Source organism: Etheostoma cragini, chromosome 11 (assembly GCF_013103735.1).
Source record: "Etheostoma cragini isolate CJK2018 chromosome 11, CSU_Ecrag_1.0, whole genome shotgun sequence".
NCBI classification, from domain to species: Eukaryota; Metazoa; Chordata; class Actinopteri; order Perciformes; family Percidae; genus Etheostoma; species Etheostoma cragini.
This window is the reverse complement of record NC_048417.1, coordinates 13,857,453-13,929,541: the sequence shown is the minus strand read 5'-3', so window position 1 is coordinate 13,929,541 and position 72,089 is coordinate 13,857,453. Positions and strand designations below refer to the sequence as shown.

At 39.2% G+C, this 72,089-nt stretch overlaps 4 protein-coding genes across 13 annotated transcripts in view; all 4 read right to left on the bottom strand.

Annotated features, from left to right (window-relative positions):
- Positions 1-6,366, bottom strand: part of LOC117952850 (FERM, ARHGEF and pleckstrin domain-containing protein 1) — a 53,131-nt gene extending 46,765 nt beyond the window's left edge. For 2 of the 3 annotated variants that reach the window (XM_034885431.1, XM_034885432.1), the window contains exons 1-2: positions 6,099-6,365; positions 2,245-2,451 (exon numbers count right to left, since the gene is read on the bottom strand). In XM_034885431.1, coding sequence (XP_034741322.1) covers positions 2,245-2,424 — 180 coding nt within the window. In that variant the 5' untranslated portion in view covers positions 2,425-2,451; positions 6,099-6,365. Of the gene's footprint in view, positions 1-2,244; positions 2,452-6,098 lie in introns of all 3 variants that reach the window. The other variant, XM_034885433.1, reaches the window with a different exon arrangement.
- Positions 6,367-15,908: 9,542 nt separating this feature from the next.
- LOC117952853 (ras-related protein Rap-2a) lies at positions 15,909-26,224 on the bottom strand. The gene is made up of 2 exons (XM_034885443.1): positions 25,251-26,224; positions 15,909-16,533 (listed from the first exon to the last, which is right to left on the bottom strand). The coding sequence occupies exons 1-2, from the start codon at positions 25,562-25,564 to the stop codon at positions 16,296-16,298; spliced, it is 552 nt and encodes a 183-aa protein (XP_034741334.1). The 5' UTR covers positions 25,565-26,224; the 3' UTR covers positions 15,909-16,295.
- A 1,121-nt stretch (positions 26,225-27,345) lies between these two features.
- LOC117952852 (muscleblind-like protein 2a) lies at positions 27,346-46,100 on the bottom strand. 8 transcript variants are annotated; one of them, XR_004658520.1, is made up of 10 exons: positions 45,822-46,100; positions 41,947-42,584; positions 36,988-37,152; positions 36,674-36,898; positions 36,307-36,555; positions 33,966-34,019; positions 33,456-33,606; positions 33,108-33,143; positions 32,293-32,460; positions 27,346-30,704 (listed from the first exon to the last, which is right to left on the bottom strand). XR_004658520.1 is itself a non-coding variant. In XM_034885438.1 (10 exons), the coding sequence occupies exons 2-10, from the start codon at positions 42,118-42,120 to the stop codon at positions 30,690-30,692; spliced, it is 1,164 nt and encodes a 387-aa protein (XP_034741329.1). In that variant the 5' UTR covers positions 42,121-42,584; positions 45,822-46,100; the 3' UTR covers positions 27,346-30,689. The 8 variants fall into 8 exon arrangements, 7 of the variants coding, with proteins under 7 accessions (XP_034741329.1, XP_034741328.1, XP_034741326.1 ...); XM_034885438.1 differs by having other exon boundaries at positions 32,293-32,387; XM_034885437.1 differs by lacking the exons at positions 32,293-32,460; positions 45,822-46,100 and adding exons at positions 43,894-43,934; positions 44,102-44,315.
- Positions 46,101-53,712: 7,612 nt separating this feature from the next.
- hs6st3b (heparan sulfate 6-O-sulfotransferase 3b) overlaps positions 53,713-72,089 on the bottom strand; it is a 64,270-nt gene continuing 45,893 nt past the window's right edge. Inside the window, exon 2 of the mRNA XM_034885434.1 lies at positions 53,713-56,419. Coding sequence (XP_034741325.1) covers positions 55,651-56,419 — 769 coding nt within the window. The 3' untranslated portion in view covers positions 53,713-55,650. The remainder of the gene's footprint in view (positions 56,420-72,089) is intronic.

Genomic DNA, 72,089 nt, shown 5'->3' with positions numbered 1-72,089 from the left:
CTTAGAGAGCAGAGTTTTACTGCAGGTTGTACAGATTACGAGCCTTGAAGCAGGCTGAATCAAAGCCCTTCCTCACCAGCTCTCCCTTGTATCAGATGTTGGCATTACTGGCTGGTTGTTATTTCATTCTGAAAGACCACTATTGGCGAACTGATTGTTCTAACCAGAGGAAAGACAAAGCGGATGTAGCACATTCACTTGCCATCTTAAAATAGTATACTAGTTAAAACATCAAGAATCTCGTCTTGCATAACAAAAACTATCGGTTTTAATTGTTAAATTAACCAAAAATACACAAAACACAATAAGGGTTAAATGAGGACAACCAAACGGGACCTCACTCTGAAAATCAAGTGAGCCTAAGTATTAAGCACAACACATGATACTACTTGAAAGATTAGCAGTCATGCACAGGGAGCTCCGCCGCCTGTTTTAGGAGCCACATTTACCCTAGGAGCCACATTTACCCATACTGCCTTGGGAGACCGCCACAAGGACACATCCACCCTGCACATCACAAACTGTCAGTGGAGATCAGCAGCTGTAGTGCCAAGCCTGTTAATACACATTAAACGGGTCCTTTGTGGCTGGTGCTGTTAGTGTCTCTGATTCCCTCCATCACCACTTTTCACTTCCCTCTATCTATTCATCTCATTCTTCTCTTCCAGGCAGGAACGACTGTGGTCACAGAATGTGGGCTTTCATACTAAGAAAAATAACAGCTTTTTCACTTCCTCCACCCTATGTTTCTGCCATTTAATCGAGGTCTGAGGACAGCTTTCCAAAACAACACAAATTCTGAGGATCGTGGACAAAAGAGTGCGTATGTCATCATCTTTTCATCTCCTTCAAGGATAATGCTGGCATTATTCTATATTTTTCTTTCTGTCGACAAAAACACCAAAACCAACATTAGTCGGTCTGTCAATATGTTCTGACATACCAAACTACCCTGTCTATGGCAGCCCAAACCCATTGGTTCCTAATGAAGATACATCTTTTTTTACATGGGTTACATAGATATAATCTGATTATAAATCATAAGGCTCAGTATTTTTCTTCAACAGCTGGGCACTGTAGTTTTTAGCAAATGTTACATCAACAGGAGTAAATGCAAATACAGCATACAGTGGGGGACAATTTTAACCGAGGATTTATACTTGGAGTATGTTCAATATATTATTAGTACTTGGAGTGTTTACAGCAGCAAGACGTTGAATGTGTGTGTGACTGACTCAAAATAATCTACAGCATCTACGTTCATCATAATAAAGAAAAAATATCAATCAGTGTAACTGTGTGGCTCATTTATGTGGCTAATCATTTTGTTTAATAATCTTTGGACAACAATGGAGCTCAGAGGAATACGATATACAAATAAAATGAAATAACTACTTGTTAAAATTCACTGCTGGTTTTGATATTTCCATTGGATTTGTTGACAATGAGAAAGATACAGAACATCGACAGCCTTACACTTTAACAGTGTAAAGAATAAAATTCAAACATTTTGATTGAAGTTTCAAGTTACAGTATCTGCAAATGATCTGCTTCATGTCTATACATTAGGTTTGTAGAGCTTTAAAATGTTTAATGATTTATAATGAGACATTCACAAGCTAATTTTAGCTCAACTACAACTACATAATCTGTGCAAATGGCTTAGACTTGAATGTCTAAAAGCAGATCTCGTTGAAGAGAAAGCTCATCATGAAATTATGAATGGAATTCAAATGGCAGCTCTTCTCATTCAAAGACATAAAAAAGTATTGCCCCCCCCCCCTTTTTTGTGCACCTGCCTGCTTTCAATCACATTAACTAAAGAAAGCATGAGGATTCTCTCACGTCATCAATGCAGACATGTGGGACAGAACTGTGAAATATAATGGTTTCCAAAGAATGTCCTGAGAGATTGTCAGGAGGACACAGTGGAGGGAACATGTGTGGTAATAGATGACAGCTGTAGAGGAGGTTGAGGCAGTTTGGGAGATAGAAAGTGAGGAAATACCACCAAAATAAATTGGAAGAACCTTGACATTATAAAAGGATCCCTCCAGTTTCTTCCATGCATTCAACAACTTAACATCATGCAGTTGCCATGCCGACCTGTTTACAGACTGCTGCTGCCATGGTGAAAACTTGAAATGCTTCTTGGCTACTGTGCAATAATAATTAGGGGTCCCAATCCGACATTAGTGTTTCCATCAAGAAATGCGCCTGAGCAAAAAGGCTTTAACAACTCACCGAGATGTCAAAGAGCTCCTCTGTGTCATCCAACATGCGGACCCTGATGGTGACATGTCGTCCAGGGGGCATGGCCGGCGGTTTGTGGCCGGGGTCCAGCGTACTGATGCCAAGAGTCTCCGGGGCTCCAAGACGCTGCGCTGCTCCAGAGGCCATTGGCTCTGGGTCTGGCTCTGCCATGATGCACTGTACTGCTCACTGTTCAGCCTGCACAGAGAGAAAAGTCAGTCAAAAACATGTAGTCAGTCAGCTACAGCTGTATTCCATAAAGTATTAACATAAAATAATGCAATTGAGAAATTGCATGTTTTTATCGGAGTTGTGGGAACCATAAGTAGTGCAAGAGGTACAATGTAATGAAAGCATCAGAGCCCAGAGAAGAAGCTGCACAACCTTCAGCGTCACACTAACACAGTAATTGCAAATTCAGTATTTGCACTCGCCACTAATGGCTGATAATTGTTGCCTGTGGGAGAACCAATTACTGTAAAAAAAAAAAAAAAGAAAAGAAAAAAGAAAGATCCAAGCATGTTCTAGATTTCAAAGCACAAATCAAGCAGCCCTAATCTGATGTGACAAACACATCACGAGGCTACAGTGTAAAACCAAAAAGTCAATACGCTGACAATTGATTGGGGAAGTCGTAAAAGCAAGGCATTAAGGCCAACAACACACAGACATATTTGGGTTTTAATTGTTCTCAAGGGTCATCAAGGCAAATACGTGAGGACACAGTAGGAGATGGAAACTGAATGAGCAGCAAATTTGAATTATCTGAGAGCAAAGGGTAAAAAACAATAGAAGAGAACCACTTCCCTGCCACATCCAGCAATGGAGGGTCCCGTCGGATATTCAAATCAAGTTGGAAGTACAAAATCTGGAATAACGTGCAGTGTGACTCTGTGTACATCCCAGGTGAAGGGTTGTGTTTGGACAAAGTCGTGGACTAATTCCCTCTGGGTTGACACTTGAGCAGGTCTCTATCCACCACTCATGTACCCACAGCCAAATCCCAAAGGGCCTGCTGTCCTGCTTAATTTTCTCTTCATTGCACATTCCAGCAGGCTGATATCATCCTGAGACCTCACCAAGTGCTTCAACAGAATACAGAGGCCATTGGGCAGCTGTTCAGCCGCCACAGAGGTGAATGACTGCTGCCAAGTTTAAGTTGAAAGCTGAATAAGGCATTTCAAAAGGAGTGGATAATGTAATCCAGCAGAGTGCATTGGAGAAAATAGGCCAAGGACAGTGGATACACTAAATTCTGTCTGACGCTAGTCTGCCTGATGCTTCGGAGAAGCATATAAAAAGTTTCCATTAAAACACTGCAGACTGTAGTTGGAATGGATTTAATGAAAAAGTAAGATGCCACAAGGCTGACAAGTATGGGCTGCACCTAACGATTGTTTTAACTTTAATTATTGTTTAAATTGTCATTTACTTTTGTAATTGACAGATTAATCTAGTCTTTAACTATTAATTGTGAAAAATGTCCATCAAATATTCCCAAAGCCCCAGCAGATGTCTTTAAATTTCTTGTTTTGTCTGACACGAAGATATTCCTCTTTGAGGGTAATTAAAAAGGGAAAGCAGAAAATCTTCATCTTTGATTATCAACATCAATCAACAATCAACTTTCTGTCAGTCAACTAATCAATAAACTGATTGATCCTTGCAGCACTACCAGTGGTGGAATGTAGATAAGTACATTTACTCCAGTACTGTACTTAAGTACAAATTTGAGGTACTTGTTCTTTTCTTAAGTTTTTTCCTTTGCATGCCACTTTCTACTTCTACTCCACTATGTTTAGGTAAATATTATATATTTTTTTCTGAATTTCATTAAATTTTGTACTTTTATTTATTTATCTATTGTACTCCAATACATTAATCAGACAGCTTTAGTTACTGGTTACTTCACAAAGTAAGATTTTTGCACACAAAACATGTTTGTTGTTTATAAAATACAATGAAATGATTAGCTGATTAAACACTTAGTTGATTGACAGAACTGTTTTGATCATTTCCAGTGTCTAAAATGTGAGGATTATTTGACTTTAAATACTTAAAGTACATTTTCCTGATCAAACTTTTACTTAAGTAACATTTTCACTGCAAGATTTTTACTATAAAGAGTATTTTTACAGTGTGGTATTAGTACTTTTACTTGATTAAAGGATCCAAATACTTCTCGAGCCCTACTTGTGATAGCTGGTTCCAAGATACGCAGATATCCAACACTAACCAATCTCCTATCAAGTCCTTATCTGCTTTTACTTTTTATATTAGTAAGGAACAATTAGTTGTTAAACTAAACATCAAATATGTAATCTCTCTAATCTCCACACATTTGAATGACACGGGATGCTTCTCACTTTCCTTATTTGATAGATTCTTGCTCCTTGGCTGAACTGGTCTGTATATTTTTCAATTCGACCCAAGTTATTTATGATATTTAATCCTCACAACGTCATCACTCAGCGGCCCTTGCCTTGATTGTTAGCAAGTGTGTCATGCTGAGTCTGTAAATTCATGTCTTGGATGACCTGCACATGCATGCCACGTAACCAAACACTCCTCAAACAAAGCACCGGTGAAACAGAAGAGAGTGAAAGAGTAGACAGTGATTATTTCAGCCAACACGTACCCTCCCCTGTACCAGGGATCATTTATCAACCAGCCATGAGCCTAGGTTTGAATGTTCCTCTGAATGGGTAACTCAGGTCCAAACAAACACACAAAACAATCACCACTTGTACAGCTGGCACCTTGCCACAGTGTGGCATAAAGCATAGAAGACCCCCAGTATATAGTGCCAGAGGGAGGGACATACAGTCCCCTGAGTGTTGCCTTTGAACTTGTTTGCTTGAAATTCCCCACAAGTGTGTAACATGGAGCTCTGACTGCTGGCACATAGAGTCCCCAGGGTTATAACAGTGGCTCCTCTGTGTGCAGGGGCACACTGGGGTCCTCAGTGCAGTCCAACACTGCACAGCTGGAACCCTTTAGTGACAGCTGAACGGCCAGAGGCCGGGGCTGACACAGCCAGCTGTCTACCTGAGGGAAGCTCCACAACAACAAAAAGAGCTCAATTTACTCTGTGTTCTGCAACAATCACTGATACCTGGGTGGGGCTGGTATTTGCATGCATCACAATTACTTTCCCACTGCATTATTGGCAAGGTTACATGTGTTAGTTAAGTAAAAGGAATGACAACCAACTGCCGGATACATGTTGTAACCAGAGATCAGCTGCCATTTAAGCCTCTCTTAAAACAGCCTAAATTGTAATTGAGACCAAAGTGCATAACATGGTTAAGTCCAACAGTGAGGGAGGTTTTTCCCAACACAGTCTGGTGGTGTCTTCACACCATCAATGTAGGTTAATAGAGCAGGCTGTCGTAATCCTTAGGACATTTTTAGCCAGCACAGTAGATGTGACATTAATACACTGCCTGGACTCACCTGGACACCTTCTTGGAACTAAGTGACAGTAAAAAAAAAAAAAACTGCACATCTCCTGATCATTTAAATGGCACACAGAGGCACGAAGCATTAGTAGGCTACAGAGTACGATCGACTGCGGCGTCTGCACACATCCATACATCTAAGGAGGGTCCTATGTGCAATGCAACCCACACTGGAGGACAAATAGGACAGTTACAGGCTGCATGCACATTTTTATTTTTTTTTTCCACACAGTGATAGTTATTTGCTCCTTCCTTTGAAATCCACAGGATCATAAAACAACACGGCAAAGATACTCCCAGGACTTAACCCTAATCTCCTCAAACAAGTTGAATCACTTCCTTTAAGAGCACACAGGGTAAGGACTTGGGCTGCACGGTTCTTACCCCTTCTCTTGAAATGCAGGCTTTTTCACACACGTATGTATTTCCTAACGAGATAGGCTATTACATCCACGTCCAGCGGTAGTGACTAAAAAAAAAAAAGACGCCCGGGTAAGTTTTTTAGATGTTGCTCGGACCGGAGTAGAGGCGTTCTGCTGTCGCCATGGCGGACGACTGAGTGAGTGAGACGGGCAAAGACGGGATTACATTGAACCAAGCGGCGGATCCACTCCCGATGCCTTCCACTCAGACAATGAGGGAGGTGCAGCACCTCCACCTTCTAGCAGCACCGTGACACAGAAGAACGACAGCACCATCTAGTGGTGTCAATTACAACAATCATATTCAGATAGAAAACGAGCTGTTTGGCGTGTGACCCCTTCAAATTAAAACAACGTCTGATTTTGAACCCAGCGGACAGGTTATTGCCTCAATGTAAGGGCGTAAGTTATGAGCAGTTCAAATAATATTATCCCTCTCAGATTGTTTGATTTGGAATATTTTATGTTTTCAACACAATACGGCAATTCAAAGAAGTATGGAGTAAGTGATGCAAATTAAAATCGACCAATGGAGTATATTGATAGAAAATAAAAGAAATAATGAATCAAAATCAAGGTCAAGGTATTGTCCCCGAGGGGCGATTTGGATTATAACTACCAGTAACAATATATACACCAAATGGCAATAAAAAAACACAACCACAATAGTACTACAGCATGAATTAAAATTTAATTTATAGGATATTATTAACAATTGGGCTAACAGCCGGGATGACTGACCTTTTGAATCTATTTGGGAGCAGCATGAATTCACCCCACAAGGGATGACTCGGCTTAGCCAGGATGGCTCTGGTCTTCTTTAAGGATCTGGACTTATACAGGTCATGTAGGTCATCTAAGGGTGTGCCCGCAATTTTGCTGCACAGCTTCACGATACCTTGCATGCGATTTTTCTGTTTAATAGAAAGTGACCCGTGCCAACAGAAATGAAAGGGGAAATGTATTTCTCATCCCATAAATCATCTTGTGACCCTCTCAGCTTTAGTTTGGAACCAGATGGGGGATCCACCCCCAGGTTGGGAACCACTGTTAAAAAACTATAATTATTGCACCCAATAATAATTTATATTGACTTATAGGCAATTTTGATTTTTACTGTTCAAAATCCATGTTCTGGCATATTAAATGTAATAAAATTAAAAAAAATGTAATTAAAATATATAGTTTCTAGCCTATTCATACAACAGCCTAAACTGAGTAAGTGACAAAAACCTTTAACCATTGTGTTGCAAAGATGAATTAAATCCCATAACATGCAGCTTTTGAGTTTCCACACTGCATGAACATGTCATATATATATATATATATATATATATATATATATATATATATATATATGTAGTCCCAGTCTTTAATCAAAGCTGTATGATGTTTATACACTGTGTGATACATTCATGTCCTTTATTTATTTTAAGCTGTACCATTTTTAAAGATTATTTTTGGGGTATTTTAGGCCTTAGGAGATAGAGAGGGGACGACATGCAGCAGAGGGCCACAGGTCAGAGTTGAACCCAGGCACGCTGCGTCAAGGAGTTAACCTCTATATGTGGGCGCCCGCGCTACCCAGGAGCCCAGCTGTTCCCTTTTATCAAATGGAAATATTCTAGACGTCTTGTGCGTAGTTTTATACAAAGTATCCCCAAAAAAACTGGCCCGGCAAATTTGATATTTTTGGGAAATATTGGAATACAATTCTTAGGGTTTTGCATGCGTTTTTAATAACTGAGCCAATGAATGAATTAGTTGGGTTCATGAGGCTAATTTTATTTGATCTATGTTAGTGTTTCTTTAACTATTTCTCATGGCACAATGGTGTAGTTCAGAATTGATTTCAGTTTCCCAACAAGTATAAACAGTAGAAGTCAGTATGTGAGCCAAGATGATAAACAATAATGGCAAATTAATACATGAGTGTATCAAAGTAATGCAGAGTCTCCTACTAATGTGTACATACATGGAAAAGCAGATGTATATTTCAAACAAGTGCCTGCCTGGAAGAAAACAGACTCTGCCATATTTATATTAAGGAAGTGGGAGTGGGTGGGCAACACCCTTTAGTCTGTCCCCTCCTGGTTGTGTGCACTGTATGTGTGGTCTGTTCATTGTCAGTATAGTAAGAAAGGGTCAGCCACACCACAGCATCCAGTGGAGCTGCCAGCCTTGCAAACAAAACATATTTATATTCCACTGGTCTGATACTGCCTATTTTTACTCTAGGCACTGATGCATGAAATTTGTCATGAAACATGGAAAGGATGGCACACAGAGTCTTCTAGACTTCTATGTTTTGCTTCTAGAAAACTTTTGCAAAACTGCTGAAAGACACTCTTTTCTTTTGCAGTTTGCATTACTATGTGTTAGCCTAAAAAAACATTTAAACACAATGTGGTTGAGAGTAGATGTCGCAAAGCCTGATCCTTGTTGGTGACCCATAAAACCAACCCAGACCTTGCACTTTGTGATCATTTTGTGTGTCTTTGTGATAGTTTTGTCTCTCTTTGTGGTCATTTAGTGTTTTATTTGTCGTAGTTTTGGAGACATTTCATGGAGATTCTTGTCCAGGGGCCATGGGTCTCTGCCCAGTAGGCTCAGTTCAGTAATCCATCCATGATACTAACAAGCCAACTAGCCATCCCCAGCCCTGGAGGAATTAATCAATCTTTGAACAGACTAGTGTATACATTATATCATGCCTTTGTCCCCCTATTACTAAGTGAGCTTCTCCTGCTCTCTTTTATGGATAGTGGCCTGGGGCTTTGGCTGGGGCCGGTGCCTCCACATCGCCCACTCCTACATGTATGTAGCTGTGCACAGGGACAAGGATAAAAGACATGGAGAGCTTCGGAAAGCTCAAACTGGGATTTTTTCTTTCTTGTCTCTATTTCATGTCTGTTGCTCGCCCACCTTCTCACTGGCAGGAAGAGAAGTCTCCTACGCCTTGCTGGTGTGGGACTGAAGATGGAGAAATCACACTCAGTGTCTTGGCAGCATCAGAGGTCCCCTTGAGGCCCTGATTTGGAACTGAGGCAAAGATGAACATTTCAACAAGAGCCTGAAAATGGGTGAGAGTTTCAGCCAAAAAGAGAAATTAGGCAAGACACAATGCTGTTTTGGATTAGTTATGTAAGCAATTAAAATGTTGTGCTATGTTCTCAATGATCTCAGTTATGTAATTGTAAATAACATCACAAGTCAACTTCACACTGATCACCAAAGAAGAACAAAGAAACACTTGTACACATGTGATTATTATGGTCACAGAGTACTATTTATTTATACTATATTATATGATTTCAATTCAGATCACTGTACATTTATATATTAACTCCAGAGCTCATTAATTCATATCAACAGGAAATTAAACATTTTCAGACACTGTATATACGCAGAATTTATGCTTCGTGTTTTCATCAAAACTATTTACTCGAGGTTAAGGGGTTCAAATTGGGCCCCACGGCCTGATTAATCTGCCAGGGGTCCCCAAAGCAAAATTAGCTTCCGGGGCCCCTGTTAACCCCCACTTCCTCTCACTGTCTGTGCAATGTCTTTCTATTTGGACGAATACCGCCCCCAGATTCGCTGTGTGGTGCTTTGATTAACCACATCAATTCAGGAATTTGTAACGTGTAAGCACAGAACTTAAAAAATAAAGGTCTTGAATATGGGGGTGTTGTGGTAGTTTAGGTTGGCAGGAAGCCGTTTCACATTCACAGGTCCTCATTATATGCATACATGAAAAGTTTTATGTTGTTTTGATCTGGTTTGAGTACTTCTTCCCCCTGATGTCTTGGTCTGTTGACTTACTTGCTCAGTAGCTGTCAGGTGTTTATCCATGGCACTTTTTCATCCACATCATTGGCTTAAAGGTTAAACATTAAAGAAGTTCACTCCTTGACCTTGGAAGTGGCATAATTTTGTAGTTTTAATTTGTTTCCACAGTTAAGAATTAACAATTTACCTGTTGGAATTCTTTGTTTCCACACAAGTTATGTAATGAATATACACAGAATATATTGCAGTTTACATAGTATATATATGACAGCCACCTGAAAAACATTTTTCAACTTTTCCACACAATATCCTTCTCTGAGGTATTCACCTTAAGAAGGAATGGAAGATGGAAATGAGATCCCATTTCTATTTTAATCTCTGCAGCAGCAGCATCTCCTGCCCTGTCACCTTCCCCCCAATTCCTTTAAATAGAGCATCAAATCCTATCAACCTCAATCTGAAACATTTCTTCACTAATTAGATATTCAATCATTATCGTCTGCAGGCTGGTATAAAAATGCCTGTCTTGAGACATTTGACATATTTCCAGTGTTTGGCAACAGAGGCAACTTTGACATCCCTGAAATCTTCCAGCAAGTTGGAGAGGTGGGGAGTTTTTACAGCTGATCAAGCAGAGGGAAGGAATCTGTTTTGTAGAGAACCACCATCCAAGGCTCAAGAAGGAGGCTTCCTCCCCTTAGAGATGAGCATGGCGGATCTCCTGCAGAGTCCTCCACCTCCACAAGAGAAGGAAACCAGCAGGGGTGAGCCTCATCACATGCTCTATAATACTGAATGTACAAAGGCAGCGGGATAACACTGATTTTATTCCCACGTTTCTATTTTAATAAATTAGGCTAGAAATTATTTCTTGTAGAGATTCTCCGCCTGACTGTATTCAGATTTGTCAGATTTGTACTGTATATGTTTTGGTGGCGTTCATGAAATACTATGTATCTTTCATTTTATTGTATTTATATCTCAGTCAGATAAAAACTCTCATTAGTGGAGCCACATTGCCTTGACATGTTGCCATGTGTTTTTCTACTCTGTGTGTTGTTAACATGCAAAAAAAAAGTCTGGGAGTATTTTGTCTTGTCTCACATGCAGGAATACAACAAATCCTTCAGCTATTGTATAAATCCATTAAATCAGTACTTCAATTTCAAATTTTAGAGGACTACAGTACATAATAGCAACAGATGGCATAGATTTAAGTTCTGGAATCTGTGAGGACAATTTAACTACAACCGTGAAGAAGTAACTGCGACAAAAACAGAAATATCCCTCAGAGCCGTTCTGCATTAAACTGTGAGTTGCTCACTGTCAGCTTTACTCCATCCCTGAAGGGTTGCTTGTAAAATGTGTTTTTGTCTTTTCAACTAATCAGGTAGGAAAACTAAGAAACTGAGGGGGAAATCTAGAAGGTTTCTGGCACAACTATGTCATCCAATAAGCACATAGAGAAGTAAATGTTTTTAAACTATCTATCTATGAAAACATCTTTGAAACTTTGACAACTCACAACATTATACAAACCGCACAAAGGTTACAGGAGGCTGCATTGATTCCTTCATTGAGTCACTGCTCTAGGGACTGTAGGCTATTTTCTAGTAACCTCTTTACATAGCAACATTATACTGCATGTGCATTAGTGCTCAATTCAACGTGAAAAACACAATGAAGCACACCACGTGTCATTCATGATTGCAGATAATAACGTATGCCTTACAGACACACTGGTCAGACCATATGTCGGACGTGCATGAATTAACAAAAACAACTGTGAAATCTGTAAAAGGTATTCAATGAATACTTTTGTAGTTATTTCTAGAAGGAGGGAACAAAACAGCACTTCACAATATGTCTTACTGATCAGGTTGATTGCAAGGTTTTCATTAGAATGCACCATAATTGTATAATTTATTGAAGATGCTGTAATGTACTGAGAAGAGAGGGGATTTTTTCAATTCTAAAGCTTTTTTTTGGAAGTGGCCACATAACCTTTACAGTTCCTAAATTAAGTTCTTCCAAATTACAGTGACGTGTATTTTCATTTCCAGGTTTTGCAGTGGTGGAAGTATTCAGATTAAGTAAAAGTATCTATATCACTCTATAAATAGACTCAAGTGAAAGTCTGTCAAGCATAATTCTACTTCAAGGAAATGTTTGACATTTCAAATTATTTCAATCAGGAGAGACTTTGTTGCGGATGTGCAAAGATTTATTGTAAGAATGCATGATGTGCCATGTACAGTCTTTGAAGATTAGACTCCATCATTATGAAATAATATTTATATTAGGGGGTTAGATAGCCTCAAGTTGATCCCCCGATGGAGTCTAGACACTGATGGTGGTGTGAGGAATCCAAACACTGAACCAAGGAGCCGATGGCAGTCTCGCCGGAGGAGGAACCAGGAGCCGTGCAAGATGAAGACCGGAGGAGCAAGGAGAGGAGGAGGGTGGTGCTCTGGGCCTGAAATTACAACTGAGCAGCAGAGAGAGACAGGTTTAAAACAGGGATGTCATGCTGTGATTGGCTCGTGAAATTTAAGGTCACTTCTGATTGGTTAAAGCAAAAGTAAATGCCTCTACGACTGTTCTGTTTTAGAAGACAGAGAAATGTGATTAAGTTTAGAAGTCTTCCTGCCGTAATTTAAGCTGAACTCCATTAGAGATTTCTGTTGTCACCCAAACGCAATGAAAATGAATACAATGTTGAACTTTAAAATGAAGAAATAGTTCCTATCTGCTATCTCCTATTATGACACCTTCACGTGTCCACTAGAGGAATTTGTCCTTGTTGTTTGCACAGATCCTCCCCCACACACATTCCTCCGTTACAGCTGCAAATTAGACTGTGAAATTGACAACTCATGTGTTGCCATCTGGTTGCCATGACACCTAGTTATTAGGCCTTCTGACAGTCCTAGCTCGGCTTGTTTGTTCCGTCTTCCCCCTCCTGCACATTAACACTGTTTCCGATATAAAAAGACACGGAACATCAGAGGGGGGTGTTAGTGGGTGTGAGTGTGGGCTGAACAGCTAGGCGGTGACTTCCAACTAAGGTACGGCACAAGCAATATATAATCTGTCACCATGTTCAGTCAGCAGTGTTCCAGAAAAAACATGCATTGCCATTAGGGAAACAAATAATGTGCTGTTCAAAGTACCTCTAAATGTATTATTTCTCCCTTTTACATCTCACCCGATAGATTCCCACAACCCTCTGTGCTGCACAGCCTTCTTTTTCACACATTTCAGCCCCCGTCTGGACCATATTGAGACTTTAATGCTCCACTGATCAATGAGACGATTAAAGCGATTTAAAGGCTCCTTTGTTCAGTCTGTGCATTGGAATCTCCTTCATCCTCAAAACTGCTGGGCTGGCAGGGTGTTCCTCTACTCCTCAGGATTACAGCTGCATGAACTTATGTACCCTGGATTAAAAGTGCACAGGGCAGACATGACCTTTATATCATGGACTGCTATATCCCACACAGACACCCAAGGGACTGTGCTGCAGTCTGAGAGCGTTGGGGTGGGGGCGTGACTCATGCAGCTCCCCCCCTTTTATCTTGACATTTGACATACTGATACGGAGGATCTCAGCTGGAACAAACACGGTGTGCTGTGTCACAGCTGCAGTGTCTGTGCCTCTCTCACTGGCTTACAGAGCCGACAACAGGTAACAATGACTCAGCGCCTATTTAATTCAAACACCTACGCTGAAACTCAGAAGGTAGTTTTCAACCAGATCACATTTTTTTTTCCAGTCTGTTCCCAACTGAGAATTCAACACCTCATGATGCTATACCTTTCATTCCTTGAAAGTCATCCTTGCTTTGCCATTGCAAGGACAGGAAAAGGAAAAGGTGAAGTGGAGTACACAGTGATATTTAAAAAAACAATCCAAGAGACACACAACAACTATTAGGCTGTTTCATGCAAAGCAATTGGTAATCCATTCTCATTAAACCCCTTTCCCCGGACAATAAGGACATTAAACTGTATTTGACTATGTGTTACCACAAACACAAATGATGCTGCTGCTGAAAATTAAGTGATGCCAGAGGGATTCTGGGTCCTAATGAACCCCTCTGAGACCTCTCACCATCAAGCCCTTCAGCCCTCTAGCCTGTCTCATCAGGGTGAATAAAGCACCTCTGCATTCAAGACAGCACAAACACTCAAGCTCACACTTTACCAACTCCACTTACATCTAGCTGAAGATGCTGGCGCACACTTTCCCCCGATCCATTAACTGCAGATTCTCCAGTGGGCAGTGGGCCACTTCCACTCTTCATCGGGGATTCAACACAATCTCTAAAATGAGTTGGGAGACAAACCAAGGGGAAAGGAGAACTGAAAACATAGAGAGGCTAGTCTTTTTTTAATCATCTCTTAAAACCATTTCAGTTTAAATTCAATTTTTTTGTTCCTCGCTGACACAAGGGATTAACTACAAATCCATGTTAGCCTACCTGAAACTGAAGGCTCTATCAAAAAATAAATTTTACAAATACACTTTATTTTATTAGTGTTCATTAGGTTATCTTATTTCTTGTCATCCTATGTTTCATTGTATGTTACTCTGCAAAATACATTGTAACTTGTTTCAGAAAAGTATGACCTCAAATTCTCAAAAGACCCCAAATTAAAAGTACTTCAGTTCCAAACTACAGGGAATAATTATCACTTAAATCAATGTAAGACTTGCACTATCAATATATTTTTGGCTTACATGAGCTGATGTATCAGAGAGTGGTTCAATATAAAAATATTAAAAAAGAGCTTTACATAGCTTAGCAATATGTAGACTTACAAGTCAAAAAGTACATCAGAAAATAAGCAATTTGGTTATTGAACAAACCTCAGATTTCAACAAAGAGCATGTCAGTCCACTCACTTCATTTCACTTAAGCTTGGAAGCCTCAGTCGAGTGTTGAACGCACTTTTATTGTTTAGGTGTCAAATGGAACAGTGTCACCATTCAGAGAGGGAATAAAGAGTAAATGGTCACATAAAAAAATATAAAATGAACAATGAAAATGGTTACACGGGGAAAGTCTGGCTCCCGTGGCAACACAGATGTACAGTTGAGCCAGTGTCCAGATCCAGACGTGTATGTGTTTGGTTTGCACAATTCCACAGCCTATATTTATCTCAAACAATAAGAGTCCTTTTTTTTTGTTTACTAGCCATGCATACAGTCGACAATTCCAAGTTTTGAGTCAGTGTCTTAACAGGAGCTGGCACTTTCAATACAAAATATTTACACTACCATTTATTATTCTTATTATCATCATCGCCTTTGTCGTTACTATTTGTTACTATGGATTTGAATACTCTGAGCACACACAGAATGAGATCAGGATGTTGAAACTCTTGAGCACCTCATTTCCTATTGGTCGGAGGAGAAAAAGAAAATGTAAAGTAGGACAAATGTTGGCATCTTCACTTTAAATGTCACCCATTCCTAAAAAGAGACATCATCTGTTGATATTCAAACACTGAAAAGATAAGAACTTTTTGTCCCATGAGGATGAAGCAATTAGTTACATTACTACTCGGCAATCTGCTCTCAGAGTCTCCCGGAGAGGAATACGAAATATCACACGATATGTGAAAGACTCTGCTATTGTTTTCTATTGTATCTAAAAGTGAGAAAGTAGGAAAGAGATGACTGTGCCAATGTTTCGAGAAAGACACTGACTTGTCCACCCTTTTCTCACCCTTGCTTTTTTAACGACTGGGAAAATAAAAAAATAACAAAATGGAGGTGCTTTTGAGGCACCTCTTTGGTTCAGCCCTGTGATGAATAGAAAAACATCCCACCAACCTCTGCACAAAATAAGCAACACAAACTCCCAGAAATCTGTTTCGGATTTGTGCACAGTAGCTACTTGCAACCAAGTTGTGGTAAGAAAACAAATGTGTCTCCTGTAATACAAACATTTGACTTGTTTACAACAGATTGTAGAACAACCTAAAGAGTAAAGATCCTGATCTGTCACTGTATGCTGATGATTCCCCCCCCCATACTTAAAAAGATCAAAACAAACCCAAACAGAAGGGAGTAACATAAGGCAAGGGCTTGTTCCTTTTTTGTCATTTGTCAATTTCTCTCGTGGCAAATTCCAAGCATTCCTCATTCAAAATGTATTCATTACTAACATGTTGTTATTAATAATCATGTCACTGCGGATTTTATGCTCTGTGGAGTAAAATCCATTGCGTTCAACCATGAATTTTTCTTCTGTTTAGTTGGCGTGTGTGTGTCTAAGCGTGTGTCTCTCTGCTGCGGGTCAAAGTAGCTTCATCTAAGTAGACTTTTTGTCTGGCCTGTTGCTCGAGGCCCCCGGGGCTATTGTATATTGCAAGAGGAGCAGCAGGGGTCATCCTTGTCCGGCTGGGCGGCGTAGTCCATCTGCCGAACGATCTCAGCGAACAGTTCGTCTACCATGGTTTTGCTCTTGGCTGACGTCTCCATGAACGGGCAGCCCCACTCCTCGGCCAAGGCCTGACCTTCGCTGGACGATACCTCCCTCTCGCTTTCCAGGTCCACTTTGTTCCCCACCAGGATCACAGGAACCTTCTCGTACCTGGAGACAGACACAGACCAACATTGGGTTGTGAGACAGACTTAAGATACATTCAGCCAAAGTTGATAGGGAATTTACAGTTTACAAAGAAAGGAAATTACGCTTTGAGACCTTGGTATTAGCACATGCTTAATGTTTCAAAAGGTTTTGATTGCTCCACAAATATAACCTGAATAAAGCCTCTACACTTAGCACATGAAAATACACGGTTTAATTATCCATTATCCATTAATTTCACTTTGTATAACAACCTATTGAAACATGACCTGTTACAACAGTCTTTCAATGGCAACAATGAACAACCTAGCCTCACCTATTCATTTTCTCAATCTGTTTCACCATGTTCAAGGGAAAGTGCAACAGTCATCAGTCTCCCTGTTGCCTCTTTCCACGTGACAAAAAAAGCCTGGCATTTTAAAGATCACCAGCTTGGTAAAGTATTTTTTAAAAGCTCAGTTGGGTGCAAAACAAGCAACATCAAAACGGAAAGAAAATTATAAGTTTAAAGGGTTTCTACTTTGGTGTGCACATGGTCTTTGACTGTGGGAGGACGCTTTACATAAAGAGCTTGGGCAGCCCCTTCTTGCTTTGAGAAGCTAACCACTGAACCTCCATGGCACCCACCCTGTCTCATGTAAACACAAAGTCTAAAGCCTGACCCAGAAGAGAACAGGAAATGAGGAGTAGAGCTCTGACCTCTGAGGGTATGAAGTGGACAAAATCCTTTGAGCTCTGAACTCTGTGTCATGTTGCCGGAGCACAACATGCCACTGTGGAACTGGACTACTTAGTGGACAGCCAGAAGAGACGGTCAGTGAAATTAAATAGGCTACTGCGCTATAATTATTAGAATGAACACCTCTGACACAGTTTCACCAATATAATCACTCCATTGGTTTTTGATATTGGGAAACCTGGTGGGCCTCTAAGGCGGCTCGTACCCATTAAAAGAGATAAAGATCAAAAACATCAGAGAGATAGCAGATCATGCGTATCCTCATCCACTTGTAAACAACAGATTGTTATTTCTTTCATCTTTATCTCTGTGTGAGGCTGGCGAGGGAGCGCTTTCCAGCTGTTGGACCCGTCTTTTGAACCAAGTTTAAAAGGTCTCTATCGAGGACACTGAACTACATCGTAAAATCTAACGGAGTCATGCATCCAAACACCCATCAACCATCATTAAGGGTTTCAAATGCTGTCCTTGCGCTATGAAATATACATGCTTCTAAATTATTCATAGGAGAAAAAAACATCCTTGATTGCTATGGTAACAGGTGTACAAGGAATTGACTAATGCTGGAGAGATGGAGAGACTGTAGAAGAAGCGACTGTGATAACGTCCCAAGCCGAGCAGCCTGAGAAACTCTCAGAGGCCAGGGGCAGGTTTCAGCATTAAATAAGCTTAAACTTTCAGAGAACACAGAGCCGACTTTGATCTACTCATTAATACTTCAACCAGAGTGAACTTTAATCTCAACTATCCTGTTTTGGTTCCAGGATTGGCTCAGCCGCCAAGAGGATCTACCGGGATTTAAGAGACGATCTTAGAGATCGGTCGATGTGTAACCAAGAGTGCGATAGTGTTCTCTGAGCTCGGAGGTAACTTGAATGAGAAACTAAAGATTATGTTTCTCAAATTTAACGTGCAGTGCATAGGTCTCATTCACTGTATTCCTGGTGTCAATAAAAAACAGCCAAGGCCATTATTTCCTTAGAATTATTTTGGCCCATATTGAAATGGTGGTACAGTAGGCAGCTATTGTCTTGAACTTTAAATTCCCAACTTCACAGAAAAATCCTAAACATAGTTGTGGGCGAGCAGTATGAAACACAAAACCTTCACTTTTATAGCTGCACTCATTTAGGTGGAGCCAAGGGGGTTGGGGGGGCTCAGTATAGTTGGTGTAATGGTGCCATTTGGGTGTCTCTGCTCTGCCCCAGGCTGTGGGTTTGTTTCAAATCTCCTGCTGTAAAATCTCTCATGGAGGCCGATGGAAAGCCAACCTTCTTATATATTATCTACCATTACATGCTGTTTCATAGCAGCTCTCACATTCCTTACCCAAATGTTACTTGCTCCCTAAAAATATGTTTGGTGTGTTTAGTACCGGAGCTCTGTGTATGGATTCAAGCTCCTTAAATGTAACAGTAATTATTACCATCACTATGAAAAAGTTTTTCTTTTGTTTTGTGTACGACCCAGTTCAGTGGATATAGATTTCTCAATCAACTTACATAAAGCTGTGAGTCTGTGAGTCAGAGCTGATTGCATGTCAGAAGTCAAATGAAAGAAACACTATCATGGATGTCCCAAACAGCAGGGGGAATCCAAGTCGAGTCCGTCCAACTAGGTCATATCCAAGAGGGTTCAGTGTGCTGTTTTTTCCCATAAAGGAGGATTTTACTTGGTCAGCCCTATGCAATCTATGTTGCTTATTTAGGCCCCATCGTAACACAAGTGCAGACAAAGTCTATATATAGTCATAATAACAGAGGATATCCGCAGTCCCAGGAGGTGTGAGGCAGCGGCTGCCATGGATACCGTGGCTCCTAAGGCCTTAACATGAAGGGTGTCTGCAAAGGAAACAAGGCTAGTCCGTAACACAAAACACACACAGAGTTGTTTGCATGGTTTTGACACAAGCCTCAAAAGAGAAATGAATAGTTGCTTGTTGTTTGTGCTGTGACACAAACAGCACAAACAACATGTCATGCTTTAGCCTTCAGCTTGTGAGCTTGACGGCGCCCTGCACTGGAGCTGTCTGACTGCAGACACCCATTCAAGCTACCCCAGACACACCTTATCTATAATGCACGATGCATCAACTCATATAGGGCTCGCTGAGGGACGGTGAAACCCAGGGGCCCAAGAGTCTCGGCGTTTGACTCTGGCCAACACCGCCACAATGAGAGAGGAAACAGGTTGCCTCCTCCGAGTGTCCCTTTTGTGGAGGATCAGTTTAGTCAGTAGACAGCAGCTGAGTCAGATAGCAGCAGTATGCTCATTTCTCTAAGGACCAGCATTAGACCAAAGAGAGATTTCTTCAGGAATACTGGATACATCTGGAGAATCTTTGGAAAACATACCATAACAAGCAAATTCATTTTGCATTGAATTTTCTGCTCTTTTAAAAGATTAAAAATAATTCATTCTTAAAGTCTCTTTGGAATTCTCCCAAGGTTGAGAAAACAAATTGTCTGCTTCCAGTTTCCTTCAAAAAGATAATGCAATTCACTGATGATGGACAAACTGGCAAAGACATGTCAAATTGGGAAAGATAAACGACTGGTGTACTTGACAGACTGTACAGGCTACTCATCCTTGGATCTGATGTACCACAGCATTAATAAAAACAGTGCTATCTCCCTGCGGTAATTATACTGTCTGAGACACATTCCTCCTCTCACTGTACAAGGTACAAGACACACAATCCCGAAAGCAAAGTGAGCCCGCTTCAGAAATGTCATTTTTTTGTATTGTATTTCCATAAAAAAATGGTAAGAAAAGAGAGGAATACACTTTGAATAGTTTAGTGACTCATTTATAAGTCTGAAGATTATACATTACACTGGGGATATTATTCCAGTGTCGACACTTTCAGCATAATGTCAGGAGGATCTCACACAGTAATAGTTTGTAGTTTGTTGTTGTTGTTTAGTTTGTTGTTAATACTTGCTGATGGACAACTTACTTCAGCAAGTAGAGGTGCATTTCCAAACCTTGCATAGGTGGATTAAGACACATAATTCAGCCTTGGTGTAGAATTACCACCAATAGAGCCTGTCCCACAATGAGCACCTACCATTTTTGAGTCTGTAGCTTTGAAGGAGAGGGTGTGTGTGTGTGTGTGTGTGGGGGGGGGGGGGCTTTGACCAACTGCCACTTTGCTCGATTGAAAGCCATGATGGCTCTCTCTAATGGGTGGGCCAAAATCTCTGGCAGGCAAAGCAGACAAATGGGAGGTAACATTGCCCCTTATGAGGTCATAAGGGGCAATACTCCAGATTGGCCTGTCTGAGCTTTTGTTTTCTCAAAGGCAGAGCAGAATACCCAGGGCTCAGTTTACACCTATTGCCATTTCTATCAACTGGGGGACGATAGGCAGGCTGGGGGGAATGCATATTAATGTTAAAAAAAACTCATAAAGTGTAATTTCATGTCATGGGACCTTTAACAAAATAATGCTATAGACCAGTTTTGCTGGCTGTTTTCATAATTGCTTATAGTACAAGCACACAACAATTCCTTTTTTAATAGGCTTCTGAAAGAATAGTTCAGTGGCATTTTGTCACTAATGAGCTATCACGGTTAAAGTGCAGTGCACGGTTTGACATCATCCTTACCCTTTGTGAGAAGCTTTGTGGTAAAGGACTGTACTTGAGATAAATGAGATAAATATTCCGTTGGTAGAATCAGTGAGATGTATGCAGTGAAGACACTGGTTAGTTGATGGGGCATTCAACCATTCAGCATGTTAAAACAGCAGTGTAGGACATAGGGTTTTGGGGGTATTACCCATTCTAGGGGCAAAAAGTCAGGGTATTTACTATTTAAACGTTGACCATTCTTTTTTTAAATGTCTCTTAATGACAGAACAATATTAAACGGCTGGTGGATCCCTTTATAATGCCAACCTAATACATTGAAAAAAGACAGGGTTGCTACGTTATCTCTACTGTTGCTTTACTCGCCTTGCAACTGCTTTCTCTCTTGAGAAACATAATGGTTCTGTATATGCTAGATAATCTGTCAGCATGTTCATCTCCTGCTTAGCACCAACTGCCTGTGAGGTGCGCTACTGTGGCCACTCCGAGCAAAAGAACCTTATTTTGTGTTTACCGGGCATGCTTCCCAGCCGTTCATTTCACCCAGATTTGAGATTAATTTGAGTTGGGCTTTGGCTTAACCCTCTTCACTGACAAAGTATCAGTGTATTTTATTCCCAAAATAAATCGTATCAGGTGAGCAACATTGGTTACAGCCAGTTGCTGAGATATTTCTGTCTGGACCAAAGTGGTGGACCAACCAACCCTAAAGCTATGCTACTAGATTGGCTAAAAACGTTACCAGCTCTTTGGTGGGGTGAGTTAATGTGGGGTTCTCTCCCTATAACGATCATTTGCTCTAACTAGTGCCGCCCTCTCTGAAGTGGTGAGTCTCAAAACAGAGCAGTAACAACTTGTTGGATATTTTACACAAAAAACCCACTGTGTATTGCCTTCAATAGACACTTTTGAAAGCCAAGTAGTTAAAAGCAGCTGAAGTGAGGAGTGATGAGGTCCCCAGCGAAGGCAAGTAGGCCTCAGTGTATTCATGTGCACCCATGGCCTCTATACCTCTCTAAGCACTGATAGATGCTGACAGGGTTCAGAGTAAGCGCGACGCACAGGAGCACCTCTGACCTGAGCGAACGCCAAAATGAACGCGATGGGTCACCAGTGACAACAGTGTATGTGAAGGAAGAATTTTAAAAGCAGAGCTTAGCATAAAATATTTCCTAAATCTAATTGTTCACCAAAATAAGACAGAGACACCTGTTACTGACACAGCTGTGGTCCAAGTTCTTGCTACAATTCAACAATCTCTCAGTCAATGTTTAAAGAAAATTATAGGGCTGCTAGATTACCAATTATGGATTCAATGTACTGAATATTTCATTGATTAATCAATCAGTCTAATAATGAAGCAGCTAATCAAAACTACTTATGCGTTATATATGATTGAAATTATTTATCGATTCTCAAAATATTTGTGGATTATTTTTCTGTATATCTACTAATGGTTTAGTTAACAAATCAGATGGAGAAACCCCACTCCCATGATTTTCTCTCCGTGAACCTTTTGATGTCTCTATTTTCTCTCCTTTATCTCCTTTTTGACGTTTCAACACGTCTAGTCCTCTCCTATTGCATGATGTGCTACATTTCCCACAATGCCCTTCAAACCAGTCTCACGGAACATGCCTGAATTTGTTGCATTTCCCCTTTGGGCTTTAAGAGACTTCTGAGCAGGTTTTTTCAGTCAGGAAGGAAAGCAAGCAAGTCACCTGTAACCTAAATCATAAAATGTTGTGACACCGCGTTGCATTATAAGCTACTGTCTGGATTGTCTAGAAGCTCTGCAAATGTCTAACAATGTTTCACAATAGGTTAAGAGTTCAATTGCACATATAATCACACAATAATTTGTGATTTATTTGTTAGCATTCTTAGCTTCAGCAACAAAAGAAACAATGACACTGACACCGTTGATGTGATTATGGGTTGTCAAATGTGCTTAAAAATGAATACATTGTTTTTTATTATATATCTTTGATGGTTATTTGAGCTATGCTGCCATACATATGTGCCAAATTTTCAATCACTTGAAATGAAATGCAACATCTTTGTTTGCTTTGTTGCCGATATGTGTTATGTTTACTAGATATATTTACAACCTCAAGAGCACAATTCACCTTTTATAACTGCTGTCAACAGAAAAGGCTGCAAGCAAACAGCTTTAGTTTGTTCAGACCTTGTCTAGAACACCCAGCTGAGTTGTGCAAACCTTTTGTGATCTTAAACATCATCTTTCTCTGAAATGGATTTTGTAGTTGTTGCAATGCTTGAAGGAAGATGCTGAGGTCACAAATCTGAGAAATCCTTTGATTCAGCTCTTCTTTTTAACAAATGAAGAAACATTTTGTGAATAACCGAAGAAAATATGCACACTTTCATTCAGAACAAACTCTGGAGAACTGCATAAATGATATTAAATTGAAGTAGCCAATTAAACTACCCATGACCTGACATTTTTAACTCCACTGCTCCAAACGCAATCTAAAGTTTTAACCGTCTAAGCCCACATGAAGCAGGAGACTCTAAATTGAACTCGGAGTGAACTAGGCGTAGCATGTGAAGTGTGAATGTGTGTGATGTTTTCGCTACAGAAAATAAATACTTGACATTAGAGAGCAGCACTAGACTCGATGTTAAGTATGAAATCACATAACGGCCAGGCTACATCTGCTGTGTGAACACACACACACACACACACACACACACACCTCTCCACATTCTCAACTCATATGGGAAAAACATGTTGACCTCATTTTTTCATCCAGAGCACAGATGTATGGGATTGTTTATAAGGTGCATTTAAAAAAAAAAAAGTCTAAATCCAATAATGTGACAAAGACTAAAGGAAACTTATGACTGCACTGTCCATGGGTGGGATCCGTGCATTATCATAAGTAATTAGCTGTATCACTTTTTTACATTTTCAATGCATTATTATTATTTATTTTTTTATTTCACTAACACCAACTTGCTACCACTAGTTTTACACTACTTTTTGGAACCCATTGTCAATAGCCCTCATTGGTATAGAATTATACCTAATATTTGAGCTAATAAAGCAGAAATTATGAATTATTTTTACTAACAGTTAAGATCAGAGGAATGTATGTTAAGTGGATGCGTTTGGTCAGAATGCTCTTTTTGAAACCATTTCAATTTGCACCCAAAATTCAATGAAAGTGACTGTATTTGCAAAGACCGTTGCATGGAATCCCTCCTTTGATTGGTTAAAAAGCATATTTCTGATACAGACATTTTAAAAGGGGTCAAATTTGACCCGAGGACAACGGGAGGGTTAAATATGCATCTTCATTAGAACAGATTCCTTTCTCTGGGGCCCATTGGACTCGCTACATTGACTGTAACACATCCACTGACACCTGCAATAACTGATGAACCGCACACAGTCACAGCCCAGTGAGTACTGTCACCAAGGATTTTACCAGCACCCTCTATGACATAGTGTATTCAGGCTCTCTCTGGAATATTTAACATCATGTCATGTCATGTCACCAGGTGAATGTACAGCACTGTGGGTCTTCACAATGAGTTGAGTTAAGAAACACCAACGACATGATAGCCCAACCACAGCTTCAGCTAACCTCTTCTGTTGTGTATCAATCAGCTTACTCCGGTGACCTCATACATCTGGATCATCTGTGTAACAGCGCTCAGACATCAGGCGATTTCATGCTTTCAATTGTGTCGCTCTTTGTAAAGAGCTCGTGCAGCTTGTTAATTAAAAACATGGCTTCTTCTCCTCTGCACGGTGGTGTGTTTACCCCAAACCCATACAGAATTTTGGAGCGGTGCTTTCTTGAAGCTCTCTGCAGAGCCTCTGTTGCACTGAATCCTGGGTATCCCCGGATGGGTGTTTCACAGTGGTTGCAGCATGATCCGGCACAGTGGGCAGCAGCTTGGCAGATCACAGACAGTGTCTAGCGTGTTACCACTGGAGGACCGGCTGGTCTTCACAGTGCTGATGGATTCAGTGGATCAGCACTGTTTCCCTGCTAGTTACTGTTATTCCTAGGATGCAAATGTATGGAGACATTGCAAAGTCTGCATAAACACTAAGGAGATGAGGCTATTCTTAGATATCACAAACGATTACTTTTAGAGCTGCTGGGTCTGCAGTGCCAGGGCATTTGCCTACCTACAAGCACCAAAATAGAACAGGCATGTTGTATTGCTCTGCTGTCTGCCCTGAAGATGCACAGCATCTCCATTCAAGCACAGTTCTCAGACCAGGCCTAGGCCCACCCTGAAACTACGGGGCCTGATTGGCCGGCCCTATGTGTAATGTCCTATATTCTCCTAATATACAGTATTAACAATCTGGACATTCTTGGTTTCCTGCGCGTCATTTCACCCACCTTTTCACTCTTATGATCTGATCCCTCATCGGCTTGATGTCCTGGAAGCTTTGCTGGTTGACAAGGCTATAGACCAGAATGAATCCTTGACCGTTTTTGATGTAAAGGTCCCGCATGGACGCGAACTGCTCCGTACCAGCGGTGTCAAGGATCTCCAGAACCGAGGGTGAGGAGTCCACCTCGATCTCCTTGCGGTAAAAATCCTCAATAGTGGGGTCGTACTTCTCAATGAACGTCCCGGTAACAAACTGCACAGTGAGGGCGGATTTCCCGACTCCACCGCTGCCCAGGACCACCACTTTATACTCGCGCATCGTGGATTAAATCAAGTCGTACGGCAACGTTATCAAATCTCCGCGCGTCATTGAAATGAACTCCAAAATGTTCCCGTACGAATTACATTCACCATTCGTGTCCCATTTTGAACGGGTTGTCAATAACACAGTCTTGCTCGCTGCTGCTCAGCTATGGCAGAGCACAAAGACTCGGTGCCCCAAGATGGATTTCATTGTAGAAATTCCCCCATGCAGGCCAGACACTGACAGATACACGGGCATCCGATGACTGCAATTGTCCAAAAATGTGCCCTGGGAAGAAGGAAATATCGCCCGATGATGTGGAGCCTGCGGGTTTTCATCTGCTTAGCTCACCCCTCACTCTGCATCAGAAAAAAACAAACTTGCTCCATGGAGGACACTGGTCAAACGCTGGCTATATTAGCCCCTACAATGAACTGCAGACGCAGTTTTTCGGGTCGGATGCCGCATCAGGAAAACAGCCCCAACTTAAACTAATTTCCACACGTTATTAAAGAACTTGCATCTCTTTGTTTCTTTTTCACCATCTCCGGCATGTCTCCGCTTCACCCTCGCTTTCCTGTGCAATCCCACCCGCCATACTCTCGGGTGGAGACCCACGGCCGCTGCGTAACTAGCTGGTCCCCGCTCGGCTCCCGTACCGAGGCAGGAAAAAAACAAAAAAAAAAACACACTGACGGACCCTCCTTATTCAGATGGATGTGCAAGCGGTCCAACGGCCAACCTCCGCTCGCTGTAAACCTCACGTGTGCCTGAATGAGAGCCGCTCGGAGGGAGCCAGTCACATTCAGCGGTTGCATTTCCGTTCATGTGTTAAATTTCCCATCATTCGGTTGCCCGAGTGACATCCAAAGAGAGCTCGACCAATCACAAGGGCGGCTCGAGGATGTGTATCCAGGAGGATACAAATGCACTGAATGCTGTTGCTATGGTAACGCTGCATTTAGTTGCAGCAGTCCAAATTTAAGAAAGTATAAAACCTGCCTAACCATAAAGTCAAGAGATTGAATATTTATTATTGAGTGATCTGTACCAGTGTCACCAAGACATTCCAACTATTTGCTGAATGGAAAAAAATGTAGCTCCACTGTATCTGTATTTCTGGTATAATTTGTCATTTTATTTAATTAAATCTCATTTTAGTTTATCCTTATTTATTTTATTGTTTTTATATCACTTTGATTGGCCTGGTTTTAAAGATGCCTTGCCCCAACTTCTATTTTAGGAGACAGTCACTTACAAATACATCAAACTTCCACTTTATGGAACATTTCTTAAGAACATATTGCTGATTTTCTATTTTATGGAAATCTTTACTAGCAATTAATACATTTTAATTGTTTATCTACTATAAACAAGAATCAACAAAACGTGCAAACCTTTGATGTTAGGGTCTTTATATGAATGGCAATGAAATGATGTAAAAATAAATGTACAGTGCAAAATCAAACAGCTCACAGCATGGCATTTACTTGACATTTATTTATTTGCAATATTAGATTTTACACAATTTTGAATTTACAGGAACAAAACTAGCCACATGAAATGTTTAATTATGCACAAATAAAATAATTTTCACAAGTAAGTTTAAAAAGAAAGGATGGACAGTTTAGATTCAGGCCAGGATGGAATCAAATGGCATTCACATATTTTGATCTGTGATATAATTTAACAAGCAATGTAGCCAGTCCTATCAGAATGGTGTTTGGGTTCATTTTACAAACTGTCATTTTTGGCTTCAAACTCAAAACTCACGTAGCAAAAATTTCAACGAACAATTCAGTGAAATGCTTTTTATTTATTAGACAAAATGAAATTCTTAGTTAATGAACAAATACAAACTTAGGAATAGATTAAAGATAAGGCAAAGTTTACAAAAAGCATGTCCTCTCAGTCTGACGTTTGAGAAAGTGCTATAGTCAGTCAGACCAAACATTCTTACTGTCCACATCGTTTTGACCGGGTGACCTCCATGTGTGGGCATATCCACGACATTCAAGCTTTCTGCCAAAAGGTGTAAAACAAACATTTGGCTATATGCCTTTTATTTGCAGGTAAAATAAATAAGGGAACACGTCATAGATCTAATAATAACCTAAACTTGAAAAGCAAACATATTATAAAAAGAAAACAAAGGTTCAATCAGCTGCTGAACCATCAACTGCTGACCCCCTGACTGCAGATTGTCTGAGGGTGGATTATATGTTTGCTGCAAGATGTTAACATGCAGTTAAAAACCATATAAAGCAAAAGGTTGACGTTCCAAAATATATCCTCATGCACTGGATCACTTACAGTATTTCACCATGGCATAACAAAGTAAAATATCTGACAGTACAATCTAATGTGTTATTGTGAGGAGCAAAACCAAAAGCAACCCCTACAAAAATACAGTTTTTAATCACTGCAACTTCAGATTGCCTCAGCAACACATCAAAAACAATTAAATGACAAACTATTATTACACTATTCTGAAAGTTACTTTTCATAAAATGTGGCCTGTACACTGCACTTTTGTACATTAAAAGCAATTCTATTGCCTTGCTCATGCAAAGGTTTGTTGTCCCTCACAGGTGACAAGGCAGTGACAGGGATGAAATGTTTTGAGCTTTTGTTTTGCTCCAACATTTAAACCCTTGACACAAGACGGCTTATCATAGGCTAATACAACAGATCAAGGCCCTTTGAGGAACCTCCAGCCGAGCTAAAGTCCATTTAATAAATTACATTCATCATAAAATAGAAGAGAATACATTTTAAAAGCCTTCTTTTCTAATGTTAAACTAGTAAAATATGCACGTATACTCCTTATATTCCAAACAAAAATGTGTCGAACTTTTCATAACAAATTAAAGAAAAATCAAAAAGTGAACAAATGAAATATCTCGTGGTGGATTGTCAGAGTTAATCACACACAATTGTACGTACACACATTTTCATAAAAACCAACAACTTAGATCAGTCACTTGAAAAGACATCATAAACATTAAAGGAAAAGTTATTTGCACAAGCTGTTTGCAAAGCAGGGAACTAAAACTTACATGAAAAATAGTCAAGAGAATGTTACATATAGGAATGAAAGCTGTTTTGTTTTTCACTCAACCACACACACTACCCACTCTGTCTGCTGTCAGTTACAAACAAAGACGGGTAAACTAAACTTCACCAAACATCTACCTCTTCAGAAGTTTTGTACTGTGTGTGAAACTGATTTGGGAACAATTGTTATACATTAATCATCTTAAAATCAAAACGAATGAAATTAAGCTTGATTTTAACTCTTAGACACAGTACATTCATACAAATTTCCTCTGTGAAAATTAACTGAAAGACTTAATGCACTGACGTAGCATTGCAAAACATTTCTCTCTAAATGTGGCTTAATTAGAGTAGATTTAATCAAGTGATTTTTCACACAAAGCCTTTTAAATATGCAGGGATATTCTCACTTGCACAATTCTTCAGGCACTTGTAACATTCAATTAATACAGTACTGACAACGGGCTGTAACATTACGACTGACAGTTCACACACTACCCAATGTATCCCTGATGTGATTACAGGGACTTTAGTTTGTATTTGAGTGGTAGTAATTCTAACAGCCTTAACTGAGTCAATGGCTGTGGAGGCTCTTATTTAAAACATGGTTTGTTAAATGTTCATGTTGAACCAGGAGCTGGTTTCACAAAGATATTTTAGACTGGTCTGTAATGTAAGGCCCATTTTAATTTTGCAGATTTCGTTGATGCAAGTCGTGAGTCGTAGTCTCACAAAAAAAAAAGAGAGATTTATGTTAAGCCTAAAACGCGAGTGACCCTACCACCAGCAAAATTTAGAGCTAAGATAATTCCATAGTAACTGTAAGTGACACCTGTCGAGAAGTGTTTCCAGGGTAACAATCAGTGACTCCTGCTGACCAGTGTCACCAATCGAAACATTTTCTGCTAAGCGGATTGTTGTGGTTTCCTGGTTCCTTAAGAAACTAGACATCTTTGTGCAGCATATTAATTCAGACATATGTAATTGGACTTATTAGTTTGACCTAAGCCCTAATCAAAGTATATCTTTGTGGAACTGGCTCCAGTGAAAACCACTTCCAGATATACCAGCAGGAGGGGGGGGGGGGGGGGGGGGGGGGGGGGGGCGGTGAAGCAACAATGTTTGCATCATTGTTGCTTCAATGCCTTAAAGAAATAAGTATCTGCAGCAATACATTCTGTATATGCAATGCAAAGGCACACCAGGAGGTGGAGCACTGATCCTGTTCTCTGGGATGAGAGGTTATACATTACAGATGATCGACCCTCAGAACACCTAGAGGACATTTTCGTCATTTTACAATGTAAAATCCAAAGTTAAAAGTGTGTTTTGCTAGTTTGTTTGAAATAAGTAAAGCTGGCACTAGATAAACAATCATTTATGTGAAAAACATTTTAGTGTACATAACACATTCAAGAAAGGAAAAATAATGTGTTGCTCAATATGTTGAGGATACAATTCAAACAATATAGGACCCCTTTACACCTGGTCTTAACACGTATTGTTTTCAGATTAGATCTGTCATGCTCATCCCTTCCTCCTGTACTATTTACATAATTTAAAACTGTCAGTGAACAACATTTCAGCTTGTTTTATTATCAGTTAATTTTAGGTGTTACTACTGTACCTGCACTGCCTGTTTTTGTTTGATTTCCATGTATTACTTGGTTGGATTTGTTCAGAAAACTTATTTTCTTTCCTTTTCAGGCTCTTATTCGTGAACAGGAGACACATTGCATTTCAGCTGATTAAGAGGCTAAATGCACCTCTGACCTCTGTCAGAATTGGATTAGGAAATAGAAACCAGGATATTATGCACACTACTGAGGATGCATGTTAATGCAGGTGCAAAGGTGCGTGCATACAATAATCTTCTGTGACACTTACCTAACAGTGTAATCCTAGTAATTGAGCTATGTAATTTATTACGTGAGATGAAAATAATGTCTACAACCTTTTCTTGAGTGATGTTATCAGCATGCAGCTTGTTGTAGGTTGTGTGTAGTGTTAACAGAATATTTACAGAGCAGCTGTTTGGCGTCTTTAACAGCAGCAACACGGCACTGACTTCTATTTCTGGTGGTTACTTGAGGATGATCTGTTTCAGGGGCAAGAGACAGTCACTTAGTGGTTGCAGATAGTAAAAAATACTTGGTCCATATGTGTTTTTGAAACATGACAAAAGTGCTCATCAAGAATGATCATCGTGATGGCCATACAATTGATAAAATTAAATGAAACAACTACCTCAAACCCTTTAAAATCTTGGTACTGGATGTAATTTCCCCTTACGTCTTTAACTTTATAAAAAAAAACTTGCCACAACTTATGACAGTTCTCATAGCTGTACCATCACATCAAATTGAATATATTGCACACAAGTACACATTTCCCCCAGAGCTCTGCCTATTGTGTAACATTGAATAACTTTTGGATAACATTTGTGCATATGACACTACTATATGAAACAAATGTCTGAACTAAGAAAGGTTAACAAAGTAATTAATGTTGTTTTTTCAAATATTTTACATTGACTCCTCTACAATCTCCAGCCATTAAAATGTAAAATGTTTTAGTTTGCGGGACTAAAATTACCAAAATATAAATAAAATAAACCTCAAAATCAAAAATGACAGATTATACACGTACACAGCCGGCAACTTGAGCCTTGAGGAAATGGCGACAAGTTGCCAGAAATTAAAGCCTAAAACCAGAATTTGATTGAAGTCGGCTTCAAAATAAAGGGGTAACATATTGTTTTAAAGAAGTCAATACTTGTGTCATGCTATAATATGATGTGGTATGATCTTATCCATAAATATGATATATTTTTGCAGTGCTAAATGCACAGATTTGCCATTGCTTCTTATGAAGAGTTTAAATTTGAATTCTCTACCGTACTTAAATGTTATTTTATTTTGGCGATTTGAGACTGGTCAGAGCAAGTCCTTCTGAGAGAGTTAAAGGCATAAGGTGAGTGAGGCTGTATCGGTATGTGTATTTGTCCAAAACCGTTTTGCTACAGGACGTCCGGTTTATATGCAACAATGGTTCAGTATGCATTGTGACCAAAACACGTTAAAATAGTCTATTATTGTCTACTACTAGCGCACACAGAACAGAAATTCTGAAGCCTAACTTTTACTCAGAAAGTTTTGGCAGTGTACACCTGTGTGAATATGTGTAGCTGTACTGTATACAGCTACACATATTCACACAGGTTAACATATCTACTCAAAGATGTCTCATTACAGTTTCACACATAAAAATAAACCCCCAAATAGGGGGGTTAAAATAATTTTTCACAGATAATAATACAATGAATGCAATTATTAACACGTCACAACCAGTGTGGCAAGTTTTTTTTCTATTATTAACATTTTAAACTGCATATTGAGTAGAGAAATAGACACTGACATGGAACAAAGCAAAAAACATGCAATAAAGAATATATGCCACACCACTATTTGCAAATGGAAGACCTCTAAATAAATGATGTCTGTCATCAGGAAAAGGAGTGAGATGTGGCCGAGTTCAACTAAAGGTCTACAGGTAGATAAAGCTTAATGACAATGCAATGCAAGCAGGGCGATGCTATGCTGATGAAGCAACTCCCCTGATATAAAGATGAGGCACTTATTCTGAGCTCAAGGATTTATGACAGAAAGCTTTAAAAAGGAGCAAACCTGATTGGCTGGTGCTGTTGCTGCGTAGGGGACACTTGTGGCGGGAGTAGTTGCTGCAGAGACAGTAGCAGGCGTAGCACTGTACATCATGGGGACTTTTTCAGGAAGGGAACCATGAAAGCAATGAAAAGGGAGGTGGAGCATTATGGTAACCATAGCAATGTTTTCCTATCTCTCGCCAGGCAAGTACAATATGACATTAGCAGCAAGCCATCATTGGGTTAGACCAGCAGATGGCATGTGATCACACAGCAAAGCGAGACAGCAGGGGAGAACATAAAAGGAGAGCTGATAAGGTACAATTAGGAAATCTGTCCATAATTTAACACCCCAAAAGAGGTGGCATGTACAGTAATGCCATCAGTTAAGATCAAAGATTGTTTTTGTTTTATTTTAAAGATATTTGAGTTTTAATAATGTAAAACATTTCAGAGTATAAAAAAAACAAGTGAATCAAAGGGATGCTGATCAAATTTCCTAATCCAAGGTGTGTGGTACTTCTACAGACAAAATCCCTCAAACTGCTTAAATTAGTATATTCTGTTTGACTACCTGAATTATTTATTATTTGTAAATGAAAGAATTATTTATATATTACAAGACTTGATTATCAAAACAAACACACAATTATACAAGAAAAGCTCAAAGGTGTACAATAAAATCTAATACAATTATCCTTTCTGATCATTTTATGATGTGGTTTTAATGTGGTTTGCTTTCCTATGCTGGAATAACAGAAAAGCCAGATGAAAGCTTCACTTTTGTTCTCCATTGATATGACACATAGTTTATAAAAGAATAAGGAAGGGACCTACCAATGCCGTTCGTGGGAGTCATGCAGAAGAAAGAACCTGTGTGATTATAAAATGGAAAGAGAAATGTTCAACAATGGCGTGAGCACACATGAGACTTCTTTAGTGTAGTAAGCATACACAAATAAGACCCTTGGTCTTTAGACAGTAACGATTTAACAGATACGTAGACTAAAGTAAAGTGAAGTAAAATACTGGATCTTAGTTCTTAAGTCAAGTGACAACAAAAGTGTGTATATTTAAGAGCAGTATATAAACCCAGAAACAAAACAATTAGGACACACGTGAAATTGAAAAGTGCATGACATTCCCCACTTTAGCTTTAAATCCACATCTCGTTTAGAAGCTCACCTGTGGGATAAAATGCGGCAGTGGGCTGCTGCAGCTGGGAGTTGGCTAGAGCCTGTTGGTAGTGCAAAAAACTAGGACTGAGGAGAGAGCTGGCCCAGTTGCTCTTCTCAAAAGCTGGTCTCTTTGGTAGGGGTACACTGTAGGGATAACCCTGAAAGGAAACAAGAAGAGACATGACACACGGAAACTCCCTCTATCTCTGTTCAGCTACGCTTTCAACACTTAATATTTAGTATTTGTTTACAAAAATATGCAAAAACGGCAAACATGACTACACAATAAAGGTGACGGTTTTAACATAGTGGAAAACTCAAGCATGTTTTAGGATTCAAATATGAATGGAATAACCAAAATGTTTAAAACATCTTTCAAATTAAGCACTTAAAGCTACTGATGAGGACTGTGTACACAGAAACTATGTGAGACTTGAAGAAGCTTTAAACCACAATGACAAAAATGAAAAGATACAATACAATTAATAGCTACAACCCAAGCAAAAGGTGAAAGTACCAGGTCTACAGTTGCCTCGAGGGATCGCTTCATTGCTTTGGCAGTCGACTGAGTCTTTTAATAGCAGGCAGCGAGCACATGATGGCAGTGGGCCAATGGGATTCAAGCGTTTAACATACAGGTAACAGCAAGCAGAGGTGCGTCATGGGGGACAGCATTGTGGAAAGGTGAGAAGGGGAAAACAAAAACAAAATAATCTGAATGTAGTATACCACATAAAACACAATATGCATGCACAGTAACCAAAATAACTGATTAAAAGACACACTAACTAAAGACTCCGTCATTAGTAGGTCAACATGTAGTCAATCAATAGCTTTGGCAACAAAGATTTACCATGATAGGCCACAACCTTGTATTTCTTACACTGTATATTCATCACTATAACATTACTCGATCGAGTTTGTTAATTGTATTCAAAACACTACCATGATGCAATCAGTGGTACTATACACACTGGTCTTAGGAAGGGTTAAAAACGTTATGTACATCAAGCACTGAACATTTTATTGTTAAATGAAAAACGACTTGGTTTTATTAAAGCCAAAGACAATAACCCAAATAAACAGCTGAAATAACTATGTATGCAAAGTCATAAAACACAGAATGTGGAGCTCTACTACATTCACACTCGCTTTTGGTGGAATGTCAGTTGCCTCCTCTACTTTTACTGTACACAGCAAAACATAATTGCTTCTGTGAGCTTAAAATACAACCTACATTTCATTAAACAAAATTATTATTTAAATGTAAGGGACCATAAAAAATAATGTAAATGAAAAGTGAGGTAGATGGTCTATGGAGGGTAAGGTAGCACATTTTACTGAAGCCAGGTGTTATAGGCTTTGGCAAGTGAAAGACCGGAACATGCATTATGTTAAAATAAACTTAAGTAAACTAAGTTAAGTGTTAAAACTGAAACCAAAATAAAATTTTAGATGCAAGAATTGGGAAAGGAAATGGCAGAAATTATGAAGCGGAACTGTCAAGTTGGTCCAGAGTACATAACAGATGACTTTGCTCTTTTGTGCACTTTCCCATGCAGGTAGTTATTACAAAGCTTAGTCATTACAATGACTCATGCTGTATAGCACATAATAAATACGGTAAAAAATGACATTTCTCAGTTAACGGCAGCTTAGCACCGGTTCTGTCTATGGGGTGTCTGGTGCATGTGCTAACATAGAAAATATACATCTTTTGATTGGGCCCGTTTAAAAGGCACAAGCCTTAAAATGTCAACAAAAAGTATAGTTTTATTATAAAAAAAATGCAAGATGGAATCTGCTGCTGTTCCCAATTTGACTGACAGATTTTAATACATGGACTAACCCTTGACAACAACTACCTTGAATCTAATCTCATCCTTCTTTGTAATGTTTTCTGATGTCATGACAGGTCTGTTTATATCTGTGGTGTTTGGAAACAACATTAAAAACAGGCATATGTGTTTAATTATCAGAAAAGACACAGACAAAGGGCAGATTTTCTATTGATGACTAAAAATCCCTTTAATTTAAATTACAAAGTCTAAGACAAAAGTTTTCAAACTCTGATGTGTGCTGCCCCAGGGGTGCGTTGGAGAGTTAGGGGGTGGGGGGGAGGGGGTGTGTGTGTGTGTGTGTGTGTGTGTGTGTGTGTGTGTGTGTGAAGTGCGAGATGTGAGGCAAAGATACTGTGTTCTATAGACAACAGGAAATAAGTTATTGTACTTTGGCCTGCTGATTTTGTTCACAATTTGACAAAAAAATGGCATTCCTTGCCTGAGTCAGGACTTGGTTGACAATATAGAAAAAAGATGCATCATAACTCAAGAAAATTGTCTGAAAATAATCACTTTTTTAAGTTTTCTTCAGTACAAAGTAATCCAGTAAACGTCGTCTGTATATGGGTACACAGCCACTAATAGCTAATTCAGCATACTTTTAACGGTGAGTAGTACCTCCTGTTTGCAAGCAGTGGGGGGGTGCGCATTGTCTTGATTTTGTCTGAGGGGGAAGGGTCAGATTTTCACAGATTTCAGATCACAGAAATCATTATTCTGACCTTTAGCTTACAGTTTTAACTGAATGGAGTTTAACAATTAATCTAATTGCTGTTTTCCTGCTTTGTTTAACACGTAGACATCAGTTCAATTTTAAGGGCATATACTAATTATTGCCACTACATTAATATACCATTGCAAATAATAGTATATACTGTAAATGTATAGCGCTCCACATTCAGTGATGTTATGGCAAAGACAATTACACTAAAAAGCACCATATTTTTGGCAGGATAATGTGTTTCTGCGCAAACTAAAACACATTTCATTGGTTAGAAGGATAAGTCTCTCTCTTACCATGGCTGCAGCCTGGGCTGCGACGGCTGTGTGATTGACTTGCTGTTGACTGGATTTGATTTTGGCCTGCAATTGTGCAGGCGGGTGAAAATACTTGCACTTCTCCCTGGAGCAGCGGCTCTTGATGTAGTCCATGCAAACAGTGACCGTGTTATCTGTGGTGTCAATCATTGGGCTGTCACTGGGGTGAGCGAAGCGGCAATCTGTCTCCCCTCTTGCACAGTTTCCCCGCTGAAACTCGCGGCACACCTGAGAGGAGCAATTATAAAGACAAGAATTACGAATTTTAACATGTAGCCAGACTATGTCAACCCACAGAACTAATGTATTTATTCATGTTAAATCACTCCTTGTGGTGCATGAATACCTCTAGCTTGTCCGAACGCTGCAGTTTCTGTGAGGGAGAGGAAGAAGAAGAAGAAGAAGAAGAGGAGCTCTGGACCGTAACCGGTGGGCTCCCAGAAACAAGAACCTGGGTGCTGGAGAGGTTGTCTGTTGGGATGAGGCTCATTCCATGGCTCAAAGGTGTCATGTATGAACCATAACTAAGACCAGTATTTGTGCCCAGTCCCTGTGTAACATGAAATGTTGGCTATGAGGGAAAATGTTACATATTACAAATCAGACAAGCATCATAACACTTAGAAGTTAATTTTAATAACTACTGAATGAGGACCTTACCACAGGCTGCATGCTGTGTCCTGGGATCATGAGCTGCATCTGTTGGGCAAGCACAGCTGCTGCCGTCTTTTGTTGGATGAGGTTGTTGCGCCCATTTATCTCTAACTGGGTTTTTAAGTGTGAAGGTGGATGAAGATACTTGCAATTTTCTCTTGAGCATCGCCCCTGTTTTCAGAGAAAAAGGAAAAGAAAAGGATATATTCCTATAAATATTGTTAGTGTTCCTCATAATTCAATTTACAGGCTTTAATTAGGCTACTGGTCTAAATCTAAATCCACACAATTGTGCTTCCTTGCTACAGAAAGGAAACACCATTTCCTAAAATTGCCAGTGAATGTTAGATTTGGATGTAGATGATGTGCCAACATAAATGTAATAGACAGGGCTGTAAGGAGGACGATGGTCAAAAGGAAATAAATGGTGATTTGCTTTATATTTCAACAGTCTGGATATTAAGCTTATGTATTATTTTTTCCTCTTGGACTTTAAATGGAACCTTCCAACACAAGTTCTGTCAATCAAGCATCTGAATTTCTCTAATGAGAGGTAAGCTTCTTCTGCCCTTCGTATTCAAATCAAGTGAAGTAATTTCACATCATTTGCATTTCTCACAAGAGATTTACTTTATTTGTTGTGAAGGTCCATGTAGGTTTTATGGTCATCAATTTGTCATTAGTTGGGATATAGCTCTGAAAAAATGCAGTATTATTGGAAAGTATTATTTCAATATCTAATATTTAATTGCAAAGCATGTAGAGGTCTGTAATTTTTTTGTATTTTATTGCATGACACAAGTATTTGATACATCAGAAAAGCAGAACTTAAAATTTGGTACAGAAACCTTTGTTTTGCAATTCCAGAGATCATACAATTTCTGTAGTTGTTGACCAAGTTTGCACACACTGCGGGAGGGATTTTGGCCCACTCATCCATAAGGACCTTCTCCAGATCCTTCAGGTTTTGGGGCTGTTGCTGGGCAATACGGACTTTCATCTCCCTCCAAAGATTTTCCATTGGGTTGAGGTCTGGAAACTGGCTAAGCCAGACTTGTTACGAAGCCACTCCTTAGTTGCCCTGGCTGTGTGTTTTGGGTCGCTGTCATGCTGGAAGACCCAGCCACGACCCAGGGAAGGAGGTTGTTCCAATCCCTCCTCCCCTCAATAAGGTGCAGTCGCCCTGTCCCCTTTGCAGAAAAGCACCCCAAAAGAATGATGTTTCCACCTCCACCTCCATGCTTCATGGTTGGGATGGTGTTCTTGGGGTTGTGCTCATCCTTCTTCTTACTCCAAATACGGCAAGTGGAGTTTAGACCAAAAAGCTCTATTTCTGTCTCATCAGACCACATGACCTTCTCCCATTCCTCCTCTGGATCATGGGCAAACTTCAGATGGGCCTGGACAAGCGCTGGCTTGACTAGGGGGACTTTGTGTGCGCTGCAGGATTTTAATCTTAAATCTTTAATCCATGACGTAGTGTGTTAATAATGATTTTCTTTGAGACTGTGGTCCTAGCTCTCTTCAGGTCATCGACAAGGCCCTGACGTGTAGTTCTGGGCTGATCCCTCACCTTCCTCATTGATGCCCCACGAGGTGAGATCTTGCATTTAGCCCCAGCCTGATGGAGATTGATCGTCATCTTAAACTTCTTCCATTTTCCAACAGTTGTTGCCTTCTCACCAAGCTGCTTGCCTATTGTCCTGTAGCCCATCCCAGCCTTGTGCAGGTCTCCAATTGTATCCACAGCTCTCTGGTCTTGGCCATTGTAAGGAAGTTGGAGTCTGTTTGATTGAGTGTGTAAACAGGTGTCTTTTATACAAAATTTATTAAATATTGAGATCACGATTAATTATCACGATTATTTGTGATTTTAACCATACATTTTTTATATTGTCACATAAAGCAGTTGTACATTGCCTTTAGGCTATTTATAACTGCTTTCTTTCACATCCATATTGTGTATCCATATTGTGCAAGAGATCTTCTAGTCAAGGAAAAAAAATCCTATTTCTGTATTTTTCAGCTGAATGGCGATACATGAGATATATATATATATATTTTTTTTTTTACAAAGTGGGTCAAGGCCAAAGCCACTTTTCACAAGCTGTTTTGTTAAAACAGATTGAATGCAAAAACAGGGTTTCCTTCCCAGAAAATATACAGCTGCAATACATGTTTACATGAAAATTAAATATGTGCGTAAGCTACTCACAGAGTGACAGCTGGCTCATTATGAACGGGTCCAGCACGGGTTGAATGAAGGGTCAGCAGTTACACACGTGAGTATGAAATGTCTGTATCGTCACTGCACTGCATTTTTATGAACTAGGATAATCTGGCCGTGGGTCAAATGCATGGGTTAGTTGCATTCAATAACTCCTGTGCTTTTCGCCATGGCCATCGCAATAACAGAGAGTTAACAGCGGAAACACTGGTACAAATACAGTTTGGCTCGATATGCAGCTATGTATAAATGTCAGAAGTGTGGACCAGTGCAGTGCCTTCCCGTGTTGCTGGGAGCCGTATGTGAGTGAATGGGGGGCGGGGCTTACTCCGCCCTCTGTGACTGTCTACATTTAGAAACTAAGGTGCACGGTGCAGGGAACAACTCTGACTGGCACCAGACAGTGGTTAACGAAGCGGTAGTTTGGCTTTGCAAAAAAAAAAAAAACGGAGCATTCTATGAACGCATCTAAAATATCACTCGATCACACAAATCTGATCATAGGAAGCCAAAATCATGATTGTGATTAAAATTCGATTAATTGTGCAGTCCTAATGAGTGGAGAACAGGAGGGCTTCTTAAAGAAAAACTACCTGGTCTGTGAGAGCCGGAATTCTTACTGGTTGGTAGATGATCAAATACTTCATCATCATGCAACAAAATACAAATTAATTATTTAAAAATCATAACAATTTTCTGGATTTTTGTGTTAGATTCTGTCTCACAGAGTTGAAGTGTACCTATGATAAAAAATACAGACCTCTACATGCTTTGTAAGTAGGAAAACTTTCAAAATCAGCAGTGCATCAAATACTTGTTCTCCCCACTGTTTAGCACATTGTGCATAACCCCAAGCCTGTAAACATAGAGGCTTCAATGAAAAGAAGGGAGAGCACTGCAGCGCTTGGGAGCACTTTAAAATCAACTTAGTAGTAACATTTGTGATGCAGTTGGCTAGTAAAATCAAGTGAGGATCAAAGTAGTAAAAAAGAAAGAAAAGAAAATCAAAGCTATTTAAAAAATAAATCAAGAACAGGGTGAATCGAGATCACAATTGTTTAATGATTAATCGTCCAGGCCTAGTAGACAGCTTGAAAGCATGAAATGAAAGTGCCTTCCATAATACAGTGCCATAGAGACTCATGCGCCACAGCTATGAAGGGTTAAACTGAGGTCAAAGACGAGGAAGCTGAGGCTCCTCTGTCTTGACAGCATCTAGCTGAAGTTGCATTAAGTGATCAATGGGTATGCTCCCTTCTCAGCTGTATGAGAGGAGCTAGCCACAGGAAACAGCTCAAGTTTGTGTATTAACAAGACATTCAACTGCTTTAATGGATGTCATGAGATACTAGTTACAATAGCAAAGCATGTGCACATTCTTCTCTGTAATAAAGTTAACTGTCAGAAGCAATTGATCAACTCTACTGATTCACAAATCATATGTAATTAAAATGCCATCAGTGGACAACTAGGAGGAAAACAATTTGTTTGGGAAGCACAATTTGAGCAGCTAACTATTTTTTTTTTCTTTCCCTGAGACATCATCACATGACTGCAACAACTGCTAGCTGACGCAAACTGTAATTCTAGGTTTCTAAAATATTGTAATTCTAAAATAAAACTAAGCTTGACATTTATTTTTATTTACTTACTTAGTCCCAATAGGAATTTAACATCTCTATTGTGTATAATTGTTCTATTGTTTGCTGTTTATTTATAAAAATGCACCAAAATTACGTGCACAATTTAGTTTGGCCCCAAGCGTATATTGTAGTATATTTCATTATAAAGATGAATATGTATATTTCCAAGTGGTGATGTCTTGATGTTAATATTTGGTCAGCAAAATTGATTTAGGTCAAATCAATAAATGTTGTTTTAAGATAAAAGGAATACGGAAGCTACTATGTGTAAGACTTTGATCCAAGACCTTGACCCCTGGGGCTCAGAGAAGGCCCTGTCCAGACAAGCTGTGTATAAACTGCCTACAGTAAGGAGATAAGACGATGAGTCAACATGAGAATAATCCTGGGGGCAATGCTGTATTGTGTGGTAATAGTGAATGGGTGAGAGTGGATTAAGGCACCCTTGGTGTCTCATTCAGGGCAGGAGAATAAACTGGCTGTAATCCAACCGGCTGCCAGAATTTTTTTTATAGTCTAGACTAGATAAGTGATGAGGTGCTCTATTTCTGGAGATGTCATATTACCTATAGTTTTAACATATTTCTACTTGAAACCAGATGTGGGGGCAGCTTAATATGGGGGGAAGGGGGGGGGGGGGGGGGGGGGGGGGATTTCACCATTGGGTGGGGTTAAGACTTTAAACTGACAGTAGTAATCAAGCATCATTTCCTTCCTCTATTATTAACAGTTAGCGGGGAAGGAAGAAGAAAGAACAGTGGGAAAAAAAAGAGTTTGTTGTAATCCCATTCTATACAGTATATGTTGGAACACTGCAGTGTAGACAACTATGAATGATATCAGGAATGCTTTCCCAAACTCACAGCCCGGCTCACTTCGTGTTCACTGGTTAGCTTGGTAGACCTGTATGTTAAACTGTATTTGTTAGGAAACAAGATGGAATCTGCATCCCCAAGAACCCTTTGAGCAATCCCAACATGTATATATAGGATTTGGTATAATAAAGAAACCATTAACCCAGGGACACGGGTAACAAGTAAATGTTTAATTTCATGAAACATTTACCTTTATATGAGGGTGTGCAGTATTTCTTACCTTCAGGGAGTCAAAGCAGGCAACAACTCTCCCATTGTCAACTTGGCAGCTCTTCGGTGGATGAGCAAATTTGCATTCCTCATCACTACGTGAACAGTTTCCTCGCTGAAACTGTCGACAGACTTCCAGAGTTAGCCATTTTGTGTCTCTTACTGAAGACATGTTCAATGCCATGTCCAAAAGGTTATAATCATAAATTATTTTAGGTCAATCTTATTGTGCCTAATACAACAAAAGCTGTAGGTTGGCTCTATGTGCAAAGTCCTCTTTTAAAAACAACCTGGTGAGTCCTCCATCAACTGGAGCAGAAAGATCAGATGGCTGGTCAATCACTGAGAAAACACCCATCAAAAAACAACAACTGCAGATGTATGTTGTGACAAATTTAAGTGTAGATTCCACAAATGGTGTCCATAAATATCAGACAAGTGAGGGTAATTTAATTATCATTCATTCTCAGGTCATTATCTCTATTCTCTTATATTATGGCTCTATTTAAGCATTTTTAGGTGCTGATGTTGTGCAAAGTGGTAGCAGAGGACTTGCAGCTGAGGTATCTTGTGTGGCTGCTTAATTGAGTCTGGCCTTGAAAAAAGCAAAGGCCAGCAAAGTAGACGAACCCACTTCAAGCTGGGGATCTGAAAGACAAAAACATGTATATTACAGAATTAGTATCCAAATAAATATTACAAGTATGTAATATTACAAGCCATTACTCTACAATTGGCACATTTAGAGCGACCATAAATACTGATGGCATTCCATGTACTTACTTCTATTCACTAAAGACCATTTATTCTCTAGAGTTATCTGTTCTTTAGCAGAAACTAATCGTTTGAGTCATTTCTTAAACACGGCTCCAGTCATTCTCTGGTTCCAACTTCTCAAATGTGAGCATTCATTGCTTTTGTCTCTTTTACGACACTGTAAACTATTTGGGCTTTTGTAATGCTCAAAACAAAACATGCAGTATAATAGTTAGTTAATAGAACTAGTGATCTGACCAGATCACTAGATCAATAAAACTATGCATGTCCTCTGTAGGGGAATTCATGTTTCCCTCTTGGTAATCTAAACCATTTCCACTAATTTCCACTAACCATTTTTGTGATTTAGAGGTTTACTCTACAATAATTCCTCATCGTTGATTTCTCTGTCATTTTGCTTTCTTTTTACCTGTGTCTGTACAGTGCATACACATCTCAAGATGAACATCTAGATGTATCTTTTGCCAGCCTGACATTGCTAATGGTAGCTAATTCACAGCTAGTATGATATAAAGATGATCATTATTTCAATGGACAATTCTAAACTTCAGAAATATTGAGATGGTTGTTGTTGATGCAATATGTCTGCACATTTCACAATTTCTTTCTCAAGGCCATGCCTCTTCAATTAAAACGTAAGCTAGTTACAAACACAGAACCAGTTGTGCTAGTCTGTGCCCAGGCTGTGTAGCTGGATGGTGTCATGGTAATCAATCAATATTGGTAGGCCTATATGAACATTTGCTAAGCTTAAATCCATTGAACCATAAGATGGATGTTATGCCACATATGTAATACATTTTGTTGATCAGTATCAACTACAAAAAACTGCCAATTAAAACTAGATTTCATCTTCCACACATACTAATGTTCTTCTATTACACATATTCTGTACACTCTCTCTGCCCACTATAACCTATTTTCCATTGCGCTGTTACGCTCTACTTGTTAATACTGTGGGCCACTTGGTGCCAAATTGCTACCGTCAGATATGCTGACTCTTGGCCCACCAAAGCACATACAGAATAAAAGGAAAGCAAGACAAAGCTTAAACACACGCCATACTGGGAGTCAAAAACAGGAAGGTATAGCCAGACCAGCCCATTAACTGGTAAAACACACAGGAAGTTGCTGAGCAGGCAGAAAAGGTGGTTAACTTGAGAGCTGAATAAATATTTACCAGAGTTGAGCGGTTTCTCCACTGAGAGCAATCTACATTGTCTATAAATGTACAAAGACACAAAAGGCACAGATTTAGACTAAACTCTGCTTTTGTTAACCCAGATATTCTGCTATAACAGCCGCTCAGCTTCACTGCATGCTATCCCACAGCCTACTGCAGCAAATTCCTCTGAGCGCAAGTCAGGAAACAGAGCACGGAAACCTACCTCTCTCACTTCACGTAGCACCAAGAACTTCTGTCCCAAACCGAGAATCTTGGTTAGAGACTAACTTTTGAGCAGGTACCTTGGTAATATAATAACAGCAACAAACAATTTTAACCCCCTATTTGTCCTACGGATTTAGTGAACAAAGATTTTCTCTTCACAACAGTAAAAATTGCCTGTCCAACTCTGGCTGAAGCCTTTTCAGCCACCCCCCTTCCTGCTTGTGTGCCAGCCCCCAGGAAGATCCTCCCAGTCACTTATTGGCCAATAGAAAACAAGGAGCTGATGCACTGTTTGTGCAGCGCTTGGAGCAAAACGCTATGAGCACTTGACCATTTATCTTTTATCTATGAATACAATTTTATTATTTAGAAGTGACTGGGTTCAACACTTACAGTATAAACACAATAAAGTATATATCTACTAACACTGGACAAACATTTTACCCAAATTAGATCATGTAGCTCATCAATGAGTGTCCTGAACATACTTTACAATTTCTATAAAAGGCCTAACTCAGTTGCATTATTTGGACATTTCAATTGTGTAATTACAAATGCTTAATAAACCAAGTTTTAATATTGATACCAGAGAACATCAGAGCTTTTGTATAAAGTATATAGATAGTCCTTCAACAACATATTTACTGTTGTACCATCATTCCACTTCTGAAATGTGTGCAATAATGTGTAAAATGTAAAGTATCATGCAATGTAACTTACCCACCATAATATTATTAATAAAAATAATAATAATACACTTTTGTGTAGCAACGTCATGCACATTAAATGTTCAAACCCACTATATAATCCTAATTCAAAATGTAATTCATTTCCCATGCATGCGGATAACTGATATGTAATTTAGAACAAAAAAAGTTGCATGTGAACTTGAGCATGATAAATCACAAGATTGACAAGATAAACTCTCAAAATTGACTACAATTGTTGCTGTGTATAATAGACAATATTTTTTAGCCAGAGCAGTTAATTTAAAACTCTGCCACATCACTACTTTTTAGTACTGATATTTAAACATTATTTTGGGTATTTGTCTAAATTAAGCAGACTCCTGTTGCATAGCTTACGTTGTGTATTATGTATGGCATTATTATTGGTGATACATTTCTTCCAGTTTCAACAGTAGGTTGTTTTTGCTGACAGATGCTGCCGTATTTAGTTAATTCAAAATGAGAAGATGCACCCATGATATTTACACCACTTGGGGGCAGATTAAAACACGGCGAAAAGCATTTTGCGCGATGGTTATTCTGTTTAAAGCCGTTAGAAAATACTTTTATTTGTAGTCCATATTTCATGGAAGGTGAAATGGGAATTTTGCTGGTCTGAATATGGATGTCCCGCCCACCACATTACTGTAACGACATATGCAGTTGTCTCTCAAATAGCAAGCAGCAGAAAATAGGCTAATGTTACAATACCACGTTACAATATCTGTCAACTGACGTTAACGTTGACTGACACTATTGCCTTATTTGTACAGATTGGTACTTCGAGGGAGAGCTAACGTTAGCATAGTTCACGTAGTTAAATTTGCATTCTCATCCTCGGCTACTTTAGCTAGCTAACGTTAATCACGAATATTAAGCTAGCAAGCTAAAGACACCGCTGTCATTGGGCTAGCGGTATAAAGAACATTAACATTAACGTTTATTAGCCCACGTTAGCCACACTGTTAGCTAAGGAGTAGACGTGCTTACCTCATATCATCACGGATGAACCGCTTCCCAGAAGGAAACAGCAATCACGCACCAGCTAGGACAGACGACACTGCAGTCCAAGTAAACTACCGTTAACGAAAACAAGATGTCAAGTGCTCCCAAAATGTCTGTTTAACAACCCATTTAATTATTGCTCTGTTCGTAGAGTTAGCTTACAGCTCGTTATTTCGACTTCGTTGCTACTCTACTATAGCGCTGCACAGATTTAAGCAACAAGCTTTTGACAGCTTACTGTACGATCGTCAGTTTATTGTGATGACGGGGTTTTCCATGGTTTGCTGAGAAGCCTTAAGGCGATCGATAATTGAATATACAACGTTTCAAGCAAAGAGTCACAAACGACATGTTATGTCACAACTTTAGATGCATTACGTTGATTTTAACGTAATATGTTTTAGGCAAAAAGAGGTAATTCTATAATTTATATCTCCGATGATTCCCCCCTACGACTTCAAAGTGGTACGATCCACACGAATGCCAGTAGGCTAAGGGCAAGGGTTTGCTTGTTACCAAGGGAACAACAATAAAACCATGTGAGTTTTGCTGGATTAGGTTAATGAAAACACGCTTTCACTCACAAATATTAATTTATAATTTACAAGGTATACTATATGAAGTTGACAAAAATAGTGTGAGGTAAAAATCTGCCCAATAATTTGTTTTTTTTAATTTTTTAATTAGTAATAAAATAGCCCATGTGTCCCAAACACCGGTAGTTGTGTATCATATCTATATTTGTATAGGAGGGATTTTTTTTTTAAGGAAAGGATTTTTAAGAGTTATATTGAACAACCTTTGACTTGCCCTACAATCAAAATAAGAGGCAGAGCAATAGCCCTGCCTTTTAGGTCTACTCAAGGGCAAATAAGATGGATGCTAACCTAGATAAGATCAGTCAGGGAGGGGGAGAGGGAGGGAGACAGAGAAGGGAGGAAGATTTTGCTATTATGTTTAACAAGATACTTCTGCAATAAAGGACAAAAATAACTTTCTCTCAGTGCCACTTACATGGAGATTCTGCTCTATGGTTTGTGCTGGACATTACAAAAAGGATTATGCACCTTGGTTGGATGGCTAGCTATATTTTCTTGCCATTCACATTCATAACACATGTTTTTGACATATTAGGAATGTATTTTAAAGAGCACCTCCTCCTTGTTCCAGTAGATTTAAAGTGGTATAGAAGATATATAGAATAGAATTTGTCTGAACACATAAGCACATAGAAAAACAGCAACTACCTATAAATTCATGGTTATGCTCCACTTAAATCTCTGTCTGCTGAGGATGATGTTAGAAGTGCCTCACGTTGCTCTGTACTAGAGGAATGTGAAAACATCACAGGAAAGGAGTTTGCCTTGCTGAATGCTTTGAGCGGCATGTCAATGTTTATTGTTCATTGCATTTTGAAGCCAAAAAAATAGTAATTTAGAGTATTGATTTAGTAATTCAAACATGTTATGACCTTTGTGTTTAGCACCTAGCATTAAATCAAAATTATTAAAACAAAAATAACAAATTTAAATTATAGTGCCAAATGTAACATTTACTACATGAAACACACACACACACACACACACACACACACACAAAATGGAGTTATGACTGATTGATTACCACCCTTTCATATTTTTCCAGGCTTCTTAAGGCAACAATTGGGATTTATCTGACCTGTCATACTGACAGATCACTTCAACAAACTAGAGCTGTGTTGTTGGTCCCTTTTGAGGAAAATGTCAGAGTAAGTCAGAGATAAGAACAAAGACAATGCAGAAATCCAAGATTCTTTGACCTTAACCCTGTTTGTTGTTCACATAATTTATTTATTTACACTCCATTTAATATTGCTTGGCATTACTATGGCTTTTATACCTTTCACATTTCTTTTTCTTTCATGTCACATACACTTTCATAAAACTTCAGTTACTGTAAACTAAACTATCCATTGTCGGTTAAACTAGTTTTTCTCAGTCATATCCAGATAAAAGTCTCTATCAAAATAACTTTAATCACTGATAGAAATTCACAGTTTTCTGACATTTTAAGAACATTGAATGAAAATGAAAATGTAAAGTATTTGTTGTAGTGCACACAGTACTGTACTTGCAACACATTTAATTGTTGAGAGCAACACTCCCATCTTGTGGTAAGCAGAACTGATGCTTGTGTTTTAGAAACAGACCTTTTTAAATTTGAGACAGGCTCATTTCCTCTTACGTTTGTTATTGTTGCTGTAAAAATGTCATAAGGAAAACTGGAGGTTTCTTGAGTGTTTATAGGAATTTACAGTCCATAGATCAGGAGACACGAGATAAGCAGCAACTCTACATTTGGCCTGTAGATGTCAGTCTTCACTACAATTTATTTTCCTAAATTGACTAACGCAGAGGCATCATGGGGTGCCCGTTCAGAAACCCAACTGTGAGGTATTAGTTTTGTAATGCAAGCTATGTCACAATCTGTACTCACTGAGCATGTGCACAGTGGGTAAACAGATGACCTTTATGTTGAAATAAGGCTCAAAATACTTTATTTTCAGAGTCTTGCTTCTACTGCTCTCTGATCTGACCATCTCTGTTCTAATTCCAACTGTCCAGCTCAGCCTGGTTCAGATGGACTAAACGAATGTAAATAGGAACTTTAGTAGAAACAAAAGCATACCACATGAACTGTTTTTGGGGATAAAACATTATTTAGTTTCATACCAAGGCTATATTTCCTCTTTTAAGGCGATATAATTTGTGCTAACATAATTGTGATTCCATGCTAATTTTACAGTAGATCTGATCTTGTGATCATATTTTTTACCTGTTTTATTTCATTTTGTTATGTTGTTGAAGAGTACAAACACAGCAAAATTCTTGATTTGTTTCCAGTGTGAAAAAAGTGTTGAATGTAAATTCACTGTTGATGATGTTGTTCATTCTAAATGTTTAAATACCAGCCTATCAGTATCATGCATCAGATTTTGTGCTGACTATAAAAGAAAATAGAGTATCTGTCTTTAAGCAATGTTGCAAGTCTTACACACTTCCTACAGTTAAACATCTAAAATAATACAGTCATGCCATCTGGGCGGAAATGACTTGCTGCAGTCACTGGTGAAATGCTGAGCAAGCCATCCATACTGTACAACCTGAGGCGAAGCAAAAGTTTTTGTATGTCTGTAGATACAGAGTCATAATGTGAAGTGTGTCTTGGGTAAAACCAAGTTAACTCAATATACTGTAAGCACTGAGGCACTTTGTTTTAATGTGAAGGGAAATGTCTTTATCTGGCAATATTATTGCGCCTATTAACAGTAAATCAGTGATCTAATAACAATCAAATTATTAATTTATCCAACTTCACGTTGGTTTTCAGGGTGACATTTTTTAAAACCACACCCTATTTTAATAACACAAAGTTTGCTTTGCTATAATATACAATACATGTGTCATGTTGCAATACATGTCTGCAGATATAATCTCAATTTAAGAAATTGTTATCTGGCCTAAAAGGAATGGAAATGTCTTGCTTATTTAAATTGAATGAGAAAATACCTTGCCAGTTCCTAAGAAATGCACTGGACGTGCTTATATTTCATTAGGCCTTATAAAAGCACCAGGTACCTGAAAATGAAAATATTTTAAAATAAATATGGTATAACATATCTTTTATTTTTATAGATATATTTTATTGGATACAGTGTTAAAACAGTATTTCCAACAAACAAACTAAGTCTCCATTTTGTGTTTCCAGAATAAACAATTTTTCAAAACAAATGTCAATAGGGTCTTGTCCCGTATCCACCCCCCAACCCCCGGTATAGCCTGTTAAATTCGCATAGAGGCAGGCAGATTTTTATTATTAAAGGCCAGTTATTTAATGGATCCAGGATACTATGCATGCTGATAAAGTTCCCTTTCCCTTTGGATTTAAAATAGCCCCATGTCATCACATACCCTTACATAGACCCATACATAGAGATTGGCATGGGGTACCTTCCATAAAATCATCTCTCTATGCAAATCAAGCCGGCTATTAGTCTAACTGAAATTAAACCATGCCAAACTCTATGTATGGTGAAGGGTATGTGATGAGCCTTTATCAGGATGCAAAGTATCCTGGCGCATTAATTGTGTCTGGATCAGATGTAAGGTAGCCTGACTTGCCTTTTATTTGTGCAATTTGATTTGAGGCCATCTTGGCCTTCAGTTGGTAAGCCAGCAGGCGACTGGCTTCATCCCCATGCTCATATAAATACCCATGTGCATGAAGGAGGTTTTGTTCAGCTTCCTTTGTCAAGAGGAGGTTGAGCTCAGTATGAAGTACCATACTGTCTTTATGTAAGTTAGGTGCTTGATTAGTTGAGAGCGAGTTGTCCACGTCCGCAATTGCTATTTCCATTTCTACTCGCCGAGCCTTATGGGCTCCATATGCATGAGATGTGAATGATATAATTTTGCCTCTTACAAAAGCCTTAAGGGTTTCCCAAAGAAGAGAAGTTGAAGTCTCAGTGTTCTGATTGGTGTCTTGGAATAGTCTCTGGTAAATACTTGCAACCTCAGCTACAAGTCCACCTCAGCTAACAACAGAGAATCCAGGCACCAAAATTTGAATCCCTTTGGCTTATAGTCAAAATGGAGGTCTAGAATAATTGTTCATGGTCTGATGCCATAATTGGTGAGAACTGGACGGAGGAAAATGGGATAAATGCCCTATCTACTAAAGGCAATCTATACGTGAGAATGTGAAAAAGGAGCATTGTCTGGTAGAGGGGTATAAGATCCTCCAGGGGTCAGCATAGCCATACTGGTCAATGAAGGCAGAAAGAGTCACTGCCATTTAATATACAGTAATATTATATGTTTGAGTCTGAACATACATTCTGCGAAAAAACAGCAGTCTTGCAGTTTGTTCTTCAATGTTCTACATCTTTCTTTTAATTGGATGACAGATGCTAAGTCAATTACAGTCAACATAGTTAGGGAATAAATCTGTCTGTTGCATATGGGCTTAGCTGTTACATCAGAATCCCTTCTCAGTATACATTCCTTAAAGTAGCTTTGAGATGGTTCACAAAGCAACTTTCTGGAATCAAATGTAAGCATATGTGATAAGAGAGAAGCTCTCTTATCACTCTCTCTTGCAAAACACAAATATATGATTACATTAGTGATAAACACCTAGATAGACAATATATAAGCAACACACATCAGCGTGTCATGGCCATTCAATGCATTTATTTCAATTTTTCATGTCTGACAAGAAAAATGACAGATTAAATATTACAAGCCAAAAGGCTTTGAGACTGTTCATTTCATCACAATACTTTTAACATGTACAGAAATGCTTACACTAAGAAAGCTCTCTTCCATTATCACTGAGGTGTTGGTAATAATGATATTTTCCATCAGGCAAAGCCATTCTTTAGCAGTTGAAAATTAGAAATATTAAACAAACAAATAAACAGGGATACATCTGATTCTCAGAGCTATGAAGTGGCAGTACAAGTTTAATGTTCCTTTGGCAAAACAACATGTCCTTCATTGGCGATGTCAGTAAAATGTAGAATCAAATCTGTATTGGCTTATTTCCACCATAGTCTGAGAGTTTTCACTTTTCCAATTTCAAAATTGGTGTAAAGTCTTAATGACATCATTTAGTGAAATAAATATAATAGTAATAATATAAGAAGTCAAAGAAATAATACACCTAAACTTAAACAATGCACTCTTGTTTTATTTAAAAGTATTCAGAAATTGTAAATCTTATACATTTTCTATGTTCAGGGAAGGGCTGCCGTAGATAATCATGATACAGAGTCGCAACTGTGACTGAGAAAGAAATAAACTCTGACCTCTCTCATATCTACATATGTTGTTGATGAAGCTAAGGAAATGGATGCACATATGACTTTAATTCAATTGATAGAATTGTTGACAGCAATGTGCCTTCTTGTATTTGACACCTAATTACCAACTAGCTCTTAAGTAAAAACTTCCCTATTCTTCTTTTTTACGTTCAAGTTGTTCAGCTCATCTTCTAAAAAAACATTATCGAAAGTAATTTTAGTGTTTGAATCTCACGGAGCCCCAGAAGGGTCTGAATTATTTAATGTTTTTTCTTGAATTCTTCGGCCACTCAAATGAATGGACAGCAGTAGAAAAAAAATGCACACGTTTTGGACTGGGAGACTCAAAGTGACAGGAGAGCCATTAAGCTGCCTTGTTGATTGCCATGTTGACTGAGACCTAAATTTCCAGAAGAAGGGACCTTTTTTAGCTCAGTCTACTTTCCACATTTTTCGACGCTATGAACACAGACTGGGGGGTGGGGGACTGTAGTCACTGGCTGGGGAGACTAACGATGGCTGTGTCCCTGGGACGGTTGTCTGCTCTCATCCTGACGAGGTGCGGGCAGTAAGGCAGATGGGTTGGCCGGGTTGCGCCAGCTAACGCTATAGTCTAACATTACTGTACAGTTTAGCCACCAATCATTAGCATGAGCCAAATATCACTGGAGAAAATCATTTTTCTCTGATTTATAAAACAGGCAAAGGGGTCAAAGATTATATGACACCATTACAAGCAACTAAATGGTCCGCTCCGCGTCATTGATTAAAATTATAGATGTCTCTGGGTTTGATCATTGTTGTAAACATTTAGGATAATGTAAGTAGACAGCCAAACAAAATATATAACACAGGTATGGTGGCTTCAAGACATTTTAATGTGGTAATATTACATACTTTTTCTTTAAATGTACTGTCTGACCCATGAGTCACTGAACAGCCCCATCGCCATGCCAACCATTAATTGCAGGTGGGAACGCAGCTGATTGAGATGTGCTAATTAGACTCTTCTATGATCTTTGTGGTGTCACAGCAGCTTTATTACACATCAACACAGGTGTTATTTACATTTTAACATTTTTTACTGTTTGAGTTCCTTTCGTTGCTCTCTGCCTCTCAAGTAAATCTGTAGTAAGTGATCAGTTTGTGTATTGTATCTCACATAAGGCTTTAAGGCAGCACAAAACAGGTGTTACTGATAACAATAACACAGATATGTGATATTTGACACATTTAGACACACCTCAGGCATCAGCATTTTTTTGCCAGCTGTTCAACAGCAGTTTCTCTACTTTACAATATTTCAATGACACACACACAGACACACACGCATGCACGCACACACTCACTCAGACACGCAGGCACTGACACACACACACACACACAAATAACTTAGGTATATAGCCCATTTACAACATCAAGTTTCATTAGGGTTTCATTATCATTGTGTGTTTTATCAGCTATTTGGCACTTAGCTATAGAATTAGCAGTTAATGCACACATTCTGTCTGTGGTTAAAACAGTATTCAGATACTCTTTAGATTCTTTACCTAAGAAAAATCTCCATAATAACATTTTGACCTGCCATAGAAAAAATACAGGCGTCACTAATAACATTAACAATACAATATCACTGCCAGAATCCTGAAACTGATGAAGTGAAATTCAAATGGAATTCAGTCATCATTCATTTTATTATTTACACCTGTGCTTTACCTACTATGACATGTTAAAATGCTTGCGTATCCATAGAATACCCTTTTATAAGTAATTATCCTGCATTCACGTTTTACTAAAAGGCCCGCTTAAACATATTTTCAGCTCATTACTTTGAGCGATGGGGTCTTACATGAACATTACATTTTTTTTCCTTCCTACTTTTTAGTAGGATTTTGAATGGAAGGGAGTTACTTGCCTGGAGTATTTTTACATTGACATTTTGGCACTAAAATCTGATCAAACCACACCCACTTAGAGTTTCTGCGGGTAAAATGAATAATTAATTAATTATGAACAGAAACATTTTCCCAGAATTTAACATTTATTTAAACATATAAGCAACATTTTCATGTTGCATGTAAAGTTGGCAAAACTATAGCTTTAGTTCAAAACGCCTTTGAAATGTATAGAGTTTAAAATGGAGAGGAAAAAAACTCCAAATAAACCTTTACAATCATTTGACATGAAATAAACTTTTATCACCAATCTAGGTCACTGCTACAACTCTAACTTCATGAATTCTGCTAGAAATTCTACACAGTGATTAAATATTCAGAACTGTAGCTCAAGTGTTATCAATGTGCTATACACCTAGTCTTTGTTCTTTTCCATCCATCCATACACTCACTGAACTCAGACTAAGTGCATCCGTACAGACAAGTGCACCCGTACAACTCCTGACAGCTCAAACCTGTATTCATTCAACACATTCACTTCACGAGCTGAATGAATCACTCAAGACAAACCACAGGTGATTCCTTAAAATAAAAACAAAACCGTGCCATCCTAGGTATTAATAAGTAACTGCAATCAGCGAAGAAACATGAGAAATTACTGTTAAAATAGCAACAGCTCTACCACTTCAATGTTGACATTTAGTTAACATTTAATTTAATAAGTAGGGATTTTAGTAAATATGAGATAAGAGGCATAAAATGCATCACTTAAGCCTATTTAAGCAGATAAAACAAGCTTTCTCTTCAATCTTCACATGTTGCTACGCTGATTGGATTTGAGGGAATGGAAAATATCGGGCAGAGGAATAGACAGACATGTTTTATATCTCGACTACCTGCTTTCAAGCTGGTCTTTGTAGGCCGGCACTCTGCTGGCATTAAAGTGTTTTTGCTGCCCACAGTGCAGTTGCCCTCAGCTCTACAAACATGTAAAAGCAGCCAGTGTGACGGGGAGGGCCGTGAGAGCTGAATGCTGATCGTCTAATTCACAGTCCGGCCACACACAGCCACACTGACACATTTCATCACCTGTACTATTTACCAACTTTTTATTTCTGCAACCCACCACTTCAAAAATGAATTACTCACAAAATATGCCTTTCTCATCACAAATAACTTTCCTTTTCTCATGTAAAAAGCAAAATGTTCTACTCACTGTACGGGGAACGATATAGTTTTTTTGCTAAGCAAGATGCCCTCGTTTTGACTGTGTAATTTTAGCTGTGTGTGTGCATGTTATCTTGGGAGGGAGACGTGTTGATGTCTGCTAGGTATATCACTTGAGAAAATAATATCTATTGAACTGTAACCAAAATATAAGCATCAGACCTAGTCTTCTAAAATTTGGTTAAAAACATGGGCATAGCATGCATACAACATGATAGTTAGAGAGGGTTTCATTGTCATTAAATAAAAATACGATAAATACATTGTGTTTTTGGAAACTTTGGCTTCCAGTACTGCATACCTTTTGGACATCACTCTCCCCAATTGTCAATATAGTGTGGATGTGTGACATGCAACCATCAGTTCTTCTACAACTACACCTTTCAAATGGTTTTTGTACCCGTTGCAACTAAGACTATGATAACATTCATCAAAGTTGCTTTGAATGTCAAAATCAATTATATAAGCAATGCAGTCTATGGCAGCTTTTTTTCTTCTTCTTACACCTTAGTTTACTGTCTTATTATACAACACATAAATAACCAAGGCAAAAATCTAATGAACAAAATGACATGAGTGTATTAAAAAAATGTATAAACAGCATTTCAAGATTTAAGACACCAAAGGGCAATCCAAGGCAGATCTACTGTGAGACTCACAGACTTGGCAGCCTTCATAAAGAAACAGCAGCGCACTTGGATCACACTGAAGCTGAGAAACAAACAGATGCGGGAGACAAGTTAATGGTGAGAAAGAAAGAGAGAGTCTAAGGATGTGTGAGAGAGAGTCAAAGGTTTAAACAAGTCTGTGAGGAATCTCTTTCTTGCTCCTCTCTCTTTCGATCAGAGCCTCACCAACGGACCACTTGGCTTGTGTAGTCCTCAGTGGTGGTTTGGAAGTCAACGTCAGTCCCTTTCTCCAACCCTCCTTCCATTCTTCCGCCTCCATTTCCTCCCTCTCTGTGTTTGGCTGGCCATGGCCTGCCCTGCTCTCTTTGCTCCCTCAGCCAACGCCTCTCCTCACGCCTCTTCAAGCGCACCTCCTGGTGCTCCCTCTGGCGGGTGAACTGGAAACGCTGGAGGAACAGGTCCTTCGCGTACTCGTACAACTGCACGTCCAAATAGTTGAGCTCCTCGATGCGCCTGCGCACAGGCTCGCTCAGGTCCACGTTGGCAGCTCGCGTGCTGTTGATCTGCATGAAAGCGGAAATGAAGCGCAGGCTGAACGTCCGCTCAAACAGGTACTGCGTCTTGCGTTGAAACTCAGTCAGGCCGTAGAAAGCCATGTTCTTCAGGTTGCTCATGGCGCTGCTCAAAAGGATGTGGTTACGCTGGCTCTCGTTCATAGAGGATAAGTTGTAGCAGCCCACCAAGCTGAGGTCAGCCAGCATGCGGACCTGCCGATTATTGGCCAGGTTGGACGGGCAGTTCATGAACTCAGTCAGGGTGACACCGGACCAGTCATCCCCACTATAGCAGGTGGGCAGCTCGTCCTGGGTGGGCGAGCGTCCATCACACATATGGAGAGCGGTCTTCCACGTGGCTCCGCGCTGGACGTGCTTCCACTCACTCAGGTAGCGGGAGACTGGGTCTCGCAGCATGGTGATGTAGTAGAAGTTCCTGAAGCCAAAACAAACACAGTTAGAGAGCTGTGAGCACATCATCTTCACAGAGGGCTGCCCACCATTGTGATGACAGATGGTGACTTTTGTCTGTGTATAAAACTTCAAGGTTGTATGCTAATTGGCAAACTGGAAGTCTCACTAATGAGATTATTATAGAGTCTTCATATATTGCCCTTGCAAATTGCATCAGAGTAATGATTTTACAAAATTGAGCTAAAACCGCTTCCATTGCTTTCTCCCAACTGCCATCATGGAGAATAATTGGGAATCAAGACGTAATGGTTATCCATGGACACATACCCGGGACCAAACTGAATCCCAAACATGTCACTGTTAGAAAATAATGAGGTTTCAGTTTTGGTGCCTCACATCTGTTGCACTTTTAACTGGGTATCCTACTACCTACTGGGTATCATTTGTTGTCACCAAATAACAGCACGCCATTTAACATTTGGCTGGCATTTTAGTGGTGAAAAACTGGTAAATGAGTGCTATTATTTTTTATACAACCCTAGGGAGTGAGTAGAGTATGTCCCCAATCATTGCAAAACGATAGCAAGTGAATGTGGAAGGTAAATACCTGTATAGATTCAGCAGTTTTTCAGAAGTGTCAACCAAGGTTAATTCAAGCTTTTTAGTCAAGGAAGCAAAACAGTTTCTTAAAAAAGTAAAAATGTCAAATAAAACTGGTTCAAATCAGAACCAGAGTGACAGCCCACACAGAGGAGGCCTCCAAGGAGATCTACTCTGCTGAACCATAGGTATGTCAAAGCACACTCTGATGGAAAACAAAGATTGGACAGGTGTTGACCAGGTAAACCTTTCCTACAGTGATGTCCTGTGAGTGCCATGTGAATATTTAATGATGTCACCCCCTCCCCAGGGAACAGTCAGGGCAGATAAAGTGGAGTGCGGCTCTGAGGTTTCACACTGACTCCAAAGCTGTTCTCGGTGCTGCTTCACTTCTTTCAACACACACACAAACATCCACACAGTCTCACCCAAGAGTGGAAACAAAAAAACTATGTATACAGTATCCTGTTGTTCTTGTCCTTCAGGGATGGGTTCACACTGGAGTACTTTGTCCAAACTTCATACAGGTCGTTTTTAAGGGAGAATATACTCTTTCTTGAACTTTTGTATTTCTTTTTTCACAACTACTTGTTCCATTTTTGTCTTGACCAGTTCTGTTAAATCAGCTTTAACAGTAAGATAACATCACGGCCATTATCAGAATCTGAGTCACTGATGAAGATGTAGAGACCTGTCTCAAGGAGCTGAAACAATAAAAAATAATTAATTGATTGGTTGATTTTGATAAAGGATTGATCTTTTTTTTTTAACTCAGAACATGACAGGGGTTTTGTACACTGAGAGAATAGTATTCTGCCAGGGCACAGGAATGGTAGCCTTACTTTAAATGGTAGACGTTTAAAGAAATGGACCAACAGATCCCGTTGCTCTGGACAAAGACCAGTGAAGGAAAAAAAAGCACTTTTCCAGTGAGTGCTGAGCATTACTGCGCTGCCTCCAACTGAACTTGACAACATAGATGTGATGTGAGCAACCTGTCTGAAAGATGTAAGTAGCTGTGCCAAGATAAATCTCAATCATTCCCAATCTTAAAGAGACGGACAGCGTAGGTATATGTTGGGAGAAAACATAGACACAGGCTAATTACTGCTAACTAAAATGGTAGTTCACCTAAGTAATTAAACCTAAACAGCTTACGTAAGTCAAAACTGTCGGTGAGCTTCTCCTGACAATAAGGTGACTTGTCGACTATGCGACAGCAAGTTGCTTGGTTATGTCACAGTCATTAACGTCTGCTACGGAGCTATAACGTGAGAAACAAGGTGAGGCAGCCTTTTATACATTGTTGTGTTTTATTAGAAATAAACAATCGACAAATTTAGTCTTTAAACGCTTCAGATATAAAGTAATTCGCTGTGAAAGTGACGTAAAAATGAATGGCGGTCAGTGGAATGCAAATTGCAGGTGATTGCTTTGTAGCATTTAAATGGCGCCATACGCTTAGAGAGGAGAGGCTTACCCCCTTGGTCCTACCAGACTCGGGTACATTTCATTTGTACAGAGAGTCTGGGTACTCTCCATTGACAAGTGTTAACTTACTTGAAGGCGGGTACTCAAAGTTTAAAACTATTGGATCTGCCCAGAACCACTCTAGATATGCCATAACCAATCACTAACATTTGGTCCTGACCTTGGCTTAGCATTGCTACTAGTTAAAGGAGCAATGTGGAAAACAAAACTTTTCCAGAACCCCATGGAGAAGAGGGCAACAATATCATAGCCATAAACAAAACTCAGCAAAGATTTTATTTTCTCCTCTGGCTTTAACTTCTGGATAATCGCCAGCGTTGAATAGATTCGCTCGGATCTTTCTCCGTCGCCATTACAAAACTACAACTCCAACAAGTGACCACCTCAATGTCATTGTTCTCAGCTGCTCCCTCTGTTTGCTGATTGGACTGGCAAAGATTTTACCAGGGAAAACTCAGGAATTTACCGCAAACCCAAACATATTACTGAAGGAAAATGAAAATTGAGCTGAAGTACATAGGAGGGCGAAGCAAGGCTATAGTAATGGTATGAGATATCAAAGAAAATGTTTGAGTGTTTTCAAGTTTCCAACATTATTTAAATGAACAAACCACAAGCCAATACTGTGTCTCGAGTTTATCTAAGGAAGATTGGTCCTAAAATTTCTACCGCTGACAGTTACCCAATATGAGTCAGACAAGAAGCTGTGATTACAGCCCCGGTGGCAGCAGCTGCATCCTGGCACTTGTTCCGAGAGTTGGCGGGCTGCAGATACCAACAGTTGCAGATACATCCTCATTAGCCTTTCTCTGGGACATAAACACATGCAGCAAGTGTTGTTTGAGTGTACTCGACAGCCCAAAGGTCAGGTGTGTGTGCACCATCAGTGTCAAAATGCATCAGGATCAGCGGGTCTGCAGAGCTGTCTCCAGGAGGCTTTCCCTGAGTGATACAGATGGCTGACGAGGGTGAGTTATCAGGCTTTTCTTACCTCTGGCCTGCATCATCAACTCTTAGACTCAATAGACACTCCCTTTCAAGAGTTTTACAAAAGTTTAGACTGTGATGCTGCTTTCCAGCAGATCCTTGTTATAAAAGCACGACACATACTGTAGGAAGCAGCTAGAATTAGACGTTGTAAAAATATACTGTCTTGTATGGCAACAGTGTGACAGAGCCACATCCCAATATTTCCCAGAATATCATAGTGTGTTGACATTTTTTCTACCTGGTTGAAAAAAAGGAGAAGCATGTTTTGTAAAAGTGAACACACACTATGTATTTCTCTAGATTTTCTTTATCAAGTCTTTAACAAGGAGCTACATGTTATATGTATCAGTAAAACAAACATTTGCATATTCCTACACTGAGGGGGACTTGGACCCCCCCCCCCACCTGGAATCAAGATCCCTGTTGAACTCTTCTTAATCTTGGATCAATACTGGATGGATGCCATATTGCAACTCATTCCACACTAGAATACTCATCTCTAAACCAGCAGCGGCCCGACTTCACTCGAGCATACACTAAATTGGAGCCATTGAGCAGAGATGGAAAAGGAATTCAAAAGTGCAGATAAAAGTGGAAACTAAAGCAAGGAATGAACCAGACAACGGTGCTGCAGCAGATGGGAAAACTGAAGCTTGGTATAATTTGAATAGATGTAGATGTGGTAAGAGTTTGATCAATAAAGCATGCATGAAAGCTATGTTTGACTGATACATTTAAAAAACAGCAGTTTAAAACAACGGCTGAGAAAGAGATGATATACCACCAAATATTGATGTAAACATAAGCTGTTACAATTAGTATTTAGTTTAAAAGTAGGACAAAAAGTCAATAGCCATAGCAACTTTGTATGGAACAACAGTGTTTTAAGCTAAATGCTAATTACTAACATGATGATGCTGATTTTTAGCAAGTATAGTGTTTACCATGTTCAACAAGTTAGTTTAGCAAATTTACTAATTACCATTAAACACAAATAATTACAATTTCATAAATTGTGCAGGTATTTGGAACCAAATGATTGGACAAATAAAAATCTGGATCTGATAATGGCGCTTGTGGAAAAGTCAGAGAATCAAGTTATAATACTTGTATGAGCTACAAACCATCCTGAGTGGCACATGAATGTGTGTACCAAATTGTTTGGCAATCCTTCTAATGTATTGCACAACAGGAAGACTGACATTATAGTGCAATGCAACTTGTATGGCTAACAAAACAAGCCATCTCCCTGTACATATTGCCACTTAAACAGCCACTAAACCCACAAAAGGAACTGTTTTAGCCAATGTCAGAGTGACAGGAAACTTGCTTTTAATTGACCGTAATTAGCCCTGATGACACAATTTTAGCCCACGGCATCTCCCTGATTGCAGGCTGCTATAAGGGACATTGTACTATCAGCCTGAGTGCATGTTGCTGAATTCACTCATCTGGATTCATGTGTGGGAGTTGATATCGTTGCAGGTGCTTGAGGGTGGGCTAGACAATAGGGAAAAGCAAAACAATATATTTCTGTGAGCCGGGCAGAAAGTTGTTAAGAGCAAAGGCTAACACAGTCAGCAGTAAATTAGTAAAGACAGACCATGTCCCAGTACAATTGGACTGACTGATGTTAGGAGGGGAGTGGTAGACACTGTGTATGTGTGTGTGTGTGTGTGCGTGTGTGCATGTGTGTGTGTTTGTGTGTGTGTGTGCGTGTGTGCATGTGTGTGTGAGTGTGTTCTACTTGTTTAAAGTCTACTGACTTCTCTGATTGTTCTCAAAATGTATCCACATTGATCTCTTTCCATTGCTCCTCTGCAACCCAAGAGTATTAAGAAAAACATTTTAAAACACCGTTTTACTGCCGTTGCCCGTAGACAGTACTATAGTCACAGTTGAGAGAGACAGGCATTGTAAATAACATGTAACATCACAGTTACATCACGGTACGCTGCTAAATAACTGAAATCCCATTTTGATTCTATATATACTAAAATTCTTACTGCTTTCCCTACAGTACACTGTGGTGTTTATTCCCACAATGGCACTTTGAGACACTCAACATTATACATTCAATTATACATTTTCTTCTTCTTTTTGAGATGCTTTAATGAGAAAAACTCTTCTGTAATAAACAAATCCACCTTAAAAAATACAAATGTAACATGCTGCTATCGGTAATTTACTTAACATTACCAGGGCCACTTTACTGTTACTGATGTCTGACAACAATAAGTACAGCTACACAGACGTTAGTGTGCAAAATAGCAAGAATGTTATGTCACATTGGTCATAAAATACTACAACTTATTTAAATTAATTATAGTTCATACATTCAACATTCAGTATCATCACTAAGAAGGCAAAATATACCAAAGGTTGAGATGTTTCCAGGAGCATGGAGTACAGTACGCCATGAGAATGCGGTATTCCGGAAATTTTGCACTTCACTTGACTCCTGCCCTTTTCTCCTCTTGGCTTCTTCTCCATGTTCTACATTAGAGTTAGACATTAGTGTTTCCTACGGATCCATAACCCTTTCTTAAAGGTTGTTACATTAATCACTCTGCTGATTTCACTTGTCAATCTTCCTCCGTATCTCCTGTGTTTCTCTCCCGCAATGCTGTGCATTGTCTCACCTCACTGGCCTCCACTTGAAGCACTGAATATAAACAACCATTACTCTCCTTCTTCACTCTTTATTTTTATGGGCTTTTCCAAGAGACTCCTCATTCAGGTAAATCACGGTAATGATGAAGGTTTATGAGAAAAGAAAGCAACATGGTGATGTCTGATGTCTCCCAGTAATCAATTTCAGGCTTTAATGGTTTTGTATTTTAAGATGTGAAATCAAAGAGTGGAACATGTTGCAAGCTGCTCCTGTGGTATGAACTCAGTTTATTTTATTGAAAACCATGGTAACATGAAGTATATTAGAAAACAGGGCTACTGAGAGCACAAACACAGTTTATATAATGTTATCAGCCCTGCCTCTAAGAAAGTATGTTTACATATGTAGTGCTCCTGAAAATCTCATGTAGTCGTTTAACATTGTAAGGAGTACCATTGTTTGAAAAAAACCCGGTTGATGTACTGGTCAGTTAAATGCAATAGTATAAAAGTTAAAAACATAACTTGTATTTCATTGTGCTCACTTGATAACAACATGAAGAGACATGTTGACCAGTGATGATGTGCAGGGTTTGGCCTATTACAAGGCATTATTTTGTTCCAATCACATGTGTGTAGTGGTGGGGCTGGAGTGGACAGTTCAGTCAAAATTCAAAGAAATTAAAATTCTTTTCAGACTATATTCTATTGAATACACTACAAATACAAGATATTTAACATTCAAACTGATAAACTTTATATATATTTTTTGCAAATATTCACTCATTTTGAATTGAATGCCTGGAACACGTTCCAAAAAAGCTGGGACCGGGGCAACAAAAGACTGGGAAAGTTGAGGAATGCTAAAAAAAACACCTGTTTGGAACATTCCACAAGGTAACAGGTTAACTGGTCATGATTGGGTATAAAGGGAGCCTCCGCAAATGGCTTAGTTGTTTACAAGCAAGGATGGGGAGAGGTTCACCACTTTGTAAACAACTGCGTGAGCAAATAGCCCAAGAGTCGTGTTCGACTCAAAAATCTCACATTTACCAACAAAATGTACAGCGAAAAACCATGCAAAAATATTTCAGACCGACTGACGCGCGCACACACACAAACACACATAGTAGATGCAGGAAAAAACAGAGATGAGACGTTGTGCAGGATGACACCATAGTTAGCTGTTTACCACAAGGTGTGAACCCATGTATGCAGATATGCTGCATGTACAGTAGATAAAAAAGTATTACGTGACTGAAACCATCTGCTGTATCAAAATCCTGGCTGTGTGAAGACATTTTGGATATAACTCAGCAGTGTCTTGTCAGTCCTGATGAAAAGGATACAGCCGAATGAATATTTGGTACAGTCTGACTGTTGCACTGACGCAAGTATTCAGATCTTACATCATTCTTGTGACACGCACTACAATGACAACGTTGCGTGCTAGTCGACTTCTGTATCTTGTTCATCACAATTTAAACATTTGCCAGCAGTACTCTTCACGTGGTCGTCAGTGTGAATCCTGATGCTGCAGCCCGTGGCCCCACAATGTGCCGGAGAACATTTAGTCGTCTACTTGACATTCATAGTCTGCAAGGCTTTCATTTGCACAAAAATCACTGCGTATGAAGGCAATTTAGCTCTCTCATTAAAAAGACATAAACGCCTCAGAACTTAATGGCATCTCATAATAAAAGAGGGAGCCTTTAAAAATTTTTACATCTTGAGATTGTCACGGCCGGGAAAGCGGATGAGCTGGTATCGGTTCAGCATCGACCTTCATCGTCGTTTGAATAAAAAAAGGCCAACAATTCAAGCTCGCTGTCATCCAGCCTTTTATCTGTGAACTTCTGTAGACTTTGTGTGAGGTGCTTGGCAAAAGCTTGCACTTTGCAACAATGACTTTTTACTTTTAATTGTGTCTGCACAGATACGTATAATGTTTAAGAGATAGGAGTTGAACCCATTTCAGTGATTGTGATCTTAATCAACCAAAATCCAGCATGTTACATTTTGTTATCTGCATCTTTCATTATAAAAATCTAAAACAGGGAGATAATGCAGTGTAGTGCAAGCTTGGGGGGAAGGATTTTCTGAACAAGTTGGCTTCTCACTGTGTTACAAGAAAAAATGCATTTAATTATCATTAATCTTGATTAGTGCATCTTTTACTCCTTTAGAGAGGTTACAATAAGTGCTATGTGCTTAACTTTGTGAGACAACCTTGAGTTCTGCACCATTCACCATGTGATAAGATGTTTAAAGAGAAATCACTTCTCTAACTAATGACTTCCTCCATCCCTGTGGTCTTTAATTTCAGCAGTAAATAAAAGAGACATTGATATTACCAGCCGTTAGGTGATTGAGACTCATAAGAACTCTCCTTTATCATTCCACTTTATGAACTGTAAAATTCCAAAAGCAGAACAATAAAGACAATCACAATATGCTGCAATGAACGGGGCATACAAGTCTGGTGTGCTTTGAACGCAAATGCAGTAGGTCTGTTCCAGCTGATCTAACCGCTTTTTAATGACTTTAGAGTGGGATAATGTGTCCAGTTCTTGCCTGAATCCTGTCTTCACCATCTCTCTGGTGAGCAGATGTCCTTGGTCTGTAAGAGCGAGGGTGTTATTCAGCATGCAAGGTCTCTGTGGAGCATCTTTACATCTCTGCGCTGTCCCGTTTCTCACAGACAAGATGAGATTGAGACTGGAGACATGCATTATTTGTAACCGATACCATGCCTTAATGGTGTCTGCGCTCCCCCTGGCAGCCCATAATGGACCGTTTTTGAGGTTCTCTGCATCTTGTTCAGCTTTTGATGGTGACGGAATGGGGACAGAGGGTGTCACCTGGGAAGAAACAAGAAGAACGATGGGACCTTTCATTTACTTGTCAGGAAGCTGGCATTGCTAGCACTTGACATGATGTACGGAGAATACTTGTACTGGGAGTGGCACATAACAAGGGAAGCAATTGCCCTTCAAATGGTAAACGTTTCAGTCTTTCTTTTATATAAGTTAGACAGGATAAAAGGAAAATGTCACATATCCAAAGGAAGATTTAATGGCTAATTTCTCACAACAATAATCATTAAAGACCCTTTAACAATGTTTAAGGGGGAAATGTGCTGATTTTGCACATCAGAGCCGGTTTACAGGTTTGGGGGAGTACTGCTGCATACAGCACGTGGAAAGCAGTTGCATAAAGCTTTTTGTTGCTCCAGTGGGAGCTACGCAAAGTCAAGTCACATCAGCTGAAGACTACAAGTTTGAAAAAACAACTTTGGGGACGTTAAGTTGAAAATACGTAGCCTAACAGACCACATCTCTGCTTGAGTACAGGGGCAAGATGAACTTTTGAATGGGGGGACCAGGTTAGGGCACATGCTTAAAGAAGGGGGGCACATTTGTAAAATGAGTATAAGTTTTTATAAGCTCTTTTTCCTGGCAACACTAAACTGTACAGTATTATTATTACTAGTTACATTGTTTATTTAGTGTAATAAATGGCTGCCAAAAAATATATATATATATATATATTCTAATATAAAATAACATGAGAAAATAGCTGATACCTTTCGACCTTTCTTACCTTTGTTTTTCCACATTTTGAGTCTCTTGTGCAGTTTTTTTTACTACAAAGAAATGTTACAACTCATCACCTTCTGATTCAGACTGAACTGTTAGTGGTCAAGTTAGGTTGTGTGTAATGTAGGTGTCAAGTTTTGGCAACGATGAACAATGTGTGGTATTGTATACAAAAGCACAATATTATTTAATTACCTAATTCTGCAACTTTGGGACTTCCTGAAGCTAAAAACAACAACAAAGCAGCTCACAGAAAATTCTTCCTGAGCTAAGACACAAGAAGCCGCTTCATGTACGGCAGGCGGCGATGAGAGTCAGAACCATGTACCGCCTGAACACAGTGAGTGTGGAGGGAAGTCTCAGATGACCTACTGCTTTATCCGAACAAAATGATGTTAAAGCTGATATCAGCACACACTGTTTGGATATGAAATACATTGCAAGCCAGGTCATCGAAGGCCTCAGTGCCTTTTATGTTCTTTGTAATGTCAGTGCACCCCTCAGTCTGACACAAACATCTGAATCACAAACAAAATGTAGCCTTGCCGCAGTGATCAGCCGCATATGAGAGCAGGGAGGGAAAAAAATCTTTACCAGAGGCAAGACCTAAATCACAAGCTGAATGCACCTCTAGAGGTATCAGCTGGGGATGCAGCTCTGGGATGGCACCATCTTTTTGAAAGATTACTTTTTGGCATTTTTAGGCCTTTATTAGACAGGACAGTTGAAGACATGAAAAGGGGGAATGACATGCAGCAAAGGGCCGCAGGTCAGAGTCAAACCCTGGGACGCTGCATCAGGGAGTAAACCTCTATATATGGGCACCCACTCTACCAACTGAGCTATCCAAGGATCCCAGGGATAGCCCCAATCTTTATTCAAATCTAAATGGCTGTGTATCTTTAATGAGATCTGTCATCTCATTTCAGCTCGTGGGACGGCACCTGTTTGACCTCCTCTGCTTCTCAGGCAGCAGAGAACAAAGATTTAAGTGGCACTTACGCAGTGTTGATGCAGCTCCATAACTGTGTGACAATAATAGTAGATGTCATATGCTACCTCCTAATGGTATAGTATAGTTGAAATGCACAAATGCAACTATATTTACTGCCACTTCTGAGTGAGGTGTTTGGATTCTGGTGTCTCTACAGAAAAAAATGGCCGCACAATAACTGGACAAGACGTATAGGTTAGACATGAAATCTAAATATCCTTTTACAATGGTAAGCGACTCTCTGCTGTTGTAATTGCTTTTCTGTAATTTGAGACCAATTAGACATTGTAATATGACAGCACAGCTTCAATTACCATTATAGTGAATATCCTTCTGTCTAATTATGCCCTACTTTTAATCTTTCGCTTTCAAAGATCTCTCCACGAGACAGCGGAGGAGGAGACAAGGCGTGTACTCGCATGGTCTTTGAATTAATAATACAGCTAGAGGAATGACACAAGTACACAGGCTGGCAAGGGAAACCACAGTACATGTCACATCACATAACACAGCGCTGGAGACACTGAGAGCTTTGCAAGCTGCTATGAGTCTTTCGTCACTTCAACACACACACGCACACGCACACGCACACGCACAAGCACACACAGCTTCAGCTTTCCATCCTCTCGGTCCAGTCATTTAATGTCCCAAAATGTATTTTAATTTAAGCCATAATAGTTTTTATCCTCATTATGGAATCTCATTATCATCATCATCATCACCTTCATCATCATCATCATTATTGGAGCAATACAATAATTGCTGAGGTAGCTCTCTCTCTCTCTCTCTCTCTCTCTCTCTCTCTCTGGGTGAAGGAAAAGAAGCATGGGGGAATTATGAATGATGTCAGCAGCTATTCACAAGCTCTGACATACAAATACTATCTAGTGATACTACTCACTTTTAGCTCCTATTACTGTATCCCTTCACAGTTGTTAGGCATGGCTTAAGGATGTGAAATGTCAGTCTGTCTGTCCCCCACTTTTAATATCTCGACAATTATTGGATGGATGGGCATCAAATTTGGTTCATGACTTTGGTGATCCCTGACTTTTCCTCAAGTGTCACCATTATGTTGACATTTTTCTTTTTTAGTAAAATGTCTCAATAACTACGGGTTGCATTGCCAATGGAATTTGGGGCAGGCATTCATGTCCTACTTAGCATTGATTCTAATAACTTTGATGATCTCTTGACTTTTCTTGTAGTGCCTTCAGGTCAAAATACTTGCAAAGTAACTTCTACAATCTGAAGTGCTTTTAGTGTTCCTGCTTATTGAGCCCGACTTAGCTATAATGAATACTTTTAATTAAGATCAATTGGGCTGGCATTGATTTCATGACCATATTATTACTGAGTGGTCTGCTTTATTTGAGCTGCACCGGGCGAGAGCTTTTAACCTCTATGAGGAGGAGACTGTGATAGGACTAGTAAATATTTTTATGTTATTCTTGCAAATACCATAATGCTACGATCAATAAAACCTCCCATAATTACTTTCTTGTGGTTCTTCCAAATTATACACTGGCTGTAATCATGATACATAAAAGTTTTAATTTCATTTAATGTACATTTCTAATGGACAGACTCCTCTGTCAATTTAGCTGTTGGCCGCGGTGAGCAAATGAAAGGAAAATGGACGTGGAAATGTTTTCCAGCACTAATGAGGCCTGATTTGAGATTGGCTCCTTTTGCTTGATTCTTCCATGTTCTCCAGTAATGGTTATTTGCAAATTCCACAAGCTACTACGTCACATAGTGGACTTGATATTGACTTTCAGTGTTTTCAGAATGTGTTATTGTCTTTAAGATTTAATCTCCCCAATCATCCAGGCAGGTGGGGCTCGAAGTTTAACAGTGTAATGTAATGAGTACCTCTTTCTGTAAACATTAGCTGAGAGATAGTCATGTAGATGAGGCCGATTATCTAACTTTCTGAAGCTCATTTTAGTCTCTGTTTGGCACAGAGGATCAAGCCAGCAGCACTGGAAAGGTTTTAACCATGTCTATAATCCCTGCCCTGCTGAGAGACTGGATTTAGAGGGAAGAGTGTGTGTGTGTGTGTGTGTGTGTGTGTGTGTGTGTGTGTGTGTGTGTGTGTGTGTGTGTGTGTGTGTGTGTGTGGTTGTGTGTGTGTGTAAACAAATGCTAGACTGAGAAAAAAGGAGCTTGGGCAGAAAAAAAGAAGGGAAAATAAGATAGATAGAAATGGAGAGGATATAGTAAATAGAGTTTTGAGCTAAAACAATTAGTTGATAATTCAATAAATTGATCTACAGAAAATGAACAACAACTATGTGTGGTAAGCTTCTGGTGTTGTAAGGCTGCCGTGCATTGTGGGTGCTACACATAAAAAAATGTAATAATAAAATATATACAATTATAATTTACTATTTTGAGAATGGTTTAACAGATTAAGTGATTTTTTAAGTAAACATTTTTATTTTATTTTATTAATTCTATTGATTTAATGTTTCTTCTTATAGGAACCAGTACATCACATGAACCAACGCCACATACCACAGCAATTACAGCTTGAGCTATATAGATAGATAGATAGTGCTTATATACACAGCTAGATAGATAGATAGATAGATAGATAGATAGATAGATAGATAGATAGATAAATACTTATTGGTCTAATGAGCACTGTGTTCAATGACATAGTGCGTATACCGTGTCTGTGCCATTCAAGCACAGACTCAGGATTCAGCCTCATGGTTCAGATCATGCTTTGCTTTTATCGATAATGTGATAACTGCAGAGTTAATAATTCATAAATGGCCGCTCTCTGTTTGAGAAACCATAGCTATAATCAAAAAGTGATGATATCTGTCAGCCAACTATGTAAATCGTTAAATCATCAAGCCTTAAATCATTTCAGAAGGAATGATCAGAGGACATTCACGTAAACACATTTGCTATGTGCAGTAAGACATCATCTCAAAGCCTGGGCTTTTTATGACATGAACATGTGAAATAGTAATGAGATGGGTTTCACTGTGGACTGTATGTGCGGATGAGATAAGTGCGGATCCCCCCTTGCTACAATTCGTGGTGGAACTAAATTTGATTCATATTCAAAAATATGCTTATGGAAGACACTAACACAAATTGTCATAACATTAAAGCTTTTCATCATTTATTCTGACACCTCTTTCTAACTGTATGCATAGGAAGCAAGAAAACAAGTGAATGTCAGATTGTTTCAGTGTTCTCAATGAAAATGCCCTAACCTAGTCGGGTAGTGTTTGTGTCCATCCCTGCATCTGTAAATCGTTCCATTGAATTCTCTTTAAAAAAATTTCAGAGGGTAAATTCAAACAAAAAAGACATGTCTACAACTTACTTGAATAGATAAAATACATTAAAAAGTAATTACTATTAATTCACTATTAATTTATTTTTTGGCAAAAGAAATTAGTTTATATAAATACATATGAAGTATGTGATGTAATCAAAGGTGTGTTGACATCTGTGTGTTGTCACATCTTATGTGTGTGTGGAAAAAGAAAGGGAGACATTGGTCTACGGTATTGCTGATCACTATGGTGATTAGATGTCCCATTTTCACAGTGAAGCTGCAGAGTTTATGAACCTTTTAACTTCTAACAAAAACCAGGTGATTCCTGAATGGGGCTACTAGCAAGCTAGCCAACGAGACACAACATTTAAACACATTTTTGAGTAAGGCCAACTTTTCCTCTTTTGGTAGAGGCTAACCGCCTCCCCACATTTCCAGGCTTGGCACAAAGCTTACATGTTGGGGAGAAGCCATCTGTCACCGGTAAGCTCAGAGACAAAGCTATTATCAACCCTCCGTCCTATAAATAGTAACAGCAAAGCAGCATTTATTGGAACCAGTAATAATTGTAATGTTATTACTGAATTACAAATTCCTTACTCACTACAACTTACTAAAACAATCATATAACTGTAACGTGTTCTGTGTATTTGTTTGCCAAACAATCACCACACATATTTCTAATTTACACTATGAGTTTCCGCAACCGCCATAATAGCAGTAAACATGTTCAAAACTTTTAACTTTAATCTGCAGTTTAACAACTTTTCCGAATACAACACCAGGGATTCATTAAATTAGTATTGTATTAGTGAAACAACACCTTCAAAAGCTTGGTCAAGGCTTTGTGCTAAGCTGGCCTCTTGAGTTCTTTCTGGCACTGAGTAGGCAAAATGTGCACGCTGAGACTCCTGCCCTGTGCAAAGCAACCCCTTCAGGTTGGTATTTACAGACACCAGACAGAGAAATCCTCTTCAGTCCGTCACATCAGCGGGTTAATCAAACAACAGAAATAAATTAGTCACAACAGTGACAGAGACAGACTAAAGAGAGCTGGTAGTGTTGCAGATCAAGGTGGTGACATGGTGTGAGTGTGTGTGTGTGTAAAGGGAAAATAGGCTCTCTCTTTTTTGAAGGGGGTGGGGGGTGTATACATAATTTCAATCATCATACATTATACACATAATTCCCACAAGACCCCTCTTGAGTTATCAGGAGAAGAGGTTCTAGCCGCTCTAAGTGTGTTTGGCTCAACTGGATAAGAGAAGAATTTGTACCACGGCAAGGGGCATTTTGTGAGCTTTCTGGCTGACAATCACAGTTCTAAAACATTGGTAGTTATTAACTTATTGTAACACACATAACCCCCCCAATTTTTTTTAAAACTTTGACTAAAATCTAAACCTTATTTATTCAATATTTCTGAAAGCCAAAAGACACATCAGGGCTTGTAGAGCAACCTGAGAACCTGAGAGAATGTTAAGGCTGTTAAGGCTGCTCGCTCGTTGCAGTATGCAAAGTAGAGAGTGAAATGAAAAAGCAAGAGGATCTCAAGTGGAAATAACTAACTGTTATCTAATGAAATACTGATCTATTTTAGAGACAGGTTTATCTTTACATTACATGTCGTTTAGCTGACGCTTGGATTCAAATCTACTTACAATTAAGTGCTTTCAACCATGAAGGTAAAAACCCCGGACAGCAAAAATCAAGCGCAAGCACATTAGCTTCAAATATGCCAAACTACAATGAATTACATGTAAGTGCAAACTGCAAGTTTTTTTGTTTATTTTTTTTCTAGAGAGGTCCAGGTTTATTTCAGAGTGGTCCCTCTGAGGGTTTTTTGACACAGTTGGCCTCTAACTTTGTGTAAAGTAATAACCACGTCAGCATTATTTGCAGAGAAAAACAACTCTGTAGTGGTGCAGGGAAAGTACTGTTTTGACTGTTTCTGCTAGGTGATTTGTTAACTATTAAATGTCAGCGAGTAAGTATACCTTGATCTTGTCAGGTTTTTTAATAGTGTGGTTCCGCCACATTAGGCAATTATTCAAACTTTGATGTGTGATGTCAGACTGACGGCAGGGCAAACTCAACGCTC

Excerpts from the sequence above, each read along its gene's own strand:
- LOC117952853 (XM_034885443.1), bottom strand. The coding sequence starts at position 25,564 with ATGCGCGAGTATAAAGTGGTGGTCCTGGGCAGCGGTGGAGTCGGGAAA. Across the intron at positions 16,534-25,250 it reads CAGATCATAAGAGTGAAAAG|GTACGAGAAGGTTCCTGTGA; the intron begins GTGGGTGAAATG and ends GTCTGTCTCCAG.
- LOC117952852 (XM_034885435.1), bottom strand. The coding sequence starts at position 42,120 with ATGGCATTGAACATGTCTTCAGTAAGAGACACAAAATGGCTAACTCTG. Across the intron at positions 36,556-36,673 it reads AGCGTTCGGACAAGCTAGAG|GTGTGCCGCGAGTTTCAGCG; the intron begins GTATTCATGCAC and ends TGCTCCTCTCAG. Across the intron at positions 33,607-33,965 it reads TCGAGGCAACTGTAGACCTG|GGTTATCCCTACAGTGTACC; the intron begins GTACTTTCACCT and ends GTTTCCTTTCAG.